At 44.8% G+C, this 72,089-nt stretch overlaps 1 long non-coding RNA gene across 1 annotated transcript; it reads left to right on the top strand.

Annotated features, from left to right (window-relative positions):
* Window positions 1–15,097: 15,097 nt before the first annotated feature.
* On the top strand, window positions 15,098–53,163 carry LOC134966585 (uncharacterized). The gene is made up of 3 exons (XR_010188672.1): window positions 15,098–15,185; window positions 46,674–46,884; window positions 50,988–53,163. It is a non-coding gene; the product is annotated as an uncharacterized LOC134966585 (long non-coding RNA).
* The last annotated feature ends 18,926 nt before the right edge of the window (window positions 53,164–72,089 follow it).

The raw sequence follows: 72,089 nt of genomic DNA, 5'->3' as shown, positions 1-72,089 counted from the left end.
CATGGCCTGCAGGACTGTTGGCGTTCCTGTCTAAGGGGGAAATTGACATTGAGGGAGTTGGTGGTGTGGTTTGCAGGAGCTTGGGTATAAGAGGAAGAAGGGATTTAGTTGTCAGTGGACTGCTTCCGCTGTCACCCAAAGTTTTTGAACCTGTCAATGACTTCTGATGAATGCGCTCCAGGTGACGTTTAAGAGAGGATGTTCCTAGGTGATTAACGTCCTTACCCCTACTTATTACAGTGTGACAAAGGCAACACATGGCTTGACACCTGTTGTCCGCATTTCTGTTAAAATAATTCCACACCGAAGATGTGATTTTTTTTTGGTAATTTGACCAGGCATGTCAATAACCATATTCATCCCACGGACAACAGGGGGAATATTTACAAAGATTCGTGTTTTGGCCGTTTTGAAGGGTGTTTGAACGCGAATGTTATCGGGTGCATTTTACTGCAACTTTTTGAATCCTGATACGATCATTCACTAAGCTGCCGAGTTTTGCACAATCGTTTTTTCCGATGTCGATGTGATTCGTAATATCTGTGAGATCCGTGCAGGGCTTCATTGTGTACCTTAAAAAGTTGATTAAAGTCTTAAAAAATCTGAAAAAATTGCGTGGGGTCCCCCCTCCTAAGCACAACCAGCCTCGGACTCTTTGAGCCGGTCCTGGTTAAAAAAATATGGGGAAAAAAATGACAGGGGCTCCCCCATATTTAATCAACCAGCACCGGGCTCTGCGCCTGGTCCTGGTTCCAAAAATACGGGGGACAAAAAGCGTAGGGGTCCCCCGTATTTTTGAAACCAGCTCCGGGCTCCACTAGCCAGGTACATAATGCCACAGCCGGGGGACACTTTTATACTGGTCCCTGCGGCCCTGGCATTACATACCCAACTAGTCACCCCTGGCCGGGGTACCCTGGAGGAGTGGGGACCCCTTAAATCAAGGGCTCTCCGCCCCTCCAGCCACCCAAGGGCCAGGGGTGAAGCCAGAGGCTGTCCCCCCATCCAAGAGCGGCGGATGGGGGGCTGATAGCCTTTTGAAAAATGTGAATATTGTTTTTAGTAGCCGTACTACAAGTCCCAGCAAGCCTCCCCCGCAAGCTGGTACTTGGAGAACCACAAGTACCAGCATGCGGTGGAAAACCGGGCCCGCTGGTACCTGGAGATACTACTACTAAAAAAATACCCCCCAAAAAACAGGACACACACACCGTGAAAGTATAAGTTTATTACATACATGCACACCTCCATACATACATACTTACCTATGTTCCCACGAGGCTCGGTCCTCTTCTCCATGTAGAATCCTTGGGGTACCTGTGAAAAAAATTATACTCACATAATCCAGTGTAGACCTTTGTATAATCCACGTACTTGGCAAAATAATAAAATGGAAACCCGACCACGCACTGAAAGGGGTCCCATGTTTACACATGGGACCCCTTTCCCCGACTGCCAGGACCCCCCTGACTCCTGTCAAAGAGGGTCCCTTCAGCCAATCAGGGCGCGCCACGTCGTGGCACTCTCCTGATTGGCTGTGTGCTCCTGTAGTGTCTGTGAGGCAGCACACGGCACAGATACAATGTAGCGCCTATGCGCTCCATTGTAGCCAATGGTGGGAACTTTGTGGTCAGCGGTGAGGTTACTTTCGGTCAACCGCTGCACTGTCCTCCTACTATATACTGCGCACAACTGCAATGCAGCACATATATGGATAGTATACTTGATGACACAGAGATAGAGCAATGGCCTACTGTACCGTACTGCTATATATAAATATATATATTTATATATATATATATATATATATATATATACTGGTGGTCAGCAAAATTCTGCACTGTCCTCCTACTATATACTGCGCACAACTACAATGCAGTACAGATATGGATAGTATACTTGACGACACAGAGGTAGAGCAATGGACTACTGTACCATACTGCTATATATATATATATATATATATATATATACTGGTGGTCAGCAAAATTCTGCACTGTCCTCCTACTATATACTGCGCACAACTACAATGCAGCACAGATATGGATAGTATACTTGTTATGATTCCCGTACTCCAGACCAGAGGAGATCTTATGGCAGAGGTCTGAGTACTGGAAAGATATACTGGTTGTGGGAGCAGGAGAGCCTAGTAACCCCTGGCGCCCTAACTCCGTTGTCTCGCCCGTGTTATCAGAGATCCCCTGCGAGACTATGGTTGCTTGAGCCCATGGCAGCCGCGTTCGAAGGGCGGATTATGTCTGCCCAACCCCGATGCCCCCTCAGGTCTTAATGGGAGACAAAGGGAAATCCGAGACAGGGTGATAACAAGGGGCCCTCTGACTAAGCAACCAGGCCAGGGGTTACAAGCTAACTAACTAAACCAAAAAGTATGTGCGGACTAGCCGCCAGGGAAAAGGACAACCAAAGATCCACTGATCCGTAACTCCTATCCAGCACCGCTGGATACCAGAGTGGATCAGGGGGAGCGGAATCCTCCGCAAAAGCTCCAGGACACAAAGATACAAAATAATAAACAGCAAGCGGTCAAGCCGCAACACACGGCTACGCCGCGACTCACGAACACCACAGGATGTTAAAGGTGCTCGGTCAGACTCCAGGAACAGATGACAATTTCCGAGTACAGGATCACTGAGGACAGGAACAACCGGATTGAGCAGGACTGGAAACTCTCTGTAACCAACACAGGCAAACAGGAAGCTATCACCGGCGTCTGTGAGAAGTCCAAAGGGTGCTTATAACTGTGAGCTCCCCAATCAGGAGCCAGACTGGGTAATCACAAGTAATGCCGTGCAGCTTGCATGCTGCACGGCCAGCACACCATTATACAATTAGAAAAGACCCAGCAACGGGGAACACGGCCCGAACGTGGCGTCCCCGTTGCTAGGGTCTGAGCGGCTCCGTGCGCCCGGCGTCTAGCGTTGCCAGGGAGCCGGCGGCTGTACGCGCACGGCGTCCCTGGTTGCTAGGCGCCGGGCCGCACCGACGAGCGGACCCCGTCGCCTAACAGTACCCCCCCCTTGAGGAGGGGTCAAGGAACCCCTAAAGCCCGGTTTCCGAGGAAATTCTCGAAAAAATGCCCTCTTGAGCCTCGGGGCATGGAGATCCTTATCCAGGACCCAAGACCTTTCTTCTGGACCATAACCTCTCCAATGCACCAAAAAATAAAGCCGACCCCGGGACAACTTGGAATCGAGAACCTTCTCCACCAAGAACTCCTGCTGACCCTGTACAACTATTGGTGATCTCCCCTGAGATATCTTACGAGGAAATCTACTGGACGAAACATATGGTTTCAGCAATGAGCAATGGAAAGTATTTCCGATCCGTAAAGTTTTTGGTAAACGTAACCGGAAGGCAACTGGATTGACTTTTTTGATAATGTGAAATGGTCCAATAAATTTAGGACCCAATCTGGCTGAGGTTTGTCGAAGTTTAATGTTGCGAGTCGACAACCACACCCTATCTCCTACTTTAAAAGTGCATGGCCGCCGGAGCCTGTCAGAAAATCTCTTTTCCTGAAATGCCGCTTTTCTGAGAGCCAGGTGCACTTTTCTCCAAATGAGCCTAAGATGAGAGGTCAAGGTCAGTGAGGAGACAGAGGAATGTTGAAAAAAGGAATTAGCTCTGGGGTGAAAACCAAAAACTGCAAAAAATGGAGACACATTGGTGGAGGAATGACAGGCATTATTGTAAGCGAACTCCGCCAATGGAAGAAACTCAGACCAGTCATTTTGGAGTTTGGCCGAGTACAACCGCAAATATTGTTTTAGTGATTGATTAACTCGCTCAGTCTGCCTGTTGGATTGGGGATGGTAGCCTGACGTTAAAGATAATTTCATCTTCAATGAGACACAAAAAGATTTCCAAAACTGTGCAATGAATTGTGGACCCCGATCGGAAACAATATCAGTGGGTAACCCATGGAGTCTGAAAACATGGCGGAGGAACAAGACTGCCAATCCCTGGGCAGATGGCAATCGGGGAAGAGCAATGAAATGGGCCATTTTACTAAAACGGTCCACTACCACCCATATGACTCGGCATCCGGCTGACAGAGGGAGGTCCACCACAAAATCCATGGAGATATGAGACCATGGCCTAAGAGGAACATTCAAGGGCATAAGCTGACCGATAGGCAAAGAACGGGGAACTTTATGCTGTGCACAGACCTGACACGAAAAAACAAACTCCTTAATGTCTTTGGAAAGACCAGGCCACCATACTGAGCGGGAGACTAATTCCAAAGTCTTAGCGATTCCCGGATGCCCGGCAACTTTGCTATCATGAAACTCCGTCAAAACAGTTGCTCTCAAAAACTCAGGGACAAAAAGACGACCAGCAGGAGTATTTCCAGGAGCCTGATGTTGAAGCAGCTTTAACTGGGTAAATAAATCCTGTGTGAGGCCTGCCCGAATGACTGAAGACGGAAGTATGGGAGTAACAGGACTGTTGTCTTGAACTGGAAGAAAACTGCGTGACAGGGCATCTGCCTTGGTATTCTTGGAACCTGGCCTGAAGGTGATAATGAATTTGAAACGAGTAAAAAATAAAGCCCAACGAGCCTGCCGGGCATTCAGTCGTTTAGCTGATTCAATGTATTGAAGATTTTTGTGATCAGTCAAAACTGAAATGATATGAGTCGCTCCCTCAAGCCAATGCCTCCACTCCTCGAAAGCCCATTTAATAGCCAGCAATTCCCGGTTACCAACATCGTAGTTGGATTCAGCAGAAGAGAATTTCCTGGACATAAAGGCACAAGGGTGTAATTCAAGGGAATCCGGATCCTTCTGAGATAGGATAGCCCCTACTCCAACCTCTGAGGCATCAACCTCAACAATGAAAGGCAATTCTGGGTTGGGGTGTCTGAGGACAGGGGCTGAGACAAAGGCTTGTTTCAAGGCCTGAAAAGATAGCTCGGCTTCACGTGACCAATTGGTAGGATCCGCTCCCTTCTTAGTCAGTGCCACAATGGGAGCAACTAGGTCAGAGAAAGAGTGAATAAATCTTCTATAGTAGTTCGCAAACCCTAAAAAGCGCTGAATTGCTTTTAAGTTGGTGGGTTGCGCCCAACTAAGGATGGCTTGGAGCTTCTTTGGTTCCATACGGAATCCCCGAGGGGAAATAATGTATCCTAAAAAGGATACCTCCGTGACATGAAATTCACACTTCTCCAGCTTGGCATATAGGTGATTTTCACGTAATTTTTTTAGAACCTGACGCACCTGGGTAACATGTTGTTCTACAGAGTCAGAATAAATCAAAATATCGTCTAAGTAGACTACAACGAATTTTCCAAGAAATTCACGGAGCACATCGTTAATGAGATCCTGGAAAACTGCCGGAGCGTTAGACAGGCCGAATGGCATAACCAGATACTCATAGTGGCCTGACTGAGTACTGAATGCCGTTTTCCACTCATCCCCTGACTTGATTCTGATGAGGTTATATGCTCCTCTCAGGTCAATCTTAGAAAAAATCACAGCCGAACGTAGCTGATCAAAGAGGACAGAGATCAGTGGCAGAGGGTAAGTATTTTTTACTGAGATTTTATTCAAGGCTCTAAAGTCAATGCAGGGTCTGAGTGAACCATCCTTCTTCTCTACAAAGAAGAAGCCTGCACTTAAAGGGGATTTAGATGGCCTGATAAATCCTTTCCCTAGGCTTTCTTTAACATACTCATTCATGGCCACAGTTTCAGGTCCGGACAATGCATATAACCTTCCCTTAGGCAAAGTGGCACCAGGAATTAGCTCAATAGCACAATCATAAGGCCTATGGGGAGGCAGAATATCCGCATTGCCCTTGGAAAAAACATCAACAAAATCCTGGTATTCCACAGGAATGGGTGCGGGAATGGCAGCAGCTATTCTGATGGGAAGCGTAATACATTCCTTATTACAGATGGTACCCCATTGTGAGATCTCCCCCGACTGCCAATCAATGATGGGATTATGAAAGGCCAGCCAAGGGTGACCCAGAACCACTGGAACTGCTGGGCAATGGGTGAGGAAAAACTCAATTTTTTCAGAATGCAGAGCTCCTACCGAGAGTAGAACAGGAGGTGTACAGAGAGAAATAACCCCATTGGACAAGGGACTCCCATCTAAACCATGCATGGTGATACACCTACCCAAGGCTAACTGAGGAATACCTAAGGTCTTGGCCCATGTCAAATCCATAAAGTTCCCTGCAGCTCCACTGTCCACAAAAACAGAGACCGAGGAACAGAGGCTGCCAAAGGAAACTTTAGCTGGGACTAACAGTGAATTATTTGAGGAGATAAGCTGCAGACCAAAGTGAACCCCCTCACAATTCACTTGGTCGAGACGTTTCCCGACTTGTTCGGACAACTACGGGCAAAATGTCCCTTACCTCCACAGTATAAACAAAGACCAGAATTTTGCCTTCTGGTTCTTTCTTCAGGAGACAGTTTGGAGAGACCTATCTGCATAGGCTCCTCTATGTCCACAGGGATGGAAAAAACACAAGGAGTTGACCCGACAGATGCTCCTTTTTCAGCCCTCCGCTCTCTGAGCCGACGATCAATCTTAATAGAGAGCTCCATGAGTTTATCGAGAGTCTCAGGAGCGGGATACTGAAGGAGACTGTCTTTTATAGACTCAGATAAGCCGAGGCGAAACTGACTGCGCAGGGCTGGGTCATTCCATCCACAGTCGTTCGACCAACGGCGAAACTCCGTACAATAAATCTCTGCGGGATTCCTACCCTGTCTGAGAGCACGCAACTGACTCTCGGCGGATGCCTCTCTATCAGGGTCGTCATACAATAGCCCTAAAGACTTTAGAAAGGCGTCTACAGAAAATAAAGCCGGATCGTCTGTCTTTAAACCAAAAGCCCAGGTCTGAGGATCCCCCTGAAGCAGAGAAATAATAATTCCAACCCGCTGAGCCTCCGTACCTGAGGAGACTGGTCTCAAACGAAAATAAAGTTTACAAGACTCTTTAAAATTAAAAAACTGTTTTCTATCCCCAGCAAAACGGTCAGGCAGATGCATTTTTGGTTCAGGAATGACCCTCGGGGAAGTCCGTAACAGATCTTCCTGTGACCTCACCCGAAGGGACAGATCCTGAACCATCTGAGTAAGCTCTTGAATCTGGCTAACTAGAAGCTGGCCAGGATTTGGCCCGACACCGGTGGGATTCATGAGGCCGACAAATCTCCCAACTGAACAAGGGAAAAATTAACTCCTGTTTAATTTTAAATTTAGTCTGGCCGGTGATAACGTTATGATTCCCGTACTCCAGACCAGAGGAGATCTTATGGCAGAGGTCTGAGTACTGGAAAGATATACTGGTTGTGGGAGCAGGAGAGCCTAGTAACCCCTGGCGCCCTAACTCCGTTGTCTCGCCCGTGTTATCAGAGATCCCCTGCGAGACTATGGTTGCTTGAGCCCATGGCAGCCGCGTTCGAAGGGCGGATTATGTCTGCCCAACCCCGATGCCCCCTCAGGTCTTAATGGGAGACAAAGGGAAATCCGAGACAGGGTGATAACAAGGGGCCCTCTGACTAAGCAACCAGGCCAGGGGTTACAAGCTAACTAACTAAACCAAAAAGTATGTGCGGGCTAGCCGCCAGGGAAAAGGACAACCAAAGATCCACTGATCCGTAACTCCTATCCAGCACCGCTGGATACCAGAGTGGATCAGGGGGAGCGGAATCCTCCGCAAAAGCTCCAGAACACAAAGATACAAAATAATAAACAGTAAGCGGTCAAGCCGCAACACACGGCTACGCCGCGACTCACGAACACCACAGGATGTTAAAGGTGCTCGGTCAGACTCCAGGAACAGATGACAATTTCCGAGTACAGGATCACTGAGGACAGGAACAACCGGATTGAGCAGGACTGGAAACTCTCTGTAACCAACACAGGCAAACAGGAAGCTATCACCGGCGTCTGTGAGAAGTCCAAAGGGTGCTTATAACTGTGAGCTCCCCAATCAGGAGCCAGACTGGGTAATCACAAGTAATGCCGTGCAGCTTGCATGCTGCACGGCCAGCACACCATTATACAATTAGAAAAGACCCAGCAACGGGGAACGCGGCCCGAACGTGGCGTCCCCGTTGCTAGGGTCTGAGCGGCTCCGTGCGCCCGGCGTCTAGCGTTGCCAGGGAGCCGGCGGCTGTACGCGCACAGCGTCCCTGGTTGCTAGGCGCCGGGCCGCACCGACGAGCGGACCCCGGCGCCTAACAATACTTGACGACACAGAGGTAGAGCAATGGACTACTGTACCATACTGCTATATATATACTGGTGGTCAGCGAAATTCTGCACTGTCCTCCTACTATATACTGCGCACAACTACAATGCAGCACAGATATGAATAGTATACTTGACGACACAGAGGAAGAGCAATGGACTACTATACCGTACTGCTATAGATATTTATATAAATATATATATATATTTATATATATATATATATACTGGTGGTCAGCAAAATTCTGCACTGTCCTCCTACTATATACTGCTCACAACTACAATGCAGCACAGATATGGATAGTATACTTGACGACACAGAGGTAGAGCAATGGACTACTGTACCGTACTGCTATATATATACTGGTGGTCAGCAAAATTCTGCACTGTCCTCCTACTATATACTGCGCACAACTACAATGCAGCACAGATATGGATAGTATACTTGACGACACAGAGGTAGAGCAATGGACTACTGTACCATACTGCTATATATATACTGGTGGTTAGCAAAATTCTGCACTGTCCTCCTACTATATACTGCGCACAACTACAATGCAGCACAGATATGGATAGTATACTTGATGACACACAGAGATAGAGCAATGGACTACTGTACCGTACTGCTATATATATATATATATATATATATATATACTGGTGGTCAGCAAAATTCTGCACTGTCCTCCTACTATATACTGTGCACAACTACAATGCAGTACAGATATGGATAGTATACTTGACGACACAGAGGTAGAGCAATGGACTACTGTACCGTACTGCTATATATATATATATATATATATATATATATATATATATATATATATATACTAGTGATCAGCAAAATTCTGCACTGTCCTCGTACTATATACTGCGCACAACTACAATGCAGCACAGATATGGATAGTATATTTGACGACACAGAGGTAGAGCAATGGACTACTGTACCATACTGCTATATATATATACTGGTGGTCAGCAAAATTCTGCACTGTCCTCCTACTATATACTGCGCACAACTACAATGCAGCACAGATATGGAGCGTTTTTAGGCAGAGAATGTAGATATTTGCAGCACACTGAGCACAGATATTTGCAGCACACGGAGCACAGATATTTGCAGCACACTGAACACAGAAACTGAGAGAACGCAGCCATGTCCTCTCGCTATCATCTCCAATGCACGAGTGAAAATGGCGGCGACGCGCGGCTTTTTATATCCAATACTAATCTCACGAGAATACGACAGCAGGATGATGACGTTCGGGCGCGTTCGTGTTAACCGAGCAAGGCGGGAAGATCCGAGGCTGGCTCGGACCAGTGTAAACCACGTGAAGTTCAGGGGGGTTCGAATCTCGAGGGACCGAACCCGCTCATCTCTACTTCAGGTGCGTTGGCTCTCAATTTAGATATTATTATTATTATTACATTTTATTTATAGGGCACCACAAGTGTTTCGCAGCGCCGTACAAAGGACAGTACAGGGAGACAAAACTTAGCATAACAGTAAATAAATAACAAAAATGGAGTGCAGGTAACAAAGAGCACCACAATTCTCAAAACATAATACAGCTTAGATGTAAGTAGCGAAGGAGTAATCATTGTACTACTTGGGGCTGGCGGCCATAGATAGAGAGGGGCCATTTACCAGCAGGAGAAAAAGCAGGTAAAGATGGTCGCTGAGTGAAATGTGTCAAGCAGAGGGCTTAGACAAGAGGAAAGAGGGCCCTGCTCTGAAGAGCTAACAATCTAGTGGGGAGGGGCAACAGACAGATGACATGAGGGGCAAGCAAGCAGGTAGAAGCCTGATGGTGGTATGCGAGCAAAGCAGAGATGTCCAAGGCATGGGGCAGGGGGATGGAGGAGCAGCCTAAGGACTAGGTTATGCATTGGAGGGGTACGCTTTGATAAATAGGTGGGTTTTCAGTGCCCGTTTGAAGCTTTGCAAGGTTGGGGAGAATCTAATGGAGCGGGGGAGCGCATTCCACTGAAGGGGTGCAGCACGGGCAAAATCCTGAACTCGTGCATGGGAAGCAGTGACCAAGGCAGAGGAGAGGCGACGGTCATTAGCCGACCATAGTGGGCGGGAGGGGGTATAAAGGGAGAGGAGGTTGGAGATGTAGGGAGCAGTGGAATTAGAGATGGACTTGTATGTGAGGGTGAGGAGTTTGAAGAGGATTCTGTAGGGGAATGGGAGCCAGTGTAGATTTTGTTGAAGGGGAGTGGCAGAAGTGGAGAGGGAGAGGAAGATGAGCCTAGCTATTTATGTATGTGCTATTATCATGTACCGTGGCATAACTATATGCAACTATTTGACCCAGAGTGGGTGTTATTATTACGTAGAGCTAGAGACCACCAGAAATAGAGATGCCTTGATGCGGACTTGCAGCTTAAACATATGTTTGCAAACATATGCATCCGAGATCTCTGTATTTCTATTATTCTGTAGTATTCAAATCTCATTACTGATACTTTTCAGTGTGAATGCTCTGCAAGAAGAGCACATGCAGTTCGCAAGCAACATATGCCCTATTTCCGTTTCCATTTGCGTCAGGCTTAATACTTTTACCCAGTAAACATCATTACTGAGATATTGATAAGATCCGAGATTAAATGGTATGCTCTTCAGCAGCCAGTGACCTGCTGCGTTCCTTACCTGAACCCTCTGGCACTCTTTCTTAATTTGATCCCACAAATGAAGATGAAGTATCATCACTCTTCTCATCCTGCTTCTCTACTACCTCTCCTCTTGATCCTTTACCCTCACAAATAAGTAAAGTTCTGTTTCTGGTGCTCATCCCTACCTTAACTAACATCTGTAATCTCTCTCTCTCTACTGGTATTTTTCCTTCACTCTTCAAGCATGCAGTGATTACTCCCATTTAAAAAAAAAAAAATCCTGACCCTAATGCTCTCGCAAACTACCGCCCATATCTCTCAGCTCCCTTGTCTCTCTAAGCTACTTGAGAGACTTGCTTACACTCGACTCACACACTTTCTTAACTCATACACCTTGTTGGACCCATTTCAGTCAGGCTTCCATTCCCAACATTCCACAGAGACAGCACTGAATAAAAAAGTGGTTAATGATTTGGTCACTACGAAGTCTAAAGGCCACTACTCACTACTTATTCTTCTTGATCTATCTGCTGCATTTGACACTGTAGACCACTCTCTTCTCATACAGACACTACAATCCCTAGGTCTTAAAGACACAGCCCTTTCTTGGCTACTATCGTACCTATCTAATCGCTCCTTCAGTGTTCACTTCTCTGAATCTACCTCCTCTTTGCTACCTCTTTTAGTTGGAGTACCGCAAGGCTCAGTCTTGAGTCCTCTGCTTTTCTCTATCTATACCTCATTTCTTGGTAAACTAATCAGCTCTTTTGGATTTCAGTATCATCTGTACGCAGATGATACTCAAATCTACCTATCCTCCCCTGACTTGTCCCTATCTGTACTGGACCGTGTCACTGAATGCCTTTCTGCCATTTCATCCTGGATGACATCTCGCCATCTCAAACTGAATATTTCAAAGACAGAGTTAATTATATTTCCACCGGCCAATAGTAGGTACCAACCTGATATCTCTATCACTGTTGAAAACTCAACTATCTACCCTACCTCACAAGCTCGCTGCCTAGGTGTCATCCTTGACTCTGATCTGTCCTTTGTTCCCCACATTCAATCTGTCTCAAGATCATGTTACATGCATCTAAAAAACATATCCAAAATACGACCATACCTTACACAAGACACTGCTAAAGCTCTAATTCACGCTCTCATTATCTCCCGCATTGATTACTGCAATAGTCTCCTAACTGGTCTTCCCAAAATGAGACTCTCACCACTACAATCCATTCTGAATGCAGCGGCGAGTCTTATCTTCCTCGCTTGACGTTCATCGTCTGCAGATCCACTCTGTCAGTTCCTCCATTGGTTACCCGTACTCTTCCGCATTCAATATAAAATACTTTTACTCACACACAAGGCCATTAACCAAACTACACCAACGTACATCACTTCGCTTATCTCAATATATCTCCCAACCCGACCTCTTCGCTCTTCACAAGACCTGCGTCTCTCATCCACACTCATTACTCGCTCCCACTCATGATTGCAGGACTTTCATCGGGTTGCACCCACTCTGTGGATAGCCCTACCACGTACAATAAGACTCTTCTCTAGTCTCTAAACCTTCAAGCGTTCCCTGAAAACTCACCTCTTCAGACAAGCCTTTCAAATTCCAGAACCACCCACATAACTTTCATAAGCCTTCCTATAAAATTGCATCCACTCTGCACAGTCCACACATATCCTTGTATATACATGCCTATTTCCCTATAGATTGTAAGCTTGAGAGCAGGGCCTTCCTACCTCTATGACTGTTTGTTATCACCCAGTTTTTTATTGTTATTTCCAATTGTAAAGCGCAACGGAATTTGCTGCGCTATATAAGAAACTGTTAATAAATAATAAATAAATAAATAATATTGTTGTAGTGGGATGCGGTTACATTGCTGGCAGTCGAGATCCTGGTGGTCAGGATACCGATGCCGGAATCCCGACCACTGACAATGCCGACAGCCGTAATCCCAGCTAACAGGGGCTATTCTCACCCGTTGATGTCCTGTGGCGAGCACAGCGAGCAACTGAGCCCGTAGCGTGGTGAATACAACGAGCCCGTAAGGGGTTATATTGCGTTAACCTCCCTGACGGCCTTCTGGCGGCCAGGATCCAGGCGTCCGTATGCTGACCACCGGGATCCTGGCCGACGGCATTCCATACCCAACGCATTGTAGTAAATCATTCTTAAATAAAATGCTTGGTATCTGTTTTGCATGCTCTATGCTCCTTTTACAAGTTAAAATCATGTAGGAGTGTGAGAAATGATGCAATAATAATTTCCCATACTGAGACTCAGAGAAAAAATGACATATATGTCTCAATATGATTTTAGCACATTTTATAGCTCTTTGTCATGAAGGCGGCTGTTTCCCAGCTCGCAGAGCGTCGTTAGGTTGCTAAGAAAATAATAGTAAAATCTACTGCCTGAGAATTACAGTGTGCATATATACTGCAGATTATTGCCAAGCTACAAATATTTACACTTATGATACATCGGTGCCTTTTGGATGCAGTGTATATGATATTTTATATTTGCTAATAATTCATATATACTGTAATACAGTGCTGGTTAGTTAATATGTGATTTGGTAACTTATTTACACCATCATATCTGTGCATTGTAGCCATAAAGCATGACCCCGAGAGAGAAAATGTGAATAAAAGAAAAGAATGGTTGGGCAGTTATAATAGGAATATTACTAAGTAGATCAGTGTCATGAGATGTTTTTTAAGGACATACATTTATCTGTCCTCTAGTTCCTTTCAAAGCTCAGAGAATACACTGCAATTCAACTGCACTCATTTATAATAGTCACAGCGATTGCTCTTTGCAAAATTGTTAAACACATAGTACAGCAAGTAAAAAGAGAAACTACAGTATATGTGAAAGATAGAGGAACATAACAATTATAGCATTAAATAAATATTTAGCAGTCTTTAAGCAGTACAGTATCTTAGGGTTTTATTGATAAAGCGTTGGGTTGTAAATCCCGGAGCTTCAGATCATGTTTATGCCTGATATTTAAAAGGGCAATGTTGTTATTAGCAAGACATGGCTAGTAAAAGCATTGCCCTTTTAAATATTGGGCATAAACATATTTACAACCCAATGCTTCGTGCAAAAATCCCCAAACACTCTTCTCTGATTTTTGCCTCAGCGGAATCTCGATCATTCAACATTAACTTGAAGTTGGGTGTGTGTCATATATTTTGGAGTCCTACAGATGTGTCTTCATACACTGTGGCATAACTCACGCCAAACAGCCCACCTTGATGTGCCAGGTATTGGACAACTTGGCCACTCCCTTTTTGCTAAAATGTGCGTCGTATTCATATAACTAAAACAAGTGAAACAAAACTACTCTGCTAGATGACACTTTGATGGGAGGCATTTGTACATCTGTGCGCAAATGGATCTGTGTATAAAATGCTAGAATGCAGCAGTTGTGGCTTTTTATCATATCATGGGACAAAGATATAAAGTGGAGATGGATAAAGCGTGATAAAGTACTAGCCAATCAGCTTTCTAACTGCCATGTCAAAGGCTGTGTTTGAAAAATGGCAATTATGAGCTGGTTGGCTGGTCATTTATCACTCTTTATCCATCTCCACTTTATCACGTATTAAGGCTTAATACATTTGGGCCTATGGGGTCTATTTACTAAGCCTTAGATGGAAATAAATTAGCTGGAGATAAAATACCAGCCAGTTGGCTCCTAAGTGTCATTTTTCAAACACAGCCTGTGGCATAGCAGTTAGGAGACGATTGGCTGGTACTTTATCTCGAGTAACTTTATCTCCATCCAAGGCTTAGTAAATTTCCATTGTGCTTCATCTGCGACTTTATACGTGTTTAAAATGAATTCCTGAGCAATTACAGTTGGAGCCCAGCATTTCTAGTACACTGTGTGTATTTCGCTTCATCTGCAATGCAAATAAGAAGCAACATTTTCTAGAAACGATGGTATGCCACACCTCTTGTAGTGGCTCAGTCATGCTGGGCATATTGCACCACATGCAACAGTAGTTCTTGTCCCTTACTCACCTGGGTGTGACCTCTGGAACTTCTGGAAGAAATCTCAATGCTACAGTATGCTGCCTTCCTCCCAGAGCCGGCGCTACCACTAGGCAGCTTCAGGCAGCTGCCTATGAGCGCCGGCCACTGGAGGGCGGTACCGCACGCTGCTGATGAGTGCTCCTAGATTACTGTCTTAGTTCAGCTCCTTCTCTTCCTTAAGAGATGAGCAGCGGAGCAGGGATGCCATAGCCGCCCCCCCTGTTATCAGCCGGCACACACAGCAGCACTGAAAATGTAAGTGTATATTACCTGGCAGCCGCCTCTTCTTATGTACACTGTCTGCTCTACCCTGCAGTCCACTCCCCTCTCCCGAACATGAATGGTAAATACAGCAGTAACTTATAGGGGGGGGTGGGCAGGCAGGGTCGATTGGAGCATTCCCCCCTCTACCTCCTCCCTAGCAAAGTCCGTCATTGATCCTCTTTCTATTCAGTGATTGCAGCAGTCCAGCACTAAGCAGCATGTGAGGATGCCACTGTACACACCTCCTTCCCTGTGATCTACGGAGATCAGCGGCAGCCCCTCTCTGCATGATTTATTAGGTTGTGCTGTGAGTGTGAACGGAGGTCGTAGACTCGTAGGTGGTGGGGGAGGAATGCAGTGCAAACAGTGTCTAGAAAGTTATACTGTGTGCAGCCAGCTCCCAGCATGGTACTGGGCTAAGCATAAGGAGGCACAAGCCAGACCAAGCCAGGGGTGAGTTGTGCTGAACATTCAGCTTGTGGAGCTGAATAGGCTGAGCTGCAGTTTACAGAGGGACATGTAATAATAGCTAGCAGCAACAGCAGATGAGATCCTGTTCCCTCTCTCTCCCTGGCCACATTACACTCACTGTAGCCTGCACATCCAGCATTATGTAATCCCTGCCCTGCTTCACATAGGTAAGTGGCTGCAAATAAGGGTACACCTGCAGCATTACAGCAGCAACCTCTCCTGGAGTTTAAAGATTTGCCGCTGAGCTGCCCGGCGGCGGATACGGCCGACGGGAGACCTGGCGGCGGAAGGGGGGGGCAGTGACGGGGGGAGTGAAGTTTCTTCACTCCCCCACGTCACCCGGCTCCATAGAAGTGCAAGCAAATATGGACAAGATCGTCCATATTGGCCTGCATGCACAGCCGACGGGGCACCAGCGATGAACGAGCGCGGGGCCGCACATCGTTCATCGCTGGAGCCTCCACACTGCACGATATGAACGTTACCTCGTTCATTAATGAACGAGATCGTTCACATCTTGCAGTCAAATCGCCCAGTGTGTAGGGCCTATAAGAGTCAGCACACCGGGCGGGATGGGGATGTAGCTGGGATCCCAGCATTCAGCATCCTGGCGGACCGAATGCCATCTACGGAATCCTGACAGCGGTCAAAATGCCAACGGCAGTATCCCAACAGCTGGGATCCCGAACGAAAGTTTAGAGTTAGGCTGCAGGGGGTGGGGAAGGTTAGGCTGCAGGGGGTGGGGAAGGTTAGGGTTAGGCTGCAGGGGGTGGGGATGGTTAGGGTTAGGCTGCAGGGGGTGGGGAAGGTTAGGGTTAGGCTGCAGGGGGATTAAGGTTAGGCTGCGGGAGGGGGAGGTAAGGGTTAGGCTACAAGGGGTGGGGAAGGTTAGGCTGCAGGGTGGTTAGGGTTAAACTGCAGGAGGGGGAGGTGAGGGTTAGGCTGTGGGAAGGGAGAGATAGGGTTAGGCTGCTGGAGGAGAGATTAGTGTCAGGCTTAGTCTGCAGGGAGAGAAAGTTATGGGGAGGATTAGGGTTCTCTTACCTAAACTCCCCTGTCAGGTTTTAGCCAGTCGGAATGCTGGCATCGGTATTCTGACCGCCGGCATCCTTACAGCCAGTATACCATACCCAACCTGCGGGATGTACTAATGGGAAAATGTGGTAAAAACCTAGTTTTGGGGGGTTTATCCACATTTCCCGTATGTACTAAGACCCGCACGCTGGGTTTCCGAAAGGGGGGAGGGGGCAGGGGCGGTATTGTGGAGCTTTGCCTAGGGCGCCTAGAAACCTTGCACCGGCCCTGCTTCCTCCACCTCAACAGGGTTCTTTCAGCTTACAGTTCTATCCTCTATTTCTGTAAGAAATCCTATCTTTATTTCCACAGTTTTTTAGTTTTGCATCTCTTTGCCATCACCCCCCTCCTCTATCCTCCAAACATACATCCCTAGACTTTACCATCTATTTCACCTGCAAAATTTACATAATCTGTCAAGATTTTTTATCTTCACCTGTAAGGCCCCTGTAGCTCTTTCCTACCCTTCCTCATTTAACCAACCCTCTCTTGTGTTCTTTCCTTGCCCATTTCTGGTTCCGGTATGAATGGTCGACCATGTTATGGTCGACAGTCATTAGGTCGACCACTATTGGTCGACATTGACATGGTCGACATGGGCACATGGTCGACACATGAAAATGGTCGACACATGAAAGGTCGACACATGAAAAGGTCAACATGAGTTTTTTTACTTTTTTGGTGTCGTTTTTTGCGTAAAGTGACTGGGAACCCCAATTAGTGCACCGCGTCCCCTCGCATGGCTCGCTTCGCTCGCCATGCTTCGGGCATGGTGCCTTCGCTCCGCTACCGCTTCGCTCGGCACAGATTACCGTTCCAATCGTAGTCCACATGGATCATAAAGTATGGAAAAGTTCCCCAAAAGAAAAAAAAGTTAAAAAACTCATGTCGACCTTTTCATGTGTCGACCTTTCATGTGTCGACCATTTTCATGTGTCGACCATGTGTCCATGTCGTCCATGTCAATGTCGACCAATAGTGGTCGACCTAATGACTGTCGACCATAACATGGTCGACCATGTGAACGGATACCCCCATTTCTGAGGTTGAGGTCCATGCTCCTACAGTATACCAGAAATCAGAATATACTCTTCTCTGGTGCTAACGGATTATCAATACAGATATGGTATTGCAGCTCACAATTCATAGAGTGAAAATAATGAATAATTAAAATCTCTGCAAAAGTGTCAATAAATATATTGTCAGGCAGAGTGCCGGTGCTTTAATGAATTGCCTGCATTGTATAATAAAAATCAAGTGGATTACAGTATACAGCTGTATAGCAATCTATACAATGTTGTCACTCTTGAGCATCGGGTTTTGTTGTGAAAGGCATGAGTAGATGCAACATAGGTGGAAACTGGGAAGCCAAATCCAGTTCTTACTCATAGGACAGATGATATAAGATGTAATGGACTACACTATGGTATTAGGAATTGGTTAGGATGTGTATCTTGTCCTGGGTTAGTCTTTGCAGAGACTGTCCAGAAGGCATGAATGTTCTGGATTGGGCTGAAGAGATAACTTGAACTGAGACCCATATCACAAAAGAGCTGGCACCAGCATAATGGCTGGATAGGTGCAGGTAGTAGTGGACATGGAACTGGAATGGAAAATTAACTGGAACCTGAGAGGCAACCAGACTGGACCAAGAGAGGCAACTGGACTAGAACTGGAGAGGCAACCATACAGGAACTGGAAAGATAACTGGACACGGAGAGGCAACTGGACTGGAACTGGTTGAGGCAACCAGACTGGGACTGGAGAGGCAACAAGAGTCTAGAAGTACTTGGAGGCACAGAACAAGGTAGGCGCCTAGAAGAGCGACATTGCATTGGCAGTGAAACGTTGCACTGGAAGCACTCTTATAGCAGCTGCTGAAACCTGATAGGCTGATGGAGTCAGGTGCTGTCATTGGGCACTCTGAGTTGAGGATACTGGGTCAGCCGATCCATTCAATCATGGCAGCGCCCATGCCAGACTGTCCGCATGAACTTGGGAGTGAAGGAAGGCAGGAGGACATGCTGTGAAACATGACATGAGGTGACTGCAGAAAATGACCTCAGCTTAAAGGTAAGTAACCCAGCCTGTTGCTCCAGAGCGTAACAAATTAACTAAATGATATACTACACAGTGAATGGAGTTACAAAAATACTTCTGCATAGAATAGGAAAACATTCCATGCTGTGTATTCATAGGATTAGATCACATATATTAACAAGAGTTCCATATAACTGAAACAATGATGGTATCAGATTACAAAGCAACAACTCAATTTAGCTCAAGTGATCCCCTGACCCCTCTTAATCCAACTCTGAGTCTGTTCAGGAGGGAAACATTCTTCAAAGCAAAAGAAGTATTAGAACAAACAGGGCCGGATAAAGCCTTTAGGGGGCCCGGGGCACTTAATAGAGGGGCCCTCATATAAACACTGCCCCCTGGTGTTGCGGTGCTCGCTGTATGTGTGCTTCTTCTTCCTGCACCTCCATGAATGCAGCAGTGCAGGTCGTGTATATAGATAGACAGATAGATAGATAAATCGATATAGCTATCTATCTATATGGATGGATGGATACATCAGTCAGTCCAGCCTCCCTCTCCCTGTCACCGACCTTCAAATGCACAGCGCCGGTGTCTGCTTGTCATCGGTGCCAGTGGAGTAGGGGAGTGAGTGAGAGCAAACAGGTACAGGTTACTTCTCTCCAGGCTCCTCCGCCGCAACAGCTCCCTGCACTGCTGTGGACAACTGCAGCGCTGCTGCTGAGTGTTGATGGTGGGGGAGCTTGGAGAAGCGGAGCTCATCCCCCTGCAGCAGCTCCGGTGAGGGGACGCCTGATAAGGAGGGCCCAGGGTTACTGACCCCCTAGCAGGGGCGGATTGGGATGGAAAACTAGCCCGGGAAATTTATGGAAGCATCCCTAACTAGGACCCCTCCGTGCCTGACTGAGTTGGATGCGGTTGTGGCTGTCCTCTTTTGCTGCAGTTGCGTCCGCAACTTTAGGCAAATGCTGATACAATGCCTTTCCCTGATGTACAACCCTGCATCTGAATATACAAGGACTGGCAGTGTGTCAGCTGCAATCACGCTTTGTGCATCTTTAGACGCCCTATGAAACTTTCATCAGCCCTATACTAGATAATCCATCTGAGTATGGCCTCCAATATGAGCAATTCAGAGTCTCTATAGCCAACCCCCTGTAATTACCTAGGAATACCTAACAAATTTCTATACACTATACAGTTCTTATAAGCCCCCACAGGACAAAAACACATTGGCCCCCACAGAAAAACAAATTGGTATCAATAAGGAAAAAATAAAACACAGCCGCCACAGGAAAAAAATAAAAACATTGGCCTCCACTAGAAAACAAATAGTATGGATATTGTATGTCCCTGGGTTAGGGGGGGGGGGGGGGGGGCACTGTGTCTAGGGGGTAGGGTAGGGTGGATAGAGTACTGTAGGTCCCAGGTTGGGGGTGGTAGTGTGTTTAGGGGGCTGAGGGATAAGGATGAGCAGTGTATGTCCATGTGGCTGTGTGGTATAATGATTAGTGTATGTCATTGGCCTGGAGGGTAGCTGTTTGTCTTGGGAGTAAGGTATGTTCTGGAGGCTGGGGGTAGGGCAGGTTATGGGTATATTCCAGAGGTGTGGGTGATAGTTAGGGTGGGTACTATACTGTGATGCCAGGGGGTAGGGCTACTTAACCTATTGCCCCCTCTGGTGCCTATGCCTGAAGCACAAGCTCCATACACTCTGCTGCAGCTGAGGGCAAGATGGGAGTAGTAGTATTGTGGATAAGGGGGCAGGCTAGAAGTAGTAGTGTGAAGTAGGGTGCATGGTTGGCGTAGTAGTAGTATTCATGTGAAGGGGACCGGATGGGAGTAGTAGTGCAAAGCAGGTGGTGAAGAGGAAAGTAGACTCACTAGGAAGAAGTCAGAGTAAGTTGTTTGAGAATCACCTCTGCTCCTGGGTGACTTCCCCTTAGCAGCTTCTGGCCACCTTCCTTCTCTCTATGGACTGCTGACACTATGGTACCGCCAACTAAGGGACACTCAATTTATCCGTGGAGAGGGTTTCACATGCCTGCCTCCATCCCTCATTCCCGTTCCACTGACCCCGTTAATCCGGATGCACATTTTGCATGGCCAGCGGTAGTGCAGCCCGAGTCTCACTGCACTGTCACACACAATCATGTAACGGCTGCAGTTGTTTGAACATTCAGCACCCCGCCGTCACTCGGAAGTTGGCGGAGGGGGGGGGGGGGGCCGCACCGTGGGAGGGGTCTGGTCCAGCTGTACGTGGGGTCACTGTTGAGAAAGTGGCTCGATATCTCGGCGGACCAATCCGCCCCTGCCCCCCTAGCTCACCCCCTTCCGGCTCTGGCCACCATCTCCTCTCCCATCCCGGACCGGCTCCTTCCTGCAAGTCGCGCGGCCAGTCAGAGAGCCGGTCGCTTGTAGCAGAGCACATAGCAGGTGCAGCGCTGTCAGTATGACAGCTGCTAGCACCTGCTGTTGCGATACTGCAGATCGGTGTTTAAGGTCCGATCTGTGGTGTGCGGCGGGGGCCCTCTTAGATCGGGGGGCCCGGGGTACTTACCCCCCCGTGACTCCCCCTTAATACAGCTCTGAGAAAAGGAAGGGCAAACACTAAGACTGGAGGGAGGTAGGTTAATGGGAAAAGTTAGAAAAAAATGACTTTACAGAAAGGGTAGTGGACAAGTGGAATAGCCTCCCAGCAGAGGTGGTAGAGACTAATACATTAGAGTAATAGAGCACATGCTTAGGATAGACGTAAGAATAAACATGAAAAAAATGAGAAAAATAACAATGCACAGGAATATGTGATTATACAATAAAAAAAAATGTATTAGAACATACAACATGCATGCACCGGCTGGTGATTCAACAGTTAATATAAAATATACAATGTACATATATATTAGCTCCACACTCTAAAACATGAACTCTCTCCTTAGAGTTGCCACACTTACAGTATCACACCTATTTTTTAGAATACTTTTAATTGTTATAGAAAAAGCTAACAAGCAGTGTTAGTCCTAGTCCTTGCAGGCCGGGTCGAACTGGCCACAGGGGTACAGGGGAAACCCACCAGTGGGCACCACTGCCTAGGGGCCCGCCCCTCCTCTAGGGATTATTGATTGTGCACTTGTATATATATATATATATATATATATATATTTATCCAGGGCCCCAGACCATGCTCTCTCTAATGGTAAGCCAAATCTCTAAGTGTGGGCCCCTAACATTGCATTTTTTCCTGTGGGCCCTTCATGCCCCACTCCGACACTGCTTGCAGGTATCATTGCAATTTAGCAGCCATTCTCAAAATCGATGGTTTAGTTGATCCAAACTAATAACAGGTGTTATTGCAGACGTTGTTGCACTTTGCTTCAGATGTTGCCAATGAGCAAAATACATAAGGAAACTTTGTTGATCATAAAAGCAGTATTTCAGTGAATCAACACCGAGATGTTAATATGCAACAATTCTGGTAGCTTTCTCTTGTTAGAATAGAGAATCCGCAAGTTGTCAAGTCAGCACATATTCTCATTAAAGTAAAAAACTCAGCAAGTTGGTAAATCAGCATAGCCCACAAGCAGCACAGTAATATTATAGTGTAGAGAGGATCCAATGATGTTTTACCATATGAAAGCAGTCGTTCAGCACTGGCTTATACAGTCCTCTTACATTAAAGTCTGTCCAGACAATTAATTAATAGTATAGAAGCTTTTATTGATGCAGTTAATTTACCGGCTGTCTGAGGGGGATTAGGTTAGATGATCCCCCGGGAGTTTAGGGTTTAGTGTTAGGATACAGCAGGGGGTGGTTAGGGTTAGGCTGCGGGGAGGGGTGGGTAAGGGTTAGGCACCCATGGGGAGGGTTAGGTTTAGGCACTGCTGCAGGAAGGTTAGGTTTAGGCACTATAGGAAAGGTTAGGATTAGGCTGCGGGAAGGGAGGGTTAGGAGAGTGGGGATAACAGCCCCAACTCACTCCTGTCAACTTTCCAAACATCAGGATCCCAGCGTCGATCTTCTGACCGCCAGGATCCGCAGATCCAGCATTTCCTATTGAATTCCCCTATACACGGTCTCACTGCCTTTAGGGTCCAATAAATGTGTCTCCCGACTGCTGGTATGATTCATATATTGCGGTCATCTCCAGAGTCCACTAAAGTCTTAATACATTAAAAGAGCCTTTGGGCAGGTGGGAATCCAGCTAGTACTGTATCCAAATCCAATTCAATCTTAATGTGTTTCCTCGCCTGCTGTGAGCATCAGCGGATTCCTCGGAAGTAATGATATCCTTACAAAAAAATAAATATCAAATAGGTTTGACGTAACAATATACTGTAGCTAAAACAGGGGCATAACTTCCAAAATAGGCTCAGGACAGGGGTGAAAATTCCTCAGTGGTGAAGGGGTGAAAAGGGAAACTGCTGAATGTCAAATACTTGAGAAACTAAACCTACAGTATGTCCAGTAATAATGTTGATGACATTCAGAATGTTGTCAACAGAATATTGTCATGTTCTGAATATCGACAGTCAGAATGTCAACATGGACTAAGGGGTACATTTACTAAGCAGTGATAAGAGCAGAGAAGTGAGCCAGTGGAGAAGTTGCCCATGGCAACCATTCAGCACAGAAGTATCTATAATTTGCATACTATAAAATAATACAGAGCTGCTGATTGGTTGATGAGGAAATTTCTTCACTGGCTCACTTCTCCGCTCTTATCACTGCTTAGTAAATGTTCCCCTTAATGTTGGCATGTAACACAAATGTCAACATGTTCATAAAGACAACAGTCATTATGTCAACATTGTTTATGTCAGCAGTCACAATGTTGACAGTACATATTAGTGCTGATTTTAGTTTAGGGTTAGATTTATGATAAGGGTTAGGCCTAGGTTTAGGTTTAGTGTTAAGGATTACATAATGAAAGAATGGTATGTCAACATGCTGACTGTCGACATGCAAATGACGACATAACAAACATGTCAATATTATGACCATGTCGACAGGTTAAAATAACACCCATGTTGACATTGGGAATATATCAACAGTCAGACTGTTGACAATGTGAATGTAGACTTCACCTACCACACCCTTGCCTTGTAGTGACCACCCTACAGAAAAGAGTTGTGTTGTTAGGACCTTATTTACCAGGTGCAATGGATGTGCAGCATAAAGCTACTTAGTTTTACACAAGTGCATCTAGATGATTCTCTTAGCGCATCTTAAGGAGGACATCTACTCTCTAAAGTTGGGATATGATCCGCAAACCCGAAGTGTGCCTAGGCTTACAGGGACTCAGAAAAGCATAGGCAAATGCAGGCGGGGGTTTACGGCTGCCCAGCAATCCCCCTCCTCTTGGCAAGTGGCTCAAAATATGACAGCAATAGCAATGGTATATAATAGGATTACTAGAGCTGCCACTACATCATGCAGTTGAAGGGATGGAGCAGAGCTGCAGCACATGCCCAGTGGTAGCAGCTTCCTCTACCATGTTTGCTGTGTGTGTAGGTCTGAGTCCTCAGTTAGTGCACTGGACCAGAGAGTAGCTACCATGAAGAGGAGACAGGAGCCTTACCATGAGGTGGGAGAATGTGTGCTTTTTCTTCCTTCTCATGTGGCTCGGTCGGCTCTCGCGGCCCGACTACCGCTGCCCAACAGGCAGCCTGGCACACTTCTTGTTGTTTCTGACGGCGTTCACGGACTGGCAGCTAAGGCTCTTGATTGGCTGCCGGGCCACAGGCTTTGATTGGCTCGCAGACCGGCACCTAATTGGAAAAAGAGTGACATTGCCACTGGAGACTGAGGGGCAGGAGAGGCGCACACTGCGCTCTCCTCCCCGCCCTAACATACAGGAGCAGCAGCGCAATGAGCAGCACTTGGGGGGGATGTGGGGGCATATGTATCTGGCACTGTGGGGACATGTGTTTCTGGTACTGTAGGGCCTATATGTATCTGGCACTGTGGGGACATGTGTATCTGTCACTGTGGGGGCATGTGTATCTGGTACTGTAGGGCATATACGTATCTGGCACTGTGGGGACATGTGTATCTGTCACTGTGGGGGCATGTGTATCTGGCACTGGGGGCATATGTTTCTGGCACTGTGGGGGCATGTGTATCTGGCACTGGGGGCATAAATGTATCTGGCACTGAGGGGACATATGTGTATCTGGCACTGTGGAGGCACCCATTTATTGGTGGTTTTATATGTACGTATGTGGCACTGTACTGGGGCATTATATTTATGTGGCACTGTACAACATGACTAAAAATGGGGTTATGACACAAGGTCATACTCCTACAAACGTCATACCGAAAGGTGTGCACACAAAAATGGGGTATGACTTTTTGACAACTAGGCACCGCCCCCATTTTTGCATGCATGCCAAAGGCATGCGCATAATAGTGGCTCTTACCCTTGACAACAGATCTTTTCTGGATCTTTGCCTCTGACTGGTTTGCCAACCCTGATCTATAGTGTAAAATAGTAATACTGTATCCAGTGTATAAAAAGACAAATGTTTACATCAGGGCCGGTTCAAGGCCGCTCTGTGCCCCGGGCAGGAAACGGGGCATGGCCTAATACAGGGGGCGTGGTCAGTTACGCCCCCTGTACATTACTAGCGCCGCTTGAATGCTGAGCGGTGCGCAATGACGTCATCGCGCACCGCACAGCAAAAGGTCCTCTCCACGAACGGAAACTAGACGCGTAGCGTCTAGTTCCCTTCGTGGAGAGGACCTTTGCTGTGCGGTGCGCGATGACGTCATCGCGCACCGCTCAGCAAAGGTACTCTCCACGAAGGGAAACTAGACGCGTAGCGTCTAGTTCCCTTCACAAGAGGCGGGGACTCAGCGGGCCGGGCAGCGGGCAGCGGAGGCGGACGGGGGACACAGCGGGCAGCAGTGGCGGATCTTGCCACGGTGCGGCGCCCTCCGGATGGCGGCGCCCCGGGCAAAAGTCCTGCTTGCCCGTGGCAAGATCCGCTACTGGTTTACATTAATGTCTAGGGTTGTTACAAGGATCTTCTACCTCTCCCTCAGTCTTCCGCAGAGTGGGAGATTGTGGACTGCATTTGGAAACCCCCTCTAGAAATCCTGCGTATGATACTGAAAAGAGTTGCACTATGCAAAACTTTTACATTTGCAAAATTCAAGCTGCTGTCCTTTTCTCCTAAACACTACCTAGTTTAACCACATTAATTATTTAAATTAATCATGCGAGTACGAGAACATTTTGCATAGCTGAATATTATTTGTATTTGGCAAAGTGCGTTCAGGACCAGATGTGTCCAGTTTCCTTAAATTGATTTTCACCTGCAGCATGCATATGCATCACAACAGCAAATCCCGCCAGCCTGCTGCGACTAGTCGAGGCATGCATATGCACCATGCATTCCAATAGAAGCGGCTGTGTGAATGTGCCTGCCAACAGTCATGGGCACACTATTCGTGGCGAACGAGTTACCTTTGCTGCGAACAGACCTTCCGATAAAACTGGACATGTGTATGTTCCGCTCTGCCAAAATGTAACATGTTTTCCATTAAAAGAATAGGACAATCCCAGATCTTAAGGGCCCCATACACTAGAGCAGGGATGGGTAACCTTCGGCCCTCCAGCTGTTGTTGATCTACACATCCCAGCATGCCCTGCAACAGTTTTAGCATGGCCAAATAGCAAAACTGTAGCAAGGCATGCTGGTATGTGTAGTTCAGCAACAGTTAGAGGTCCGAAGGTTCCCCATCCCTGCACTAGAGCGATAATGCTCGATTTCATCCGATTTCGGGCATTTGGCCCAATATATCAGATGAAATCGGACATTTTGGAGGCGTTTCCGATCCAATCCGATGCGCGTTCCCGTGAGCATCGGATCGGATCCTCCAGATTAAATGTGCTGCACATTCAATCTGCTCCAACCACACAGGTGTGGCTGGGATCGCCCAAGATACATCGTATGCAAAAGGACAGCATACGATGTATCGTGGGCGATCCTACCCCCTGGGAGGCTGCCGGGGGTGATCACCAGCGACATGTCCATCTGACATGTCGCGGTAGTGTATGGGGCCCTTAAACCAGCTCAGAGCTTTTATAAAATTCAAGTGTTTGTTTTTGCAAGATGTAATTGAGTATGCATACTTACCTACTCTCCAAATGTTTCAGGTAGTTCCCTGCACCCTTGAAAGCGTGGACTGATCTCCCTAATCCTGCCCACTTCCCTGCCCACTGCACCCCACCCATGGCCCTGCGATTATCTGCATTGTGATGCAACAAAGGGGGGGCTTAATGATGTCTCGGCCCCAGAGCGGACAACTGTTTCTCCTCTCTGAGCTTCTCCTTTTGCAAAACAGAGAAAAACAGTAGAATTGCACCCTCTTCTCCCTTTATCTTCTTTTAATAGTCTAGTCTCTCTGCAAAATCTAATTTTTGCATTCTACAAACAGTTCCATCCATTGTTTGTAGGTGATGAGTTAATGACAAGACACCATATAGATGCCTATAGTCTACAGGCAGGGACGGATCGGGATGGAAAACCAGCCCAGGAAATTTATGGAAGCAGTCCTAATGGGGGTGCAGTCGGATAAGGGGGTGGGGTCTGTTGGGGGGGACGGGATCCCTCCTTATAGGGCCTGATTATATGCAAATGCTGCCTTCCTTGCATGTTTTGCTGCAGACTACGGGAGGATTGGGAACTAAAAGTGTCCCCTGTAAAATTTTGTAGAAGTGGCCTGACATGGGCAGCACAAGAGGTCTAACATACCTTGTAGCCATGGCAGCATCACTGGATGGCAGAGTTGCTGTGCTGCAGAGATGGAATAACAGAAGACAATGCAGTGTACTGAGTGTGGTGGGTGGCCTGTCATGTAGAGGGGTGGAGCCACATGACAACACAGAAAACAGGCCCTGCAGACACGTTGGCCTATCAGAAATCTTCTAGATGATCCCTATGGGCAATCCACCCCTGCCTGCAGGTACTGTATACTGTAGGTAGCCACAATCAGTATCAGGAGGGTCCAGTGCTAGCTTATACTGGATCGAGCTGTTGTATAATACACCAAGAACAACAGTAACAAAAAATGAAATAAACTCCATTGCCTCATATTAGGGTACTATATTTTTGATGATCATTTTTATAAATAATTCTATAACTCAAGTACAAATCAATTTCAGAAGCAGCTGCAGCCAAAGTATTGTGACGGAGAAACTGAGCATATTGTTTTCATGTGCACGGTTATTACTGAATCAATATTTTATTGAAATATTTGCTCGCTGCCCCGAACGTCAACAGTTATGACTCACGAGGCTACTGAACATATTGAGGTCTTTTTTTTTATTTTTCAAACATCACTCAGTGTCTATGGTTGTCAGATTATTACTCTGATTGCCTGTCCAGTCCTCATTGCACTAACAAATTTGTTTAACAATATTTTAGATGGCAAACTGCAGGCTACATATTATTCAATATGTGCCTCAGAACACGTTGACATTTAAAGATGTTCATCAAAAGTTAATGTTTTACTTTCCATAAAGTAAAGTTCAACAAAGCATTTCAATAAATTGCTGACAAAATACATTACAACTCTACCTGGTAGAAATATAGGCTGTTCAGGTTTTATCACTGTCCTTTAAAGATTAAAAAAAGATGTATGCGTTATACGTATGCATGCGTCCAATCCGTTACATCCTCTTTTGTGTTTGGTGTCCTAGAGAGAAAAAACAGACAGACATAAAATACAGTACAAACCATCAGTTCCTACTGTAACCGTCATATTTCAAACACAGCCTGTAAAATGCAGATAGGAGCTGTTTGGTTAGTATTTTAGCTGTATCCGCTTTAACACTCACCGAGTTTTGATAAATACCCCTCATTTCATTTTAAAAGGCATGGGTCATAGACATTGGTGTAGTTCTGGTAGCTGGGTGTAGGTTGGTGGGTCAGGTTTTTTTTTTTTTAGCATGATAATACCAGACATAGATGTCACACTCAGTGTCGGACTGGGGCATGTAGGGCCCACCGGGTGAATGCAGTGGTAGGGGCCCATATTAGGAGTGTGGCCAGTCTGCAGAGGGGGTGTGGCCTGCCACCTCATTGGTTTGACTAACCATTAGAGAGTGCAACGTCTGGGCCCCTTCATAAATATATACAGTATATTCAGCTGCTGCATGCATTATAATGTACCAGATTAATAACAGCAATGCACTGTAGAAAATACACCATAGTCCAGTATAAGGTAACATATGTAGAATGTATAATTCAAGTGCACAGTCTGGAACCTGATCCTTAGAGCAGGAGGTGGGCCCCCAGGCAGTGGGGCCTACCGGTGGTATCCCCCTGTAGCCCTGTGGGCCAGTCCAAGCCTGGTCACACTAGGAAACTACAGGTGTGTGATACTATGGGGTCAATTTAATTAGTGCCAATGTGCAGCGGTACATCACCATTCTGTAATGCAATGTATGGCACATAGCAGCTAATTGAATTGATCACTATGAAGCATATTGCCAGGTTGGGTTGCCATCAGGGGCGGGGTCCGCTGCGTCGTCGGGGGCGGAGGCGGAGGCAGTGCTAGGAGATGAGATCATCTCTGAGCCATCTCTCCCCATGCTGTGAATGGGTCCCGGGTCGCATCGACCCGGGAAACCTGTTCACACTGCACCTGACCCGGTAATAGCCTGGGAATAACCCTTCTTTATTCTCGGGACTGACCCTTTCAAACCGCACAGCGACCCGCATTAATCCGGCAATATACCAGGTCGATACCGGGTTATTTGTGCGGTGTGAAAGTGGTATTAGAAAACCAGGGTACCTAAGGTTCAGGATCATAGCCAAGACAAGTGGAAAGATAGATTAAACAGTAAAGTGACAGTAACATAGCAAACAATACCATACAGTACTGCATTACAGCAGAACAAAATCCTTAAATAAATCAGGTGAATAATCAAACCTTTAGTTCCGATCTTACCCACATGTTCCTGGGAGAAGACAGCAGTTATCTCATTTTATTCCCATTCAGCGCTCATTTTTGTTATCATTTTTAATTCTATTAAACAGTTCCAAGAACAGGAGAAATCAATGAAACCAATTGTAAGTGAGTCATATTGTTCTAGGTAATGGGAAAACCTTAGGAAGAATGACTGTACCAAAGGGTACTAGATAGATCATGGAAATCCTTCCAATGGAGCTGACAGTGGGGGTGATGTATCAAGCCATGGAGAGTGATAAAGTGGAGAAGTTGTCCAAAGCAACTAATCATCTCCAAACTGTAATTTCAAAGTATGTGATAGATGCATGACAGAAACTGATTCATTGTTTTGGCCAACTCTCCAAGTCTTGATACATATCCCCCAATGTTTAATATGATAAAGGATTGCAATCATTATTTGAGACAAAATAAGGCTAGTCTAAACTGAAAATAAAGCTTAGGAACTAACAGGGTCTGAGGTTTGTAAGACTAAAAATGAGCAAACAAGATGAGTGTTCTGACTTTTATCTGCTGTCAAATTCTATACTGTAATTCTGCATAGTACACTTCTGGCACCATTTGGAAATGTATTGAATGGTAATTTGGGAAAAGATCAAATTGTACCGGTCGAACAGGTTTTTAAGTGCAGTAATGTCACTTTTTTTCTTCCAAAACTGACACGTTAATTTTCTTTAAATGATTACAAAAGTGCAATCTTGTAGTGGGACTCATTTTAAATGTTATATTGAGCCAATCAACTCGACTGCTTACAAATATATTATTGAGCATTAGGAAATGTGTTCATGATTGTGTACAGATCATTTGCAGGACTGTTAAGGTTTATTAAGGCTGTTAATTTTACTTAGAAGCCAGATGAGTGCAATTAAAATTTGGAAGATTTTTCATACTAACATGTTTTCAGTCCAAGAAATCAATGGTTTCCCAAAATTGCTTGTTATTCATTATTTTGTTCATAAGTAGCAGTTATTGGGTTTTACTCCAAACCATATTCAATCAGCATGAAAGACCATTTAAGCAAATCTATTCTAGTGAAGAAACTGTCAGGTAAGTAGTCATTAATATAATATCATCTATCTATCTATCTATCTATCTATCTATCTATCTATCTATCTATCTATCTATCTATCTATCTATCTATCGTATCTATCTATCTATCTATCTATCTATCTATCTATCGTATCTATCGTATCTTGCTATATCTATCTCTTGCTAACTATATTTACACATATATACAACTGCACTCACACATGTTCACACCATGCCAGAGCAGGTAGACCACTGCTGCTCTTCATGGCCATTAGACTGCACTTCATATCATTCATACTATCCCAACATCAGTTGTAAGATGGCGGGGCTGGCGCAAACATGGTTAAATATCAAGGTCCGTAGTGTGATCAGATTTCTCCATCCAAAGGGCACATCAGCAGCTGCAATTCATCTCCAACTTGTCGAGATGTACGGTAATAACATCATGTCACACATATACTGTAGGTTTGGGTTTGGCACACTATGTTTTATAACGCATGCTTGAGTAGTTATGGTGTTACCAATGGACCATACTCCCTCAAGCGCTCACCTGGCACCTAGTGATTTCCATCTCTTTGGAACAATGCCGAAGTACCTGGGTGGAAGGCGATTCGCAGCCTATGGTGAAGGTCATCAAGCTGTCATGTGCTGGAATATATGTTTTGGTGTACCTTTGGAACAAATGCTTAGACAAGTATGGGGACTACAATACGTGGAAAAATTAATCTGTGCCAAGGCCATACTATTATTTATACATATGTATGAGTCAATGAGTGATCTACAGTAGTTACCTTATTTATAGAGATGTGCACCTATCCCCATGTTTTGTTTTTGTTTGTTTTTTATCTGGATTCATCATCATGTTTTGGATTTCCAAAACAACCCTCAAGTGCTTTGATTTTGGTTTTGCATCTGGATTTTTTTTTTTATGATAGCTTAAATCAAGTAATTTTTGCAATCCAAAACCAATCAAAAACTCAAATTCTGAACTGTGTGAAGATCCGAATTGGGACTTGGATCTTCCTCAGGAGATCCCAACTGGGTTTTGGTTCAATTTTGATCCACAAAATTCAGGTGTGTTATGATTTCTAGAGAACTGAACTACACATCTCTACTTATTTATTGAACCACCCTCGTATTTGGACACTTACACAATTTTCCTAATTTTGGCACTTTATGCCACCACAATTGATTTGAAATTAAATTACGGGGATACAACTGAAGTGCAGAATTACAGCTTTAATTCAACAGGTTGTAAAAAGATATCTTAAGAAATGTTTAGGAATTGCAAGTAGTTTTATACACAGCCCCCTGTTTTAAGGGTTCAAATATAATTGGACAAACTAACAAAATCAGAAATAAAATCTTTTTTTTTAACAATTTGTTGAGAATCCTTTGCAGGCAATTACTGCCTGAAGTCTGGAAGACATAGACATCTCCAAATACTGGGATTCCTCCTTTGTTATACTTTGCCAGACCTTTACTGCACATGTCTTCAGTTGTTGTTTGTCTGTGGGTGCTTCTGCCTCTAGTATTGTCTTCAGCAAGTGAAATACATGCTCAATCGGTTTGAGATCAGATGACTGACTTGGCCATTGCGGAATATTTCACATCTTTCATATTTTGGTGCATTGTCCCTCTGTACTAAGAAGAAACATCCAATCAACTTTGCAGAATTCAACTCAATCTAAGCAGCAGTATATTCCTATACATTTCAGAATTCATCTGGCTGCTTCTGTCTTCTGTTGTGTACTGTAATCAGAGGCGTCGGAACTGGGGGGGCTTGGGGGCAGCTCGCTTCCCCCCCAAACATAGAGAGGCGCCGATCATGTATGCACAATGCTCCTGCGGGCGGCTACCTTCACTGCATGGAGCTGAGGAGTGATGTTCGGTCAGGTGAAAGACCGCAAAGTATATCCTCCGCTCCGTGCAGTGAATGTAGCCACCCGCAGGAGCATTGTGCATAATACTTAGCCCCTCCTACTCCCTGGTGGTCCTGCGATGGTAATGCGATGCACTGCTGCTGTGCGTCGGTCCCAGGCTCCTCCTCCTGACAGCGCAGCGCCTCCATCCCTGGAACGCCACCTTCTTCTACTGTCCTGTTACCACCACCCCTTCCTTGGTGGCCCCGCCCACACATCTGAAGACTCATCACAAGGCACTGAAGGCAAGTACCACTGCTCTGCAGCATAGGATTTCCCGCGGTGCCCTCATTGGCTGCAGCAGGAGCACCATAGAAGAAATTCTGTCCCATCAGTAGGTAGGGTGGTTAGAGGATATATATTAAATATTAATAAATATAAGGTTAATAACTATAAGGGGGTTACTAGTATTATTATTAAGGTGGGTAGTCATTATGAAGGTGGAAGGGTCATTATGGAGGTGCTTTTATTGGAGTTAAACAAGATTAAATACTTATTTTGATTGTAGTGAGGGAGGTAATGAGGAGGGTTAATATATTAATTCAATTCATTGATTAGTAAGGACTAGTGTTGGTAATGAGATGGGATGTACTTAATATCCCAGACTGTCTGGATCCCGGCGTTTAGGATCCCAACAGCCGGGAATGCCGACAGCGCTCACCGAGGCTATTCCCCCTCATGGGTGTGCACGACACCTATAGAGTGCAAATAAGACAGGTGGCGAGCGCAGCAAGCCCGCAAGGGGAATCTTTGAGCTCACCCCGCTGTCTGTATTCTGGCAGCCGGGATGCCACTGTCAGTATATTGACAGCCGGCAACCTGTCCGCCAAAATATCATTACCATCCCATACGTATACACAGATGTAGCCACTCTCATTATTGCCGCAATGCCTACGCACGGCATACGCATCGAGGTAATGTACGTATGCACTGCACTGTCACTAAGGGGGGCATTTACTAAGCAGTGATAAGAGCAGAGAAGTGAGCCAGTGGAGAAGTTGCCCATGGCAACCAATCAGCACTGAAGTAACATCTATAATTTGCATACTATAGAACGATACAGAGCTGCTGATTGGTTGATGGGGCAATTTCTCCACTGGTTCACTTATCCGCTCTTATCATTGCTTAGTAAATATCCCCCTATGTGCAGTCGGTGATCACACCATAGACGTCAATGGCACTATGAGGCATTAACTATGAGGGGGTGACATTTAGCAAAACAGCAATTAAGGGGCGCCGAAGTTAGATTATATCTTGCCACCCCACCCAAACCCAAACCTAAAAACTTTCTGACGCCCCTGACTGTAATCAAAAACCTTATTGACCGAGTGCCACTGGAAGCCATGCAGGAACATGCCATCGCAGTGCCCTCACTGAGGTTAACAGAAGATGTGGTATGCTCTAGATCATGAGCCATTCCAAGCCTTCTCCATACTTTTTCCATCCCATTACTTTGGCACAGGTTGATCTTAGTTTCCTCTGTCTACATAATGCTGGCCCTCATTCCGAGTTGCTTTTAGCAGCATTGCACACGCTAGGCCGCCGCCCTCTGGGAGTGTATCTTAGCTTAGCAGAATTGCGAACGAAAGATTAGCAATTCTGCTATTAAATATTTCCCTGCAGTTTCTGAGTAGCCCCAGACCTACTCCTAGATTGCGATCACCTCAGTCCGTTTAGTTCCTGGTTTGACGTCACAAACACGCCCTGCGTTCGGCCAGCCACTCCCCCATTTCTCCAGCCGCTCCTACATTAAGGCCTGACATGCCTGCGTTTTTTAGCACACTCCCTGAAAACGCAAAGTTGCCGCCCAGAAACACCCACTTCCTGTCAATCATACTACGAACACTCGAGCGACTGAAAAACGTCGCTGGAGCGTCTGTAAAACTGCATACTTTTGTGTGAAAGTACTTAGCGCATGCGCGCTGCGTACCATGAGCATGAATGCCGTTTTTTCACTTGATCGCTGCGCTGCGAAAAACGGCAGCGAGCGAACAACTCGGAATGACCGCAGCTGTTCCATAACTAGCAAGATTTTTTTTTATGGTTTTTTGGGGGGCAAAGTCTAATATAGCCTTTCTATTTTTGAGGCTAATGAATGGTTTGCACATTGTGGTGAGCCCTTTATATTTGCTTTTGTGGTGTTCTCTTTACGGTTGACTTGGATAATAATATCCCAACCTCCTGCAGAGTGTTCATTACTTGGTTGGATGTTATGAACATGTTTTTTTTTCTTTATAATGGAAATGATCCTGTGAATACTGTTGTCTTCTGAGGCCTTTTTGTGTTGTCAAGTAAGTTCTATTTTCTTCAGAATTTACAAAACTATTGATTGGCCACTCCTAAGGTTCCTGGTGTCTCTTTGATGGATTTTATTTTTTATTTCACTGGCATTGAGAACTCCTTTGACCGCATGTTGTAGGATCACAACAATAGCTATAAATGTAAATGTCTGCTTAATTGATTAAGAAATAACATAGGCATTGGCCAAACCTGTACGTGAAACAGCTTTTGAGTCAATTATCCAATTACTTATGGTCCATTGAAAAAGAGGGGGCTACCTACTAAACACTTGCAATTCCTAAACCCTTCCTCCAATTTGAATGTGAATACACTGACATTAAAGCTGCACTGTAAAACCATATTTATTATATAACTGCAACTTTAATATGTTAAGGTAAACAACCAAACATGACACAAATTTTGTCAGCGTCCAAATATATATGGACCTAATTGTATATATGTATATATTATATACAGATGGCAGTGCCGTAACTAGACATTTTAGCGCTGTGTGCAAGAAACAGCATCGGCGCCCCCCCTTATACAAGACAGGGCCAGTGTGTGGTCTAGTCGTGCACAAAATATGTAGGGGTGTGGCTTCACGGGGAAGGGGCGTAGCCACAGAGCTCCCTTTTACACATTATGGCAGCAGAGCCCCCTTTTTTACACATTACGGCAGACAGCGTCCCCCTTTTTACACATTACAGCAGACAGCGTCCCCCTTTTTACACATTACGGCAGACATCATCCCCCTTTTTACACATTACGGCAGACAGCGTTGCCCTTTTTACACATTACGGTAGCAGAGTCCTCCTTTTTACACATTACGGCAGACAGCGTCCCCTTTTTACACATAACAGCAGCAGAGCCCCCTTTTTACACATTACGGCAGCCAGTCCCCCTTTTTACACATTACGGCAGCAGAGTCCCCTTTTTATACATTATGGCAGACAGCATCCCCTTTTTACACATTACGGCAGACAGAGTCTCCTTTTTACAGATTATGGCAGACAGCGTCCCCTTTTTACACATAACGGCAGACAGCATCCCCTTTTTACACATTACGGCAGACAGCGTCCCCCTTTTTACACATTACAGCAGACAGCGTCCCCCTTTTTACACATTACGGCAGACATCATCCCCCTTTTTACACATTACGGCAGACAGCGTCGCCCTTTTTACACATTACGGTAGCAGAGTCCTCCTTTTTACACATTACGGCAGACAGCGTCCCCTTTTTACACATTACGGCAGCAGAGCCCCCTTTTTACACATTACGGCAGCCAGTCCCCCTTTTTACACATTACGGCAGACCGCGTCTCCTTTTTACAGATTATGGCAGACAGTGTCCCCTTTTTACACATACCGGCAGACAGCATCCCCTTTTTACACATTACGGCAGACAGCGTCCCCATTTCACACATTACGGCAGCAGAGTCTCGTATATAAACTGTAGGCCAGACATGTTATAATGGAGGAGGGACTCACCACAGCCAGTCCCTGTGTCGATATGGACGGGAGGGGGGGGATGGGGGCTGCGTGTTGTTGCTGAACTTTGTTTGTCCCCCACGGACTCGTGTCTGGTGCCGGCTGGAGGCTGGGCAATAGCATTGCTGGCTTCCACAGAGTGTGTTGCGGTGGGGGACAGGCAGAAGTGCCCAGCGCAGCACAGCTCCCTCGTTATGCCCAGCACCAGGTCTCGGGAGTCCAGACAGAGGAGGCGGAGAGTGCAGGCATTCAGCTGCAGCGCGCCGCTGCCCAACTACATGTTATCAGTCAGAGAGGGAGCCGGGCTTGGATGCTCTCCTCCTCAGCTGCCGCAGCGCTGCAGATAACTGGCAGTGATGGCTGACGGGCGGTAGTGTGGCGAGGCCCGGCGGGTGCTTTGCCCTGTGTGCAAAGCCCCGCTCGCCCATAGCTAATTACGGCACTGACAGATGGAGCCACGCTCATCTGAGGCAGCTTCATCGCAAACAAGCACTCCCTGCATGACTAGGCGATCTGTCCGCCTAGTCACACCAGGCGTGCACAGAGATGCTCCCATTCAGAGCGTCTCTGTCCGGGTGCGTGTACGGAAATGCTCTTCATTCAAGTGAATGGGGCACGTCTCCGCAGCGGGCGCGCATGCACAGGCCGACGGGGACACTCTTGGCGATAAGCGTGCGTGCCTAGTCACAGACGGAGCCACGAATAGCATGGCTCCATCTGTATGTCAGTATATACTGTATAGTACTGTGCAAAAGTTTCAAGTAGGTGTGGAAAAAGTTCTGTAATGTAAGAATGCTTTTAAAAATATAGGTGTTAATAATTCATTTTTATCAATTAACTAAATGCAAAGTTGATGAACTTTGACATATCTAAATCAAATCAATATTTGGTGTGACCACCCTTTGGCTTCAAAACAGCATCAATTCTTCTAGGCACACTTGCACACAGTTTTTGAAGGAACTCTGCAGGGCGGTTGTTCCAAACATCTGAACTAACCACATATCTTAAGTGGAAGTAGGCTTGGTCAAATCCTTCTGTCTCTTCATGTAATCCCAGACAGACTCGATGATGTTGAGATCAGTGCTCTGTGGGGGCCATATCGTCACTTCCAGGTCTCCTTGTTCTTCTTTAAGCTGAAGATAGTTCTTAATGACATTGGCTGTAAGTTTGGAGTTGTTGTCCTGCTGCAGAATTTGGTATTTCATGATGGATAAATATCTGCCTGTATTACTTGGCATTGAAGCACAAAAATATGGGCAACGTTATGGACCATAAACACAGAACTGGCAGAAACCAGTGGTACATGAGTACATCTATCTACTGTTTGGAGAAGTCTGTCTGGAAGTGGTCTTCATGGAAGAATTGCTGCCAAAAACCATACCTTTGATGTTGAAACAAGGCCAAGTAACTTAACTATGCACGGAAAATATAGGAACTGGGGTGCAGAAAAATGGCAGCAGGTGCTTGGATTGATGAGTCAAAATTAAAGCCCTTTACATAGTTTGTCAAGACACACCAGTCAGTGTGACCATGGTAACATAACTGACATAAGAGTAAAAGGTTTAGAACAGATTAAATTGACAGATTGGTATTACATGAAGAGACAGAAGGATTTGAGCAAGCCTACATCCAGAGAAGATCTGTGGTTAGTTCTCCAAGATGTTTTGAACAACATCCCTGCTGTTTTCCTTCAAAAACTGTGTGCAAGTGTACCTAGAAGAATAGATGAGTTTTGAAGGCAAAGGGTAACTTGATTTAGATACTGATCTATTGATTTAATTTAGATTTCTATCTGTTTATCCACTTTGCATTTTGTTAATTGATAAAAAATAAACTATTAACACTAGAGATGAGCAGGTTCGGTTCTCAGAGAACCGAACCCACTGCGAATATCCTGTTCCAAGCCAGTTTCCGAGTCCGGCTTGGGACTTCCCGCCAGACTCAGAAACCAGAGGCAAAACGTCACCATCCTGCTGCCGGATTTTCACGGGTTTTGGATTGAATATAAACAGCCGCGTGTCGCCGCCATTTTCACTCCGGACTTGGAGTGTGAGGGAGAAAGACCTCTTGTCTCTCTGTGGATGGTGGTGTCGGGGGAGGTCAGTGTGTGCTCTTTAGGGGTGCTGTTGCTTTCACTGTGGTATACCTGTGCTGTTAGGGGTGCTGTCCTGGCTGCCACTGGTTTTTCATGTGCTGTTAGGGGTGCTGCAGCTGTACTTGGGTGTTGTTGCTGTCCTGGCTGTCACTGTGTGGTACAGGGGGCAGGGGCACTGTCCTCCTGTATGCAGTGAAAATATAGGGGTGCTTGCCCTGTCTTGTATGCTGTAAAAATTATGGGGTGCAAGTGTTAAAATAAATGTACACTGGCTCTGTCTTGTATGCTGCAAAAATTCAGGGGTGCAGTAAAATAAATGTACACTTGCCCTGTTTTGTATGCTGCAAAAATTCTGTGGTGCAGTAAAATAAATGTACACTGGCCCTGTCTTGTATAATTCAGGGGTGCAGTAAAATAAATGTACACTGGCCCTGTCTTGTATTCTGCAAAAATTCTGGGGTGCAGAAAAAATAAATGTACACTGGCCCTGTCTTATATGCTGTAATAATTATAGGGTGCAGTAAAATAAATGTACACTGGCCCTGTTTTATATGCTGTAAAAATTCAAGAAGGCAATAAAATAAATGTACACTGGCCCTGTCTTGTATACTGCAAAAATTCTGGGGTGCAGTAAAATAAATGTACACTGGCCCGGTCTTGTATGCTGCAAAAATTGTGGGGTGCAGTAAAATAAATCACCACTGGCCCTGTCTTGTATGCTGTAATAATTCCAGGGTGCAGTAAAATAAATGTACACTGGCCCTGTCTTGTATGCTGTAATAATTCAGGGATGCAGTGAAAATAAATGTACACTGGCCCTGTCTTGTATACTGTAAAAACTCTGGGGTGCAATAAAAATCAATGTACAACGGTCCTGTATGCTGTAAAAATTTCATGTGGTGCTGTTGTTAAAATAAAAGTACACCGGTCCTGTATGCTGTAAAAAGACATGGGTGCTGTTGTTAAAATAAAACTACACTGGTCCTGTATGCTGTAAAAAAACAGGGGTGCTGTTGTTAAAATAAAAGTACACTGGTCCTTCATGCTGTAAAAATACAGGGGTGCAGTGAAAATAAATGTACACTGGCCTTGTCTTGTATGCTGTAAAATTCCAGGTGTATTGTGAAACTACAGGGGGTGCTGGCACTGTCTGTGTTTGTGATTTCTAGACCTGACCTTCACAACACTTTATGGGAACAGGAGGCTCCTGCCACCATTTGCACACCCACTGCAAGTGCCGGGAGCTGCAATGCCAGTCCACTTGCTGATATTGAGATTGAGGATGTCACTGTAGAAGTACACCAGGATGAGGAAGATATGGGTGTTGCTGGTGCTGTGGAGGAAGTTGACGATATGGATTCTGATGGTGATGTGATTTGTTTGAATAAGGCACCAGTGGAGACAGTTGTTGGCCGTGGGATGAAAAAGCTCATTGTCATGCCTGGGCAAAATACCTCTTTGGTATGGAATTATTTCTCCACAAATCCAGACAACAGGTGTCAAGCCATCTGTTGCCTTTGTCAATTCATAATAAGTAGGGGTAAGGATGTTAACCACCTAGGAATATCCTCCCTTATACGTCACCTGCAGTGCATTTATCATAAGTCATTGTCAAGTTCAGAAACTTTGGGTAATAGCTTAAGCAGTCCACTGACACCTAAATGATGTGGTTTTGTTTGAATATTATTTGTCTGTGAGGATGAGCATGTAAACACTGAAGGGGGATCTGATGATGAGGAGGACATCTTTCCACTGTAGAGCCAGTTTGTGCAAGGAGAAATTAATTGCTTCTTTTTTGGTGGGGGCCCAAACAAACCAATCTTTTTAGCCACAGTCATGTGGCAGACCCTGTAGTTGAAATTATTTTTTTTCTTAAAGTGTACATGTCCTGTTTATACAACATCAGGGTAGGAGGGAGGGCCCAAGAACAATTCCATCTTGCACGTCTTTTCTTTCCACATCATTCCAGGGGTGCTGGCCTATATGGGGTCCTGCCCCTCTGCCCTATCAGTCCAGGGGTGCTGCCCTTCTGCCGTTTAAGTCCAGGGGTGCTGTTGCTTGTCTGCTGTGCAATTCTCCAGGGGTGCTGCTTATGCTGTTTAAATCCAGGGGTGCTGATGCCGTATAATTCCATGGGTGCTGCTGTACTTGATCCTAGGTTTAAATGATAGCCTAGAGCAGATATGAAACAAGCTTCAACATCACAAACAGATTTCTGAAAACATAGCAGCAAAGGTGGAAATGGAAATTGCTATTTTGATTAAGTGTTTTTAAATAGAGTGGGGAGAGACCACATTTGTGGCCAAAGTCAGTGTGACTCAGAAGAGACTAAGTCATAATCAAGTGTAACTGCCGGAGAGGTAAAAGTGAGATTTTCTGCCGGAACATTAGAAAGAGGTTCTTCTCAATTATTTCATGTTAGGGACTCACTTAAATAAATGGCTCCAATTAGTCAACCATAATTTTGATTTATTATTGATGTTCTACATTTTGGGATTATTTATCATGAAGATACACATTTTTTGTACAGGGATCTTCTTTTCCTAAGGGCTGTGTAGGATTATCGCAAGACCTCGCGGTGGTAGAAGAACAGAGTTTCAGTGATCTTGCATTGCATTAGCTTTCCATTGCACTGCAGCACTAGATGGGCCATGCGCTCCTGTGAGGCACAAACAGTTGCTGAATAAGGCCCAGTATAGAGTCTCATTGTGGCTTACAGCCAGGAAGATGTCTGGCTTGCAAGGCTAAGGCATGCTGTGGGCACAGAGGTTAGCATTGTTTCCTCCCACAGTCCTACTTATAGTATGAAATCAGTTTCGACTGTAGAGTGGTAAGCTCCACTAGGGCAGGGGCTCAATAACGAAAAAATTCACTGCACTGTCGTGCTTAGTACTTTACTGAACCCACACAAATCGTTTCGTCCCCTTGATGAAGTCCTTCACCATAGGACGAAACGCGTTGGGATTGGGACTTGCTGCTTAACCCCGAACTTCCCAGAGTGGACAGATAAGCTGTTTTTATTCTATTATCCTGTACGTTTGTTACCTGCATTTGCGTCAGGAATTTTTACTTATTCGCCATAATATTTATGAAACTGGGATTTACTGCTTAATCATGAATGGTCCCAGAGTGGACTGATAAGTTGATCTTATCTATTTATCCTGTACGTTTGTTACCTGCATTTGCTTCAGGACTGTATATTAAATCTATATATTTTTTTATGTTACCATACTCTTATTCGGTTATTGGGACCAGCTAGGTTCCTAATTAAGAGTAACTGGTTTTATACAGTACACACTATGTTTCTCTTTTTGTTTTTACATGCACCAAAGTGTCATCAGAACTGAAGACGTGTAAAGAGATAAGTTATACTTTGTAATTCTACATTTTCTCACGTTCCACAGGGTGATTTATCACCTTTCGCTCTAAACACCATTAGGCCCTCCTTTGCACTTCATTTTTGTTTATCTTTAACCCACCTCTGGGCAGGAGCTGCCACCCACTAAGAGTTGGGGGTTGTTTTAATATTATTAGAGCCACATAATCATTATACACCGTTGTTTATATCAGGATCGTCCTAGGCGCTATTCTCTATTTTTTTCCATATATATATATATATATATATATATATATACACACATGTATATATTAGTGATGTGCACCGGAAAGTTTTCGGGTTTTGTGTTTTGGTTTTGGATTCGGTTCCGCGGCCGTGTTTTGGATTCGGACGCGTTTTGGCAAAACCTCCCTGAAAATTTTTGTCGGATTCGGGTGTGTTTTGGATTCGGGTGTTTTTTTTACAAAAAACCCTCAAAAACAGCTTAAATCAAAGAATTTGGGGGTCATTTTGATCCCATAGTATTATTAACCTCAATAACCATAATTTACACTCATTTCCAGTCTATTCTGAACACCTCACACCTCACAATATTATTTGTAGTCCTAAAATTTGCACCGAGGTCGCTGGATGACTAAACTAAGTGACCCAAGTGGCCAACATAAACACCTGGCCCATCTAGGAGTGGCACTGCAGTGTCAGACAGGATGGCAGATTAAAAAAATTGTCCCCAAACAGCACATGATGCAAAGAAAAAAAGAGGCGCAATGAGGTAGCTGTGTGACTAAGCTAAGCGACCCAAGTGGCCGACACAAACACCTGGCCCATCTAGGAGTGGCACTGCAGTGTCAGACAGGATGGCACTTCAAAAAAATGTCCCCAAACAGCACATGATGCAAAGAAAAAAAGAGGCGCAATGAGGTAGCTGTGTGACCAAGCTAAGCGACCTAAGTGGCCGACACAAACACCTGGCCCATCTAGGAGTGGCACTGCAGTGTCAGACAGGATGGCACTTCAAAAAAATAGTCCCCAAACAGCACATGATGCAAAGAAAAAAAGAGGCGCAATGAGGTAGCTGTGTGACTAAGCTAAGCGACCCAAGTGGCCGACACAAACACCTGGCCCATCTAGGAGTGGCACTGCAGTGTCAGACAGGATGGCACTTCAAAAAAATAGTCCCCAAACAGCACATAATGCAAAGAAAAAAAGAGTCGCAATGAGGTAGCTGTGTGACTAAGCTAAGCGACCTAAGTGGCTGACACAAACACCTGGCCCATCTAGGAGTGGCACTGCAGTGTCAGACAGGATGGCACTTCAAAAAAATAGTCCCCAAACAGCACATGATGCAAAGAAAAAAAGAGGCGCAATGAGGTAGCTATGTGACTAAGCTAAGCGACCCAAGTGGCCAACACAAACACCTGGCCCATCTAGAAGCGGCACTGCAGTGTCAGACAGGATGGCACTTCAAAAAATAGTCCCCAAACAGAACATGATGCTAAGAAAAATGAAAGAAAAAAGAGGTGCATGATGGAATTGTCCTTGGACCCTCCCACCCACCCTTATGTTGTATAAACAGGACATGCACACTTTAACAAACCCATCATTTCAGCGACAGGGTCTGCCACACAACTGTGACTGAAATGACTGGTTGGTTTGGGCCCCCACCAAAAAGGAAGCAATCAATCTCTCCTTGCACAAACTGGCTCTACAGAGTCAAGATGTCCACCTCCTCCTCATCCTCCGATTCCTCACCCCTTTCACTGTGTACAACCCCCTCCTCACAGATTATTAATTCGTCCCCACTGGAATCCACCATCTCAGGTCCCTGTGTACTTTCTTGAGGCAATTGCTGGTGAATGTCTCCACGGAGGAATTGATTATAATTCATTTTGATGAACATCATCTTCTCCACATTTTCTGGAAGTAACCTCGTAAGCCGAATGCTGACAAGGTGAACGGCTGCACTAAACACTCTTTCGGAGTACACACTGGAGGGGGGGCAAATTAGATAAAATAAAGCCAGTTTGTGCAAGGGCCTCCAAATTGCCTCTTTTTCCTGCCAGTATACGTACGGACGTGCCTACTTGGATGCGGTCACTCATATAATCCTCCACCATTCTTTCAATGGTGACAGAATCATATGCAGTGACAGTAGACGACATGTCAGTAATCGTTGGCAGGTCCTTCAGTCCGGACGAGATGTCAGCACTCGCTCCAGACTGCCCTGCATCACCGCCAGCTGGTGGGCTCAGAATTCTTAGCCTTTTCCTCGCAGCCCCAGTTGCGGGAGAATGTGAAGGAGGAGCTGTTGACGGGTCACGTTCCGCTTGACTTGACAATTTTCTCACCAGCACGTCTTTGAACCTCTGCAGACTTGTGTCTGCCGGAAAGAGAGATACAACGTAGGTTTTAAATCTAGGATCGAGCACGGTAGCCAAAATGTAGGGCTCTGATTTCAACAGATTGACAACCCGTGAATCCTAGTTAAGAGAATTAAGGGCTCCATCCACAAGTCCCACATGCCTAGCGGAATCGCTCTGTTTTAGCTCCTCCTTCAATCTCTCCAGCTTCGTCTGCAAAAGCCTGATGAGGGGAATGACCTGACTCAGGCTGGCAGTGTCTGAACTGACTTCACGTGTGGCAAGTTCAAAGGGTTGCAGAACCTTCCACAACGTTGAAATCATTCTCCACTGCGCTTGAGTCAGGTGCATTCCCCCTCCTTTGACTATTTCGTAGGTAGCTGTATAGACTTGAATGGCCTTTTGCTGTTCCTCCATCCTCTGAAGCATATAGAGGGTTGAATTCCACCTCGTTACCACCTCTTGCTTCAGCTGATGGCAGGGCAGGTTCAGGAGTGTTTGCTGGTGCTCCAGTCTTCGGCATGCGGTGGCTGAATGCCGAAAGTGGCCCGCAATTCTTCGGGCCACCGACAGCATCTCTTGCACGCCCCTGTCATTTTTTAAATAATTCTGCACCATCAAATTCAATGTATGTGCAAAACATGGGACGTGCTGGAATTTGCCCAGATGTAATGCACGCACAATATTGGTGGCGTTGTCCGATGTCACAAATCCCCAGGAGAGTCCAATTGGGGTAAGCCATTCTGCGATGATGTTCCTCAGTTTCCGTAAGAGGTTGTCAGCTGTGTGCCTCTTATGGAAAGCGGTGATACAAAGCTTAGCCTGCCTAGGAACGAGTTGGCGTTTGCGAGATGCTGCTACTGGTGCCGCCGCTGCTGTTCTTGCTGCGGGAGGCAATACATCTACCCAATGGGCTGTCACAGTCATATAGTCCTGAGTCTGCCCTGGTCCACTTGTCCACATGTCCGTGGTTAAGTGAACATTGGGTACAACTGCATTTTTTAGGACACTGGTGACTCTTTTTCTGACGTCTGTGTACATTTTCGGTATCGCCTGCCTAGAGAAATGGAACCTAGATGGTATTTGGTACCGGGGACACAGTACCTCAATCAATTCTCTAGTTCCCTGTGAATTAACGGTGGATACCGGAAACACATTTCTCACCACCCAGGCTGCCAAGGCCTGAGTTATTCGCTTTGCAGCAGGATGACTGCTGTGATATTTCATCTTCCTCGCAAAGGACTGTTGGACAGTCAATTGCTTATTGGAAGTAGTACAAGCGGTTATCCGACTTCCCCTCTGGGATGACGATCGACTCCCAGCAGCAACAACAGCAGCGCCAGCAGAAGTAGGCGTTACACTCAAGGATGCATCGGAGGAATCCCAGGCAGGAGAGGACTCGTCAGACTTGACAGTGACATGGCCTGCAGGACTATTGGCTTTCCTGTCTAAGGAGGAAATTGACACTGAGGGAGTTGGTGGTGTGGTTTGCAAGAGCTTGGTTACAAGAGGAAGGGAATTAGTTGGCAGTGTACTGCTTCCGCTGTCACCCAAAGTTTTTGAACTTGTCAATGACTTCTGATGAATGCGCTCCAGGTGACGTATAAGGGAGGAAGTTCCTAGGTGGTTAACGTCCTTACCCCTACTTATTACAGCTTGACAAAGGCAACACACGGCTTGACACCAGTTGTCCGCATTTCTGTTGAAATAATTCCACACCGAAGAGGTGATTTTTTTTTGTATTTTGACCAGGCATGTCAATGGCCATATTCGTCCCACGGACAACAGGTGTCTCCCCGGGTTCCTAACTTAAACAAACCACCTCACCATCAGAATCCTCCAAGTCAATTTCCTCCCCAGCGCCAGCAACGCCCATATCCTCATCCTGGTGTACTTCAACAGTGACATCTTCAATTTGACTATCAGGAACTGGACTGCGGGTGCTCCTTCCAGCACTTGCAGGGGGCGTGCAAATGGTGGAAGGAGCCACCTCTTCCCGTCCAGTGTTGGGAAGGTCAGGCATCGCAACCGACACAATTGGACTCTCCTTGGGGATTTGTGATTTAGAAGAACGCACAGTTCTTTGCTGTGCTTTTGCCATCTTAACTCTTTTAAGTTTTCTAGCAGGAGGATGAGTGCTTCCATCCTCATGTGAAGCTGAACCACTAGCCATGAACATAGGCCAGGCCCTCAGCCATTCCTTGCCACTCCGTGTCGTAAATGGCACATTGGCAAGTTTACGCTTCTCCTCAGACGATTTTGATTTAGATTTTTGGGTCATTTTACTGAGCTTTTTTTTGGGGGATTTTACATGCTCTCTACTATGCCTCACTTTAGTTTTAACACAATTCAGTAGGTGTTTGTTGTTTGCTGTCTTGCATATTAATACATGTTTGTTGTTGCCAGGAGACTATACACGGTGCATTGTTGTGATCGTGTACTGTCCCCATGGCAACCTGTTCCCTGCTGTCCACAGCCGCGTCAGAAGCGGGTCCGTGTTGCGGGATGACGTGACTTCCAGCAGACGGGCGCCACACGTGACCGGAAGCGCGAACTCCAGGTGCCGGACAACGCGGACGCTGCGGGGGATGACTGAAGGGTTACCTCTTCTGTCTTGGTACATATTACTTTTTATATGATCAATTTCCTTATAATAAGTATAGTGTAAAAGTGAATATTTCTACCTCCCTAATGAAGGGTTAAACATGCTATATGAATTGTTATGTGTTTGAATAGACACGTACGCACTCTCTACAAGATGCCTTTGTCTGTTCATATAATATAAGGCTTGTGTGTGTCTTATCTTCAAGGACAATTACATACCAGATCAAAACTGTTACTTCTGTGTGTTACTAAAATATCCTGCATGTAATGTCGTATGCTACTTCTATTTATCCAATCATATGCTTGCACATATTGTATACACCCATGTTTCTTTTCTATATAGTACTCTGTAATTTATTAAATAAACAGTGTGAGTTTTTACTGCTTGTGTTGTGCATGTAACTGATAGCGTAAAGGTTTACACTCCAGACGTCTAAGAGGCCATCACATCGAGGGTTAAGAATATAAGGGCAAATCCTTTCAGCTGGGGGCTATGTCCGGAATTCAGTGATCGTCCCTGAATGGTAAAAATAGAGAATTTATTGTCTGTCTTTGCCATACAGGATTGCGGTCATACACTGAAGCTGAATCCGTGTCAGTGTTCCGGGAACACGTGACAAGGTAATATTTAAGTCCGGGACTTAATATTACGAAGTTTTATGTAAAAGCATAAAACAGGTATCAGGGATACCATAGAATCTTTAATGTCTGGGACTTAAAGAATACGTCTGAGAAAGGACCCGGGGTCCAAGCGCAATTCTCCAAAGACGTCAGTATCTGGGATACTTAAAAAAAACATAGACCTGGGGTCTATACGTAACGTAGAGAATACCCCGATTTGATCGCCTATATATTCTTGTATGTTTGTAGTGAGATAAGTTCTTATATTTGGTCCAGACGGCTGGTAAGTTTTCGTCTGCCAGATATCTTTACTCAAACACTTTTCTTGCTTCCTGTTTAAAACGCTGTATTTTTCTGACATCTTGTACGAAGGTAAGCGTACCCGTCAAAAGATTTCATGTTCTCACTATACAGATAATATTGTGATATTGTCAATGACTAATTAACTGGTTAAGCTGATGCATGTATAAGTAGAGTGTTGTATATTTTAGATAATTTTCTTTTAAAAGTTGTACTGTTGATTTATATTACTGTCTGACAATGGGCTCTAGTCAGAGTAAAAAACTGCATATCCCCCGCCCCTCCCTGGTGAGACATGCAAGATGTATGTCGCCCGCAACTCTACCTCAGAGTATTATTTAGTTAACCCATGGGTGGATAATTTAGCGGGATGGACAGAGAAAGCAGGACAGGACCCATTCCTACGGGAAGGCAGTAATTACCTTTTCTATATGGAGATTTAAGAAAAAATGTCAGTTTAGCACAGAAGCGAAACTGCAGAGAACTGTAAATCTTTTAAAATCCCTCTCGCCTCCCCCCCTTGCATTCCAATGTATCCTGCGCTCAGAGACACAAATCTCTTGGCAGCAGTAACCCTTTCACACTAAATGGGATTGCCTCCAGCTCCACTGCTGGAGAGTGCGTCCACTAGCTCTATCCCTAGCACCAATAACCCAGAGTTTAGATAATAGTAAAACACTGCCCCAAGCCCACCATTACCCTCGATGGCTGTATATCTTATTTGCGCAAAGCTTGCAAAGGACGCAGCTATACACATATGAAGGAAGTCTTTAAAGCCTGTGCTTTTTGCCTGTCGCTGTAGCTTGTAAACAGAAACCTTCATAGTCTGTTACTGCGTTTTGGAAAAGGTTTAAGGACTGCTGGACAGATGACGCTGGCTTACCTTTGCTTAACTCAGAAAGCTTACTCATTTCCCCACCCACTCATGCCTATCAGAGCTCCGGACGCTTTGACAGACAGAGCCAACCCCGCAGTCAGGGAAGATTCCAAAGACCCCGCGCACTGACGGGGCCCGGAGGAGGGTATCCCAGCCTTTATTCAACTCTCCCGTCATAGTAAAGATTCACCTCTGCTGCCACTTATTATAAATGGAAGTAAAATTCCCTTTTTAGTGGACAGCGGTGCAACAACCAGTGTTTTGTGTTCTGACCTATGCAGTATCCCCTCTCACCAGAAAAGATAGAAGGTCTCCGCCCCATGATACAGCAATTCTTACAACAGGGTATTCTCAGACATATTGTATCACCATACTGTACTCCTGTGAACCCTGTTGCCAAAGCTGATGGCAGTATAAGATTTGTACAGAATCTCACAGCGATCAATCAGTTAATTGTCCCAATTGCACCAATTGTTCCAGATGTAAACTCACTCATTTCTGCAATCCCTGCAGATGCTAGTTCTTCTCTGTAATTGATTTGAAGAATGCCTTTTTTTCAGCATACCTGTAGATTCACAGACACAATTACTTTTTGCCTTTTCTTTTGAGGGTAAACAACTTACCTGGTGCAGATTATTGACGCACCTGTTGTCTCCAGGCCACATTGAGGCCCTGGCAACCTCACCATGGTTCAGTCCTGCTACAGTATGCAGATGATCTGCTGCTCTGTAGTAAAACTGAGGAGGCCTGCCGAGAGGATGGTGTTTCATTACTAAACTGGCTTTGTGAATGTGGACACAAGGTGTCCAAAATAAAAATGCAATGGTGTAAAAAGCATGTTGATTACTTAGGTTTTGTGCTCACTCAGGGAGAGAGGAAAGTCAGTCCACAACGCATACAGTCTGTATTGGGCCTGGTCACCCCAACTACCCAGAAGGAACTATTGTCCTTCCTGGGTATGGTAAATTACTGCAGACAGTGGATATCTGATTGCTCTTATTATGATAACATTTTGAGACAAGCCACACTGAAGGACAAGCCTAAAACTGTACAATGGTCACAAGAAATGTTAACTGCATATGAAAGTTTAAAATGTATGTTGATAAAAAGTCCGGCACTTGGCCTCCCCAGTTATGTGCTACCTTTCCATCTATATGCAAGGGACAATTGTAAAACCATGGCGGGGGTGCTCACACAGTTTCATGGAGGGAAGTTGCGCCCCGTGGCATTTTTTTCCAAAGTCATGCCAGTGTCTGTGCAAGGTATGCCTGCCTGCCTCAGGGCTTTGGCAGCCTGTGCAATGGTTGCAGAAATGGCCACTACCCTCACTTTAGGCCACATCACAGTACTCCACACCACACATGATGTCCTGGCAATACTTAAAGGCTTACACACAGCACATGTCAGCACAACGCCTTAGTGGATATGAAGTACTCCTTTTGAGTAACCCTACCCTTACCATCAAGTACACTGCCAGTTCTTCTGGCCCTGCACCCATTCTCAATGCCCTTTTAGGCTTGAAAGGTCCCGAGGATGAACCACCCGACCTACATGACTGTGCTGCTTCCATTGAAGCTGAAACTTCTCCCAGACTTGACATGTCTCCCGTTCCCATACCAGGCGCAGACATAGTTTTTGTTGACGGCTCCTGTAGTAGGCCCAATGACAGTGCATACCAGGCTGGCTATGCCATTGTCACCCTCCCTGACACTGTGTTGGAAACCCTGCCAATACCTTATCAGTCCGCGCAAGCTGCAGAACTCATTGCACTCACTAGAGCATGTCCCTCCCTTTACAACGTCCATCTGCTCACTCAACTTCAAGCTGCTGCGACTAATACTGATCTCTCCGACTGGACTTACCCAATTCTGCAGAAAAAATCCTAAGTCAGGATTAATCTGCAAAGAGGGGAAACCCTGTATGCCCCAGTCCAGTGCCCCTTTGCTCATTGCCCAGTGCCGTGGTGTTGGTCACCGTGGTGAAGCCACAACACTCCTCCTACTAACCAATGATTTTTGTGTGTTGCTAGTGCCAAATCACTTGTGGACCAGTATGTTAGCAGATGCATCACTTGCCTCAGGAACAACCCTAATAAAGCTAAACACCAGCATCTTGAATACCCCACAGAAAACTCTAGGATACTCACCCTTTGAAATACTAATGGGTAGACCCTTTTCCTACACCCTGGGCTAAGAAACCACTAGTAATACAGGAAGGAGATCTAGAACTCATCAGAAAAGAGTATGTCAGGTCCCTGATAACAAAACTGAATGAAATTGAACATGAGGTTGTTTGTAAAAACCCTTTTGAATCCACAGGAACCTACACACCCCTTTAAAGTCAGAGACAGAGTCGTGGTGAAGGTGCTCCCCAGGAACAAGAGCCCAGGAGACTTCACCTATGGTCCAGAGACAGAGGTCGTAGCAGTTACCCGAACAGCAGTCCTGACAGAGGAAAGTCCTACCTGGATCCATGCATCCCGAGTAAAAAAGGTTCCTAGACCAGACCTAGAGAGGGAAGCAAGTGATTCCAGTGAGGTACGAACCGGGGCAGACAGCCCTGACCTCCCACCTAGCGAAGAAAGAAGAACAGAAGAAGATGAGGAACCTGTCCCCTATCTTTATCCTGGGGACTATCTCGATAGCCCTACTGGCCCTCATTCACCTCACACTATGTGAAGTCGACATCACACAAACAGATGGGGTCCCCACCTTGTGGTACAATTCCTCCAATACACACGTAGCCACATACATCCTTGATTATTTCATGTTCCCTAAACTTGCTGACAACAAACATTTCATACAGCAGAAAAGGAAATCAGGAATGTCTGAGACAGTATATATTTGTGTTACTGACGAATGGTACTATGACATTAGATATTATGGATCTAATTGTAATTCCTGGGAAGCTGTGGGGTGGAATACAGGAGCAGATTGGAAATATGGCCCATCATTTGCAAAAAATAGATATAGCAAATATCCCCAAAACAAACCTTTAAAGCCCCATATTGCCACTTCTAAAGATATGGTGGCTATTACTAACCCTACCTTTGAAGACACCCTAGCTATTGAAACTGGTTTCTCTGACATTAATTTTGGTTGGAATGGATGAAGTATAGTGCTAACAAACACAATAAAAGCAACTGTTATGTCTGTGGCAAATCTAGGCCCCACCTAGGTACAGTGCCCCTTAATATACCCCTAGAACAGGAAAATTGTTTTTTTCAGCCTTTTTAATGATCACCGATGACCCCACTCCTCCCTCTAATACTCCTGCTAATCGAAAGAAAAGAGCACTCCCAGGAGGTAGCTTTGACCCCCACGTTTGCATTGATGCTATAGGGGTCCCAAGAGGTGTTCCAAATGAGTTCAAAGCTAGAGATGAGGTGGCTGCGGGTTTTGAGTCATTGTTTCCTATAGTAACTGTAAATAAAAACGTAGCCTGGATTAATTATATATATATTATAATCAACAAAGATTTGTTAATGATACCAAAGATGCTCTTAAAGGTACAGCTGAACAGCTAGAAGCCACTTCCCGAATGACATTCCAAAATAGAATGGCCCTTGACATGATCCTAGCAGAAAAAGGTGGTACATGTGTTTACATTAGTAAGGTGGAAGGCTGTTGTACATATATTCCTGACAACACTGGTCCCAATGGTAAGGTTACTTTAGCCATAAACAAGTTAGAAACCTTATCCATAGAACTTAAGAAAAATTCAGGTATTGATAACCCATGGAGCCAATATTTTGGGTGGTTTGAAAATTGGAAACAGGCTCTTGTGCAAATAAGCATATTTATACTTGTAACTTTAATTCTTGTAGGCATTATAGTTTATTGTGTAATCCCCTGTGGAAAGAAACTTACCTCCAAAGGCATTGATAAGGCCCTGATGTACTATGATATAACCACCAGTCCTGTCACCTCCTCTGATAGTAAGGGACCCGACGATTATGTCCAATATCTCAAGAACTGGAGGAACAAGAAAGGAGCCTCAATCAAGAATCATGTCATATAATAATCATGATTCTAAGAGGGGATTGAAGGGTTACCTCTTCTGTCTTGGTACATATTACTTTTTATATGATCAATTTCCTTATAATAAGTATAGTGTAAAAGTGAATATTTCTACCTCCCTAATGAAGGGTTAAACATGCTATATGAATTGTTATGTGTTTGAATAGACACGTACGCACTCTCTACAAGATGCCTTTGTCTGTTCATATAATATAAGGCTTGTGTGTGTCTTATCTTCAAGGACAATTACATACCAGATCAAAACTGTTACTTCTGTGTGTTACTAAAATATCCTGCATGTAATGTCGTATGCTACTTCTATTTATCCAATCATATGCTTGCACATATTGTATACACCCATGTTTCTTTTCTATATAGTACTCTGTAATTTATTAAATAAACAGTGTGAGTTTTTACTGCTTGTGTTGTGCATGTAACTGATAGCGTAAAGGTTTACACTCCAGACGTCTAAGAGGCCATCACATCGAGGGTTAAGAATATAAGGGCAAATCCTTTCAGCTTGACGGGGCCCAGGTTGGTAAGGTATTTAAGTTGTTTTGTTTGGTTTTCTCACTTGTTTGCTGTGTCCTGAAGAAGGGGGTTCGACCCCCGAAACGTCGATATTAAACACACATGGCTTTTCTTTAAAAATTTTGTGTGTCAGACTCTGAGTGCCGCCTATACTCTCCAGCCTATATTGGGGTCAGCTCACCCCTAGGAGGGCACCAGAGCGAATACCCCTACGGGGACAGCAGAGTGCCGGGCTGCATCTATGGTATATATATATATATATATATATATATATATAGATATATATATAGAATAGTAGAGAGCACTCACCAGTCTTCAAGTATAAATTCACCAAACTTTAATTGCACATCACAGATAGAAACATTGCTGTTGACGTTTCGGTCCTCACATGGACCTTTGTCAAGACCACCAGAACCAGATAGGAGAGATGCAAACCCCACTGTGTGCCCATACTAGCCTACAAGTACCTAATGCACACCTGAAACTCATATCATGTCTCCACCCCAAACACTTGACGTCATCAGTGTGAGACATCCATTATGCCTCCACATGCTCACAGATGTGCCCAATCACAGGAATGAAAGAGCATAACAGTTACCACTGGCTGCTGCAGCATTCTCCGTTAACTCCTCATTCACCAATAATGTCTCATAACAGAGACAAATAACAAACTGCGATCACACAACACCACCGGAAGTGCATTGCACCATAGCCACACCTACGTCCTGGCCAGCCGGCGCGTCACCATAGTGACCTCAACGGCTGATCACAACAGGCGGTGCTATCCATACTCAAGCACACGCCACTACTAGTTTGCGTTCTACACACAGCACTATGCGGAAGTAGGGTGACTGGCACTCGCCGTTCATTAATGAATAGAATTAACCCTTAATATCCCAATCGGTTATCATACTACGGTGACATAGTCATCTATTAATAGATAAAGGCAGCTGTTAACATGCAATAGACCTTCAAGCAGTGCATCAGGGTAATAGGTAACAATATTGTACATCAGCATAAAACCAACATATATACAAAACAACTTAAACCCACCAAAAACAAACACATTATTAATTAAACTAAAAGCCAAATCATCAGACCAGGGGCGCTTTAAGAGAGGAGGAGGCCCGTGTGCTGCCTCCTCTGTACGGGCCACCTCCTCTCTGCAGGAGCGCTGTAGAGTCTGAGCACTAGAGGACTCAGACTCTACTGCGCACGCGCAGAACTCCGTGAAAATGGCCACTGCGCACAGGGTTTTAATAGCGCCGGAGAGGTGAGTATTAAAAAAATGGGTGTAGTGTCTATTCACCACTGCTCTGCTCTGAACTGAGCAGAGCAGCGAGTGATAAGAGAGCCTCCCAACTGCCCCCCCCCCCCCACCCCACCCCCACCGCGGGACACTGCGGCCCGCGGGAGGTACAGTGGGACAGACCCAAAAAACGTGACTGTCCAATGAAAATCGGGACAGTTTGGTGGTATGGTGTATAGGTCTTTAAAATGTTCAGCTCCAGGCCCATGTGGCCCTTAATGCGGCCCTGGCGGAGAGTGACAGTAATCTTCAGGATCAGTGAAGCAACAACTGCAGGAGGCGTGTATGAGCGGCGGTACCGGACATTAGGGTGTGCCAGTGCACACGAGGCACCCAGCGTACATGACATCTTTAACTATAAATGCAGTGTGGGGCTACCATACTGCTTAGAGATCTGCTCATAGAATCTACACCCAACCAGAAAGTTAGTAAGATAGCAATAATATGCATAACAGCCAGAAACCATGAACTATTTAAGTGTGCCAGAGAACAGATAAAACTTTTTTTTTAAAGGATAACTGACAGGACGTCCTTACTACTCTACTCCATAGCTCTAGATTCTCCTAGTTTCAATAACTCCTATACAGTCATTATTTACAATAAAAATGTACCACTTTTTTTGTCTTGTTTTCTTTCTTTCAATGTCTCTGTCTGTGGATAAGCATAGTCCAATCACTGTGCTGATTGCAAGGCTGAGACAATCATGTAAATGCAGTTGTGTAAATATCACATTACTGATCAGTTTTTCCCATCAGTTTTTCTTTTTTGTGCATTGGGGGTCATTCCGAGTTGTTCGCTCGTTATTTTTTTCTCGCAACGGAGCGATTAGTCGCTAATGCGCATGCGCAATGTCCGCAGTGCGACTGTTCCGAGTAAATTTGCTATGCAGTTAGGTATTTTACTCACGGCATTACGAGGTTTTTTATTCTTTCTGGTGATCGTAATGTGATTGACAGGAAGTGGGTGTTTCTGGGCGGAAACTGGCCGTTTTATGGGTGTGCGCGAAAAAATACTACAGTTTCTGGGAAAAACGCGGGAGTGGCTGGAGAAACGGAGGAGTGTCTGGGCGAACGCTGGGTGTGTTTGTGACGTCAAACCAGGAACGATACTGACTGAACTGATCGCAGATGCCGAGTAAGTCTGGAGCTACTCAGAAACTGCTAAGAAGTGTCTATTCGCAATTCTGCTAATCTTTCGTTCGCAATTTTACTATGCTAAGATTCACTCCCAGTAGGCGGCGGCTTAGCGTGTGCAAAGCTGCTAAAAGCAGCTTGAGAGCGAACAACTCGGAATGACCCCCATAGTTATAATGTATTACACAGTGCTGACCAGTATCTAAAGTGTTTCTTAGAACTTTTTTAAAATAAATTCTTCTTCTTCTTCTAAGAATAATAATAATAATAATAATAATAATAATAATAATATTGATAATAATAATAGTAATTACTAATTAGAGATGTGCAGTTCGGCTTTGCTGAAAATACACCCAAACTTTGGAACTAGAGATCTGCAATTTGGTTTCCATAGAAACCAAGCCCACCTGAGCTTAGGGGATCTGAGCGGATCCCGGTCCCAGCTCGGATCTTCCTGCCAGGCTCAGATCCGAAAACGAGGTAAAACTCAGAGATCCCGACAATGGATCGCTGTGCTTTGGTCTGGAAAGCTGGCGGCTGTTGGAACCAATTAGCATTTGCTACCATGGTAACAGGCCGCTGATTGGATCTGACAGGTAGTAGTGAGTGAAAGCAACCAGTCCATACTTGTAGGCGGAGAAGCTATGCCAGCCGCTGCTCCTGTAATCTGGCCGTGGGGGTGCCGGCTGCTGATTCCCTGTGTTCTGGACTGAGGAGGACGGACGGAAGGGGCGCTACCTGTTTGTGAGTGTTGCGGGGATAGGGGGGGCTGCTGCTGGGTAATGTTGTGTGTGTGTGTAGTGTACTACAGGTTGAGTATCCCTTATCCAAAATGCTTGGGACCAGAGGTATTTTGGATATCGGATTTTTCCATATTTTGGAATAATTGCATACCATAATGAGATATCACGGCGATGGGACCTAAGTCTAAGCACAGAATGCATTTATGTTTCATATACACCTTATACACACAGCCTGAAGGTCATTTTAGCCAGTATTTTTAAGAACTTTGTGCATTAAACAAAGTGTGTGTACATTCACACAATTCATTTGTTTTATATACACCTTATACACACAGCCTGAAGGTCATTTAATACAATATTTTTAAGAACTTTGTGTATTAAACAAAGTTTGTGTACATTGAGCCATCAGAAAACAAAGGTTTCACTATCTCACTCTCACTCAAAAAATTCCGTAGTTTTCGGAATATTCCGTATTTGAATATGGGATACTCAACCTGTACTATATAATCCTGTGTGTGTGTGCTAGTGTAGTGTGGTGTAACCCTGTTTGCTTGATGTTGCAGGGTGGTATAACCCTATGTGTCTTCTGGTGCAGTGTGGTGTAACCCTGTATGTATGCTAGTGCAGTGCGAAGTAACGCGTGTGTGTGGTGGTGCAGTGTGGGGAAGGGAAGGAGGAATGATGATGAGGAGGACTGATGAGGAATAAGGAAGATGAGGTATAATTTGTATAAGGGGCTCTTTTATGGCTACCATGGTATAATTTGTATAAGGGGCTCTTTTATGGAGATATATATATATAAGTGGCATTAACATGTATAAGGGGCACTACTATGTGGTGTAATGTGACTAACGGACACTACTGTGTGGCATAATGTGTAATGTTCCATGTATTTATACCGCTCCTCTGTCACTTAGTTTAACCAGCCAGCTCGTTGCAGCCTTTGGCCAATATTAGTGAAAAGTTTCAAAATATATTGTGACTAGGTCAAAATGAATGTTATTGAAGTTAAAATAAAATAGGAACAAAAAAAAGCCCAAAATGCTGTGATTTTAGCTTTTTTTTATCAATTTAAAAAGAAAAATACAAAACCAGTGAGGCAGTTTTGGCAAAACCAAAACCAGCAAAAACTAGGCCGGTGCACATCTCTATTTGGATTTCCAAGTCAAGCCGAGTCCCAGCTTGGATCATCTCTCCAAGTTCATATCTCGGATCTTCTCCAAGTTTGAATCTAAACTCCAAATCTCACATGTTTTGGATGGCATCTAAGTCTGCCATCAGGTGCCATTTCAATGACTGGAAATTAATGATATTGATGATAATAAGAAAATAATAATAATAATAATAATAATAATAATAATAATACTGTATTAACAAAAACAGGTCCAATTTACATGATCAAGATCCAACACCAAAACCAACACACTTGAGGGTGGTTTTTCCAAACAAAATCAAACTCGATGGTGATTTAGAAGTGAGCCAAAACCAAAACACGAGGGCTCTGCACACATCTCTCATAATGATAATAATTATACTTGCAAAAATCTGCTCCTTTTACAACATCCGGAAGACCACCTTCCACTTGCTAAGGTGGGCAGTGGAGGTGCGAAAGCAACACAAAGAAGTGGGGAGCCTTTCCAGTGGGAAGGCGACCTGGTACCTGCCTACACCATCTCCCAGACTGTTATTTTTTATTTTAGCAACAAAGTGTTCGCTTCTATGAAAATGTGTTTTTAATTATATATTAATTCATGTTTTTTTTTAAATATACTGTTGGTGGAAAGCAGACAAATGTTAAAAAAGTGGCGAAAGAAGATAAATAACTTTGAAAGAAAAAAAAAATCTCAGTCGTGAAAGAGCAGCTTTATTGGATTCAACATTGCTTTTCCTCATATAAAAATGTTCTCTCAGTTTAGAGTTGCTGGCAAGAAGTTAGTGATCTAATTACACAAGAGTTTTTTCTATGCTTTCATTTTCTGTGATCATATAAATGTCAGAAACATTTAATGGGCTAGTTTTTGCTCATGCAAAAATGCGGCATGATTTTTAAATTTCTTTTCAGATACTATACTAATAATCTGCCTCCAGAATTCTGTGATGAAAGGTTGTTTGTGGAAAATGCACCTTTTTTAGGACTAGTAGCCCATGAATATCTTGGTTAACAGAAATTATTCTTTAAAATATAAAGTAATATTATATATAAGTAGAGATGTGCAGTTGGCACTTTTCGTGTTTTGTGTTTTGGTTTTGGTTCTAATTCCACTTTCGTGTTTTGGTTTTGGCTTGGTTTTGCCAAAACCACCCTTTCGTGTTTTGGTTTTGGTTTTGGATCTGGATGATTTTTGAAAAAAAAAAAAAAAAAAAAACAGCTAAAATCACAGAATTTGGGGGTAATTTTGCTCCTACGGTATTATTAACCTCAATAACAATAATTTTCACTCATTTCCAGTCTATTCTGAACACCTCACATCTCACAATATTGTTTTTAGGCCAAAAGGTTGCACCGAGGTTGCTGGATGACTAAGCTAAGCGACACAAGTGGACAACACAAACACCTGGCCCATCTAGGAGTGGCACTGCAGTGGCAGACAGGAGGGCAGATATATAAAAAAAGGCCCCGAACAGCACATCATGCAAAGAAGAAAAAGATTTGCAATGAGGTAGTTGTAAGACTAAGCCAAGCGACACAAACAATTGGCCCATCTAGGCGTTGCACTGCAGTGGCAGACAGGAGGGCGGATATAAAAAAAAAGGCCCCAAACAGCACAACATGCAAAGAAAAAAAAAATTGCAATGAGGTAGTTGTATGACTAAGCCAAGGGACACAAACAATTGGCCCATCTAGGCGTGGCACTGCAGTGGCACGCAGGAGGGCAGATATAAAAAAAAGGTGCAAACAGCACATCATGCAAAGAAGAAAAAGATTTGCAATGAGGTAGTTGTTTGACTAAGCCCAGCGACACACACAATTGGCCCATCTTGGCGTGGCACTGCAGTGGCAGACAGGATGGCAGATATCAAAAAATGGCCCCTTACAGCACATGATGCAAAGAAGAAAGAAAGGTGCACCGAGGTTGCTGTATGACTAAGATAAGCGACACAACCACCTGGCCCATCTAGTAGTGTCACGTAGTGGCTGAATGTCGAGAGAAGCTGCAATTGTTCGGTCCACTGACAGCATCTCCAGCACGCACCAGTATTTTTTTTTTAAATCTGCAATTGGTGGACTTATACGGCAGTACCCCAGGACTAATACAGCAGTACCCCTGGACTCATACGGCAGTGTCACACAGGATGGCACTTTTCAAAAACTAGGCCCCAAACAGCACCTCATGCAAAGATGTTGAAGTGGTGCAATGAGGTAGCTGTATGACTAAGCCAAGCGACACAAACAATTCCAACTGGAATTATACATCCAAATCACTGGAATTAATTGGCAAGATCACTGTAATTAATAAATGTAAATCACTGACATTGATTAGCAAAATCACTGTAATTATTTATACGTCCAAATCACTGTGATTAAATGGCAAGATCACTGTAATTATTAAATTATAAATCACTGACATTAATTGGCAAAATCACTGGAATTATACATCCAAATCATTGTAATTAAATGGCAAAATCTCGCTATCGCCTGCCTAGTGTAGTGGAATCTAGATGGTACTTGGTACCGGGGACACAATACCTCCATCAATTGTCTAAATACCACTGCACTAATGGGGGATACCGGGCGCACGTCTTACACCAACATAAGTGTCAAGGCCTCAGTTATGAGGGCTTCCATCGTCATGTGAAGCTGAACCACTAGTCATGAACATAGGCCAGGGCCTCATCCATTCCTTGCCACTCTGTGTTGTAAATGGCATATTGGCAAGTTTACTTTTCTCCTCAGACCATTTCAATTTCTTTTTTTGGGTCTTTTTACTGAACTTTGGCTTTTTAGATTTTGCATGCCCTCTACTATCACATTGGGCATCGGCCTTGGCAGACGACGTTGATGGCATTTCATCATCTATGTCATGGCTAGTGTCAGCAGCTTCCGCAATAGGAAGAAGTGGTTCTTGATCTTTCCCTATTTTATCCTCCAAATTTTTGTTCTCCATTATTTTTTGATTGTTATATAAGACCTTACAGGAATGACTGGAATGACTGATGGCCAGGACACTACCACTGGTCTGATGCAGCACAACACAGCAACACTGTAAGGGACGTGTTGTTGTTGTTATTATTATTATACGGCAGCAGTGGACATATAGCAGCAGCGTATATCACTGTGACTGCCTCGTCACTGGAATGACTGATGGACAGGACACTACCACTGGTCTGATGCAGCACAGCACAACACAACAACACTGTAAAGGACTTGTGGTTGTTGTTATTATTATTATACGGCAGCAGTAGACATATAGCAGCAGCGTATATCGTCACCAGAATGACTGATGAACAGGACACTACAACTGGTCTGATGCAGCACAGCACAACAACACTGTGTGGTGGTTGTTATTATTATTATTATTATTATTATTATTATTATTATACAGCAGCAGTGGACATATAGCAGCAGCATATATCGTCACTGGAATGACTGATGAACAGGACACTACTACTGGTCTGTTGCAGCACAACACAACAACACTGTATACAGCTACACTGGATTTATGGCAGCAGAGAACACCAACACTGTGACTGGCTGGACTGATGCAGCACAATATACTGACTACACTGGACTGGACAGCACAACACAGCACCACGTTATACAGCTACACTGGCAGGAGAGGACACCAACACCGTGACTGGCTGGACTGATGCAGCACAATACACTGACTCAGTGGCGGAACAAGCAAGCGGTGGGCCCAGGTGCGACAAAATGCTTTGGGGCCCCCCCCCCCCCATCCAAGTCCACCCCGGGGGCAGTGCGCGCCGTAGGCGCGCGCAAAAATACATAGTGGCGTGGCTTCGTGGGGAAGGGGTGTGGCCACAAAATAATACCAACACAGTAGTCTCCATTATTCAAATTACGCCGCACAGTAGCACCACTACACCAGGTAGAGACCCTTTTACAAAAAAACACTCTTAGTGCAGCGCCTAACGATAGTATAGATAAAATAATAAACTGCTGAGACACTGCGCTTGCCTTGACCACTATGTGAAGAATGGAGAGAGTAGACTGAAACAACAAGAGAGGCTGCGCTGTGTGTCAGTAGTTAAGTACAAAAAGAGCAAACGTGTACTATAAAGGTATTAAATTTATTAAAAATGACATGTGGTTAATAAAACAAACTTAAAATAAAAGCACACCTGTATCTGTCTCAAAGGTATATGGAGTAGTGATAACTGGTATATGGTATATGGCAATAAAGGTCCAATATAAAGTTCAGAAAAAAGAAACTCAATGCGGTGCAGTCCCAGAGAAATGGTTACCTCGTATATGTCACCCGGCAGATGGTGATGTGTGTGTATAGTACCTCTCCGATTGGGCTGGTATAAATTTCGGCCGAGCGTCCCCGGCCAAAACAATCCTGCTTTGCCCAAATTGTTGCACAGCGGAGGGACGATATCTAGTAGACAGCCTGTCAGTAGTCACTCGTCGCGGTGAGGAGATGGTATAAGCTTGCGGCTGGATGGAAGCAAAGTCCGGTAATGCTCACCAGTTGCAGTGGTGAGATGGACGGCAGCCTGTACGGTGACGAGCCGGTAATAGGCTGAAATTGGAAACCAAGGAGGGTTTGCACGGCAGTGTAACACCTTGGACCAGGTGTGCTAGTTTGGAGGCGGAGTCCTGACGCGTTTCGTCACGATCACGTGACTTTTTCAAAGGTATTTATACCAGCCCAATCGGAGAGGTACTATACACACACATCACCATCTACCGGGTGACATATACGAGGTAACCATTTCTCTGGGACTGCACCGCATTGAGTTTCTTTTTTCTGAACTTTATATTGGACCTTTATTGCCATATACCATATACCAGTTATCACTACTCCATATACCTTTGAGACAGATACAGGTGTGCTTTTATTTTAAGTTTGTTTTATTAACCACATGTCATTTTTAATAAATTTAATACCTTTATAGTACACGTTTGCTCTTTTTGTACTTAACTACTGACACACAGCGCAGCCTCTCTTGTTGTTTCAGAGACCCTTTTACACCTTACAGCGAACAGATTCCTCTTTTTACACATTACAGCAGACAGCGTGCCCTTTTTACACATAACGGCAGACCGCGTGCCCTTGTTACACATTACGGCAGACAGCGTGCCCTTTTTACACATTACGGTAGACAGCGTGCCCTTGTTACACATTACGGCAGACAGCGTGCCCTTGTTACACATTACGGCAGACAGCGTGCCCTTGTTACACATTACGGCAGACAGCGTCCCCATTTTTACACATTACGGCAGGCAGATTCCTCCTTTTTACACATAGCAGCAGGCAGATTCCCCATTTTTACACATAGCGTCAGGCAGCCCCCCTTTTTTACACATTACGGCAGGCAGATTCCCCATTTTTACACATAGCGTCGGGCAGATTACCCCTTTTTACACATAACGGCAGACCGCGTGCCCTTGTTACACATTACGGCAGACAGCGTGCCCTTTTTACACATTACGGCAGACAGCGTGCCCTTGTTACACATTACGGCAGACAGCGTCCCCATTTTTACACATTACGGCAGGCAGATTCCCCTTTTTACACATAGTGGCAGGCAGTCCCCCCTTTTTACACATTGCGGCAGGTAGTCCCCCCTTTTTACACATTGCGGCAGGCAGTCCCCCCTTTTTACACAGTGCGGCAGGCAGTCCCCCCTTTTTACACAGTGCGGCAGGCAGTCCCCCCTTTTTACACATTGCGGCAGGTAGTCCCCCCTTTTTACACATTGCGGCAGGCAGTCCCCCCTTTTTACACATTGCGGCAGGTAGTCCCCCCTTTTTACACATTGCGGCAGGCAGTCCCCCCTTTTCACACAGTGCGGCAGGCAGTCCCCCCTTTTTACACATTGCGGCAGGTAGTCCCCCCTTTTTACACATTGCGGCAGGCAGGCACAAGAAAGAAAGAAGGAAAGAAAAAGAAAGAAAGAAAGAAAGAAAGAAAGAAAGAAAGAAAGAAAGAAAGAAAGAAAGAAAGAAAGAAGAATTATACTTACCCTCAGGCTCCTCGGTGCAGCTGCGTCAGACGACGATTCCCGGGCAGTAGAGAATGAGGAGGAGGGAGCCGGAGGACGGAGCCGCAGCAGCGCTTTGTTACTGGTGGAGGCGCTGCTGCTGCTGCCCCTCTGCTTCCCTATAGGCTGTTCTCGGAAGACAGCCTATAGGGAAGCAGAGGAGCAGCAGCAGCAGCGCCTCCACCAGTAACAAAGCGCTGCTGCGGCTCCGTCCTCCGGCTCCCTCCTCCTTCCCCCGTCTGTACCGCTGCTCAGCTCCTATCTCCGGGCGGCTGTGCGCTGCGGGCAGCGGTTGCCTGCAGCGCACAGCGGCATGTAATGAGTCAGTTTGACTCATTACATGCTTGGGCCCCTGGACAGAGGCGGGCCCCAGTGCAGTGCACTGCCTGCACTGCCGGTAGTTCCGCCTCTGCACTGACTACACTGGACTGGACAGCACAACACAGCACCACTTTATACAGCTACACTGGCAGGAGAGGACTCAACACTGTGACTGGCTGGACTGATGCAGCACAATACACTGACTACACTGGACTAGTCTGCACAACACCGCACAAGACTCACCACTCCACTTTCCTGCCCCCACACAGACACTGAACACTGAGGACACGTCCTCTCAATACACTCTCCGAGACTGGAGTGAAAATGGCTGCGACATGCGGCTCCTTATATGGAATCCAAATCCCGCGAGATTCCGACAGCGGGATGATTACGTTTTGCCGCGTTCGGGTTTCCGAGTGAGGCGGGAAAACCCGAGCCAGGCTCGGAACCGAACTCGGAAGGCAAAGTTCTCAGAGAACCGATCCCGCTCATCTCTATATATAAGTTATATTGTGAGTAAGACATGGGGGACAATTTACTAAAGTTTCTTAAAAGGGAACCAATCAAATTCTGCTGCCAAAAAAATTCAAGCTTCAGTTTTGTGACAGTTCCAAAAGCGCCAGAGATCACCATGCATCAACTGCGATTTTCAACTACAGGATTAGATGTATTATAATAAGATTAAAAATTAAAATTATTATCAAAACCACCACAAAATCATGAAATTACTGGGCCTGTTGATGCAAAAGCATCAGATTTTAAAAATACGCTCACTTCTCTTTGGCTAGAAACTAAAAATTCAAAGCACACGTGCTTTTTACCTCATCAACCATGATTGGAATTTTCCTCCCCTCTCAATTTTCTCCCTGAGCCCTGTTACCATGAAGGCATTGCAGGGAACATAGACTTGTCCAAATGTGAAAGAACACGGAAAACAGAAAAGACACCTGGTCAATATTTGTAGCTAGGTACTTAGAGGATCCAGGAGGAGCTTATGGGTCCGGTACTCATGGACGTGCATCCAGAAATTATGCTTATTTTGCCTCCAGGGCTTGGCCTAACCTCTTCAACAGACAGCAGAAGCACACTCTCTTTTCTTACCAGGACTGTGTCTCAGCTGTTCTCTCAGTCAGTACTCAGTCAGTACTGGAGACGGTACTGTATTCCTCGATACTAGAATGGTACAGCTCCGCCAGCGCGAGGGACAGATGCAGGCTCCAAAAGGTGGTCAGAACTGCTGAGAAGATCATCAGGGCCGCCCTTCCCTCAGTCCAGGACCTGTCCAGAGCTAAAAAGCGGACAACGAAGATAGTAAAGGACCAGCTACACCCCGGCCACAGCATGTTTAACTTGCTTCCTTCAGGCAGGCGTTACAGGGCCATGCTCGCCGGGTCCACCAGAAGCCTCAAAAGTTTCTTTCCCCAAGTGGTCTGGTCCGCCTACTGAACTCCTCAATATTGACTGGTCTGGTCCGCCTGCTGAACTCCTCAATATAGCTAGGGTTTTCTTGCCTGACAAAACATCATCCTCCAGCTTGTTTGATTCTTGCGGGTTTTGGATTCTATAAAGGTCCCCGGCACCATCTTCACTCCAGCAGTGAAGCTTGTATTGAGTGGACGTGTCTGTCCTGTGTTTGTCCAGGGGTGTTGTGTTGTCCATCAGGGGTGCTGTGTTGTCCATCCGGGGATGTTGTGTTGTCCATCAAGGGGCTGCCGTGTCCATCTAGGGGTGGTCTGTCCATCCATCAAGGGGCTGCTGTGTCTTCCAGGGGTGCTCTGTCGTTGCTCTGTCCGTCCATCCAGGGTCTCTGCCCAGTGTAAAAATGAAAAGATAAAAATCTAATTAAACATTTTTTTGTGCTATACCCCAGTATACTATACTATTATTTTTCTGTGACACTGCTGGTCAGACCGCACAAACTGGCTTTGCTTTACTTCAGTTGCCCACCCTCCAGTGTGTACTCAGAAGAGTTCAGCGCAGCAGGGAACCTTGTCAACGATCACTGAAGAAGGTTACTTCCCAAAAGTGTGTTAAAGATGATGTTCATCAAAATAAATGACAAATTCCATGATGAAGACCTTTACCGGCAAGTACCTCCAAAAATTACAGAGGGACCTGTGATGGTGGATTCCAGTGAGGATGAATTACTAATGTGTGAAGACGAGGATGTACACACTGATGGGAGTGAGGAATCATATGATGATGATGATGATGATGATGATGATGGCGACATCTTGCCTATGTAGAGCCAGTTTGTGTATGTAGAGACCATTGGCAGCTTGTTTTGTGGGGGCCCAAACAAACCAACCATTTAAGCCACAAGTGGCAGCCTGTGTCGCTGAAGTGATTGGTTTGTTAAACTGTGAAAGTCCTGTTTTATTTATACAACAGGGTGGGTTTTATGATTTTTGCAAAAAAATACAGATCAACAAAAACCAGCAAGGGCAGTTTTGGCAAAACCAAATACTGATCCAAAATCCAAAACACGAAGGAGATGCAGAACCCAAAATTATTTAGTCCGGTGCACATTCCTAATATACAGTATATATATGTGTGTGTGTGCATAATTATACATTCAGAAGCAAGATATTATTGAGTTAATGCATTTACTCAGAAATACACTGAAATAAATAAAATATTGTATTTTACTGAAACACCTCTGTGCACCTGAAGGTAAAAAAGATTAATGAGCAATTACATTTGTTAAAATGTCTGTCACCATTAAACATAAGAACACATTGATATTACCATAACCAAGTTACAAATCAATACTTATTAATGCTTTAAAGCTTTAAAGTTATCAGAGCTAATAATTTTATAGGTTCATCTAACAGGCAATTTGTAATGGCCATTGCTGTTGGTGCACATTCCTGTAGATAACTGTATTTATTAGAGATGAGCGGGTTCGGTTTCTCTGAATCCGAACCCGCCCGAACTTCATGTTTTTTTTCACGGGTCCGAGCGACTCGGATCTTCCCGCCTTGCTCGGTTAACCCGAGCGCGCCCGAACGTCATCATGACGCTGTCGGATTCTCGCGAGGCTCGGATTCTATCGCGAGACTCGGATTCTATATAAGGAGACGCGCGTCGCCGCCATTTTCACACGTGCATTGAGATTGATAGGGAGAGGACGTGGCTGGCGTCCTCTCCATTTAGATTATAAGAGAGAGAGATTTACTGGAGCTTAGGACTAGGAGGAGTACTGTAGAAGTGTAGAGAGTGCAGAGAGTTTACTAGTGAGTGACCACCAGACAGTGCAGTTTATTTAATATATCCGTTCTCTGCCTGAAAAAAGCGATACACACAGTGACTCAGTCACATACCATATCTGTGTGCACTGCTCAGGCTCAGCCCAGTGTGCTGCATCATCTATATATATTATATATCTGTCTGACTGCTCAGCTCACACAGCTTATAATTGTGGGGGAGACTGGGGAGCACTGCAGTGCCAGTTATAGGTTATAGCAGGAGCCAGGAGTACATAATATTATATAGTGAGTGACCACCAGACAGTGCAGTTTATTTAATATATCCGTTCTCTGCCTGAAAAAAGCGATACACACAGTGACTCAGTCACATACCATATCTGTGTGCACTGCTCAGGCTCAGCCCAGTGTGCTGCATCATCTATATATATTATATATCTGTCTGACTGCTCAGCTCACACAGCTTATAATTGTGGGGGAGACTGGGGAGCACTGCAGTGCCAGTTATAGGTTATAGCAGGAGCCAGGAGTACATAATATTATATTAAAATTAAACAGTGCACACTTTTGCTGCAGGAGTGCCACTGCCAGTGTGACTGACCAGTGACCTGACCACACTGACCACCAGTATAGTTAGTAGTATACTTATATTGTGATTACCTGAAAAAGTTAAACACTCGTCGTGTGGCTTCACTTGTGTGTTGTTGTTTTTTTTATTCTATAAAAATAAAACTCATTCTGCTGACAGACAGTGTCCAGCAGGTCCGTCATTATATAATATATAATATATACCTGTCCGGCTGCAGTAGTGATATATATATATTTTTTATATCATTTATCATCCAGTCGCAGCAGACACAGTACGGTAGTTCACGGCTGTGGCTACCTCTGTGTCTGCACTCGGCAGGCAGTCCGTCCATAATTGTATACCACCTAACCGTGGTTTTTTTTTCTTCTTTATACATACATACTACTACGACATCTCTTTATCAACCAGTCTATATTAGCAGCAGACACAGTACAGTACGGTAGTTCACGGCTGTGGCTACCTCTGTGTCTGCACTCGGCAGGCAGTCCGTCCATAATTGTATACCACCTAACCTTTTTCTTTGCATCATGTGCTGATTGGGGAGGGTTTTTTGGAAGGGACATCCTGCGTGACACTGCAGTGCCACTCCTAAATGGGCCCGGTGTTTGTGTCGGCCACTAGGGTCGCTAATCTTACTCACACAGTCAGCTACCTCATTGCGCCTCTTTTTTTCTTTGCGTCATGTGCTGTTTGGGGAGGGTTTTTTGGAAGGGACATCCTGCGTGACACTGCAGTGCCACTCCTAGATGGGCCCGGTGTTTGTGTCGGCCACTAGGGTCGCTAATCTTACTCACACAGCTACCTCATTGCGCCTCTTTTTTTCTTTGCGTCATGTGCTGTTTGGGGAGGGTTTTTTGGAAGGGACATCCTGCGTGACACTGCAGTGCCACTCCTAGATGGGCCCGGTGTTTGTGTCGGCCACTAGGGTCGCTAATCTTACTCACACAGCTACCTCATTGCGCCTCTTTTTTTCTTTGCGTCATGTGCTGTTTGGGGAGGGTTTTTTGGAAGGGCCATCCTGCGTGACACTGCAGTGCCACTCCTAGATGGGCCCGGTGTTTGTGTCGGCCACTAGGGTCGCTTATCTTACTCACACAGCGACCTCGGTGCAAATTTTAGGACTAAAAATAATATTGTGAGGTGTGAGGTATTCAGAATAGACTGAAAATGAGTGTAAATTATGGTTTTTGAGGTTAATAATACTTTGGGATCAAAATGACCCCCAAATTCTATGATTTAAGCTGTTTTTTAGGGTTTTTTGAAAAAAACACCCGAATCCAAAACACACCCGAATCCGACAAAAAAAATTCGGTGAGGTTTTGCCAAAACGCGTTCGAACCCAAAACACGGCCGCGGAACCGAACCCAAAACACAAAACCCGAAAAATTTCAGGCGCTCATCTCTAGTATTTATACGGTATATATGAGTAATAACATTCAGGTTTAGAAAGAAACTCCTTTACTCGCTTCCTCTCATCCTCTACTGCTGTTGTTATTAACAGCCTGGAGAACAGTTCTTTGTGCTCCTTGATGCCCTGCTAGCAATAGTGACAGTATAAAGATATAAGGGCCCTCATTCCGAGTTGATCGCTCGCTAGCTATTTTTTGCAGAGCAGCTATCAGATAGTCGCCGCCCACGGGGGAGTGTATTTTCGCTTTGCAAGTGTGCGATCGCATGTGCAGCTAAGCGGGACGAAAATGTTTTTTGCAGTTTCTGAGTAGGTCTGAACTCACTCAGCCCTTGCGATCACTTCAGCCTGTCCGGTCCCGGAATTGACGTCAGACACCCGCGGTGCAAACACCTGGACACGCCTGCATTTTCCCTACCACTCTCAGAAAATGGTCAGTTGACACCCATAAACGCCTTCTTCCTGTCAATCTCCTTGTGATCGGTTGTGCGAATGGATTTGTTGCTAGCAGTTGTTTGTACCTGTACGACGTGCGTGCGCATTGCGGTACATACGCATGCACAGCAGTAACCTGATCACTGCGCTGCGAAAAATGGCAGTGAGTGATCAACTAGGAATGAGGGCCAATATGCAGTATACTATAGGCGATATTCAATTGATTTTCACCATTGATCTCCTGTGATGGGAAATCGTGGGGCGCAATTCAGTTGTTTTTTTTGCGGTGATTGTGCCCATAAAGCTCAGGTTTAGCTCACAAAAAGTGCCAAGTGGACGCCCAAACAGGTTACTTTTCTCGCATTTCAGCTCCCCACCGCCAGGGGTTGTGAGCTGAAATGCAGACGCTGGCATCTGCTGACGCTAGCAGCCAGTACAATTGATTTCAACCATGTGAATCCTGAGGGCAACAATATAATGCCCAGATTTATCAAGCCTTGGAGAGTGATAAATAGCATGGTGATAAAGAACCAACCAATCAGCTCCTAACTGTCATTATTCAAACCCAGCAGGTAACATGACAATTAGAAGCTGATTAACCGGTACTTTATCATTGTGCTATTTATCACTCTCCAAGGCTTGATAAATGAGCCCCTTAGTATTGAGCTAGAGCTGACAGTAGACGTGACTGGCTCCTCAATAAAAGTAACAAATATGTTCAGAAATGTCTATAACAATATTAGTCTGAGGTAATGTAGAAATGTAGTAGTAGTGCTTTTGTATGATTTTTTTATGCTTTATTATTGTTTTTATTAATTTCTGTTTTTGGACTTTGGATGTCTTTTGTATCCACCTTACCCACGTATTATATTTTTAATAATAAATAATTTTTTGGATACATGGAGACTTACCCCTTTTCTCACTAATGAATGATTTTGAGACGCATTCGCCCGAACTAAAAGTGGGATTTGTGTCAGCTGACAGAAGCACAAAGATACCTTGATATGAGTCAACACAACCTATTTCATGTGAGTTGGGGTATGCAAATACGGACTGCTTGTGGGTGTTATCTCAAACATACCTTTTTATGAGTACCTATCCCATCTCTGACGTGAGTGTTAGGTACGCATAGTCGTCTTCATCCATTTGACCATTTTAGTTTGAGATTGTTGAAAGCGATATGAATGTATGAAGGAAAATTACCATATACAGTAAAGATACCTTGATGTGTTTATACCCACTTGTTTTTGTGTGAGTGGGGTATGCCCATCCTTCACTTCTCTTTGATCTCATAAAAATAGGAGGATTCCCACTTATCAGCATTCTAATCGACCCACGTGGAAGGTTGATGCATTTAACACAAATTCTTCAAATCCATCCAAAATGGCCCGTCCCCTAAGGGGACACAATGAAGTTAATAAAGAAAGAACACTAGAATGGAAGGAAGTTCCCACTAGGAATACTAGAAGCTGATATCAATATACAGAGAGGACACCAATACATACAGATAATCGTTTTTCTCTGTTAGGTGCCAACAGTGCAACAAGTTGTTTTTTTAGCAGACAGAAAGAACACTAGAATGGAAGGAAGTTCCCACTAGGAATACTAGAAGCTGATATCAATATACAGAGAGGACACCAATACATACAGATAATCGTTTTTCTCTGTTAGGTGCCAACAGTGCAACAAGTTGTTTTTTTAGCAGACAGACCATTCCTAAACAGATACAGATAGCCAAATCTTGGACCCATAGAAGAAAAAGTGTGTGTGTGTGTGTGTGTGTGTGTGTGTGTGGGGGGGGGGGATATAAATCTCATAAGGAAAATGTAAATCTAAAGCTAAAAAGAAATCCACCATAGCTATAGAGGTTATACCCCAGATCCCTGCAAGTGATCATAGAGAACAGGCATCTGTAGTTAACATTTTCAATTTGATCACACATGTACTCTCAGTCAGTGAAACCTCAGTATTGAAGAAGGGTCTGAACTATGCCCCTATGAACTCTATGCATCCATTTGAACTATATTTGGATGTACAGAGATATATACGGAAACTTACTATAAATAATTTTTTTGCAAATAAAAAGGATTTGACTACAATGGATGAAACATCCACCACTCCTTTTAGACCGAAATCTATATTTTACCCTAAACACATTCAGGGACATTTTATTGAAACATTTGGGGCATTAGTTGTAGAAGATTTTGAAAAACTTCAAAATAAAAAGGTTAAAACACATAACCCACATATACAGAAAGGAGGGCGTTACAGGATCTAAAAAAGTTAGACAATGTGATCATCAAACCTACAGATAAAGGTAGAGTAGTCCTGATGAATTTGGCAGATTATAAATATGAAATTTTGAGATATCTTAATGATGCCCATACGTACTGTATAAAAAACTTAGGCGTGATCCAACTTTGTCCACCATAGCAAAACTTAATACTTTGATTGATAAATATGAGAGAAAGGGATCCTTAAGCAATAAAGAGGCAAAATTCATCATGGTCAATAATCCTATAATGCCAGTTATCTATATTTTATGGAAGATCCACA

The sequence above is a fragment of the Pseudophryne corroboree genome, chromosome 10 (assembly GCF_028390025.1).
Source record: "Pseudophryne corroboree isolate aPseCor3 chromosome 10, aPseCor3.hap2, whole genome shotgun sequence".
In the NCBI taxonomy this organism is placed as follows: domain Eukaryota; kingdom Metazoa; phylum Chordata; class Amphibia; order Anura; family Myobatrachidae; genus Pseudophryne; species Pseudophryne corroboree.
This window is presented reverse-complemented; position numbering and strand designations above follow the sequence as displayed.